General features: G+C 39.6%; 1 long non-coding RNA gene and 1 pseudogene across 1 annotated transcript in view; both read right to left on the reverse strand.

Annotated features, from left to right (window-relative positions):
* Positions 1–13,906: 13,906 nt before the first annotated feature.
* On the reverse strand, positions 13,907–43,180 carry LOC140507530 (interferon-induced very large GTPase 1-like; annotated as a pseudogene).
* Positions 43,181–63,819: 20,639 nt separating this feature from the next.
* The window catches only part of LOC140504783 (uncharacterized), a 22,571-nt gene continuing 14,301 nt past the window's right edge, over positions 63,820–72,089 (reverse strand). Inside the window, exon 2 of the long non-coding RNA XR_011967242.1 lies at positions 63,820–64,519. This is a non-coding gene — a long non-coding RNA (uncharacterized lncRNA). The remainder of the gene's footprint in view (positions 64,520–72,089) is intronic.

A 72,089-nucleotide genomic window follows, 5' to 3' on the forward strand; every position in this document is an offset into this window, starting at 1 on the left:
CAGGCTATACTTGAGCTGGGGAGAAACTGCCTGGGACAGTGTTTTGAGTCTGGGGAGAAATGTGATTTTGAGACAGAAATGTGATTTTTGAACTGAGGTTAAAACATGAGCAACCAAGCACCCCATCAGAGCCAGGTGACATTGAGGGGCACAATGACAGGGCAGTTAAGAGGATTAACCTGAGATGGGCTGGTGCCTCCAGAATGCACAAGGACCTGGGTGCTGTGGGAAAGTTCAGGGGGGTTACTTTTTGGGGTCTAAACCACAATGACAGCTTATTTTCCTTTTAGGGGACCAGATCCCATCCCCATCAATCACAACATGCTTGGGCTGTTTCATGCTGGTTGGTTTCCCTCCCTTAAATCTCTTCACATTCCAAGCCATCCTCCACTCAGCTGCCAAATTAATTTTCTTAAAGTACAACTCTTACTATATCACCTCAACCTCTGCTCTCATTCAATCAACTTCAATGGCTCCCTGTTGCCTGTGGGAGCAAATGTAAAATCTATTTTACTCAAAATTCTTCACAACCTAGCCCACTCCTATCTCTGCAGTTTTCCTTCATCTTCTCACCAAACACTGCTATCCAGTAACTCTGACTTCATTGTTTTCCTTCTGATTATTCCTCGAGCAAAAGTTTCCATCCTCACAAGCCAGGCATATTCACGGGCTATCCCACATGCATGGAACTCTCTCCCTCCTCATTTCAGTCTCCTGTCTACTCTGGTTTCTAACTAAAAGCTAAAATGCCACCTTCAAGGAGAAGCCCTTCCTGATCCCCTTTAAAGCTAGTGGTGTCTTTGTCTCTCTTCCCCCCTTCCTCTTCCCGATTTCTCTCTCTCTCTCTCTCTCTCTCTCTCTCTCTCTCTCTCTCTCTCTCTCTCTCTCTCTCTCTCTCTCTCTCTCTCTCTCTCTCTCTCTCTCTCTCTCTCTCTCTCTCTCTCTCTCTCTCTCTCTCTCTCTCTCTCTCTCTCTCTCTCTCTCTCTCTCTCCCTTTTTCTCTCTTTTTCTCTCTCCTCTCTCCTCCCACTTTCCCATCATCCTTTTCCCTTCTCCTTCCCTCCTGTGAATTCTTTCTTGCTGCATGCTGAGGAGAAAAATCACAATTCATTCCCAGCATGAGTACCCCATTGGGTACCATGGATTGAACCAGGGAGGGGAAGTGACATTCTTGCTTTTCTCTCCCTCTCTTTTACTTCTGGTCACTGAAGGATATTTGTTTCTCTTTGGTCTCAGTTGTCAGCAGTTTGGGGTGCCATGGGTGATCCAAAAACATCTTTCAGCTTTTGGGAGCTGAAGTCGTGGCAATAAAATTGCAGGTAAGGTAGTGCAGCCAACCAGGTTGCCAGGAAAGCCCAGAGAAACAAGGACAAGTAGAATTGGAGCTTGTTTATGCACTAGCTGACTACACTTGTTTTTTTTTAAGGGTATATGGGATTCAACATGATAGTAAAACACAAAATCTGATGTCCTTCTGTGAATTTCATTTGCTATGATGCCATGTCTCCCTGCACACTGACAGTAGTCTGTATTTGTTGACTGAACAGTATCTGCTGCTAGACTAGCAATTCCAGGAAAGAGAAGACGAAGAAAAGAAACAGAAAGTTGGCTTCCTTTGCGGATGATAGAGGGAGGCAAGGCAAGTGAGTGGGTGTGTTTACCTGATTTAGTTTGTTTCTCCCTCTGTGAATGTGCCTGTATATTAAAACCTCTGTGACTCATAACAGACTATATCTCCATGTCCATCAGATAGGGCTGTTCCCACAAGCCTCCACATCAACTTATATACACAAAGGAGAGTGGACAGGAAAGGCAGAAGAGAGGGCATCTTGCAGTCCTCAACCCATGAGCTGAAACCCAGTCATCCTAATCTTTTTCCTTCAATTTACCCAAAGGAGTCAGAGGGGTAGAGCCTAAAATGAAATGGCTTTTTGTTCCATACCTTAAACCATTCACTACCTCAGCTTGACCTGGGTGGGATGAGACCCTGGGGAAGGTATTTGATTCCATAGGAAACACATCTGGGGCCTGTAGTCCTAGAGCCTGAATGAGCAGAGGCAGAAAACCTAGAGGCCAGGGCATAAAATTAGAAGTAGAAAGAGATGGATGAATGGAGGAGAGAAACAGAAAAGAAAGAAAACAGAAAAAAGAGTGAAAGAGAAGAGAAAGAAACAGAGAAAGAATAAAGGAGAAAAGAAGGGCTTTACCATTAATGCAAAAGGACTACAAGTGTTAAGGCTCACAAGTTCCCACTCAGTCAGACATAGTTAGCTTTTCCAAAGTTATTTATTAAGCAAATATAAAGGGAAAAGTTGATATGAACAGTTATAAAACTGCAGAAGGAGCTAGGTGATACACTGGATGAAGTGATATACCTGCATTCAGGAGGATCTCACTTCTAATCCAGTCTCATATACTTACTAGAAGGGTAACTATAGGAAAAACACTTAAATTCTATCTGCCTCAGTTTTTTTTTTTATCAGTAAAATGGGGATAATAATTGCACCTACCTAACACAGGAAACCTAAACAGAGAAGAGTACTGGAATAAGAACTAGGATAACTACAAGGAAAATTTGGAGAAAAATGTCTTGAACCACAAAGGAGATAAACAAAGTCCATAAGAATGATGGGGCTCTGAGGAAAATGTGACTGAATTCTGAGATACCAAGGCACTATTTCTCATTGTCTATCCCAATAGTTTCTCACAGAGAAAAAGAGAAAAATCTAAGAAACTATCAAAGATAATACTCTTATCTTCCTCAGTCTCCCTTTGTTCTTTCAGTCTTAACGTGAATCCCTTCTACTGCCCTCATCCATGAACACATATAATTTTTTTCAATTATCTATCAAGGACTTTACAAAAGTGTACAACAAAATGACTTGAGAAGTCAAACTTTAGGCAGAAGATTGTAATTCAGATGATACCCCACTGGAATGTCCCAGGGATCTGACTTCAGTCCTGTGCTCTTCAATATTTTGTCAGAGACTTGTTAGACACAACTTTGTCAGAAATGAAGATGATCCAAAAGTAGGAAGGAGTTAACACGGTGGATGGCAGACAAATCAAACCCAGATGTTGGAGGCACAATCAATGTGGCAGAGTGAGAGCAACTACTCACCTGAGCTCCAAGACAAACTCCTTCAGATACCTCTAAAAAGAGAATTTGAACAAACTTTTGAGTGGCAAAATTCAAGAGAAGAGAGTGTGGCAGATTCTCATCCCAAGACAGACTGAACGGTCAATGGGAAGGATCTGTTGCACGGGACTGGAGGAGCACACAGTGCACAGGCTGTGCCAGCACAGACCCTGCCATAGGAAAGTCTAGCAGGAAGCCCTGGGCAGTCTAAAGAAGTAGCACTGCAGACTCTCAAACATATCAGCCCAGGACTGGAGTCCAGTGGGACTGAGTGAGAGAGAACAGCAGAAACCCAGGTAATTGCAGCAGATGCTCCTGAGCTATTGGCCCACAAATTCAATGTCTGTAAGTGATCTATTTGAACTTCTGGGAGCTAAGATGATGGAGTGATTGGTAAATGCTCTACCTCTCCCTTTCCCAAATTCCAGAACTATCAAGTGAAAGAGAAAATACTACAGGTAGCCAGAAAGAAACAATTCACATATTGAGGAGCTACAGTGTCACACAGGATCTTACAGCTTCTACATTAAAAGACTGGAGAGATTGGAATATGATATTCCAAAAGGCAAAGGAGCTGGGACTACAATCAGGGATCAATTACCCAGGAAAACTGAGCATAATATTTTAGGCAAGGTGATGGACATTCAATGAAATAAGGGATTTCTAGATCTTCCTGATGAAAAGGGTAGAGCTCAATAGAAAATTCAATCTTCAAACACAAGTCTCAAGAAAGGCATTAAAAGGTAAACAGGGGAAGAAAAAACTTGCTATTCGATATGGGCAAACTGTTTACAGACCTATAAGAGAAGGTGATACTTCTTAACCTTGAAAATTACATATTTATTATGATATATAAAGGGGATATACATTGGTAGAAGGAGTGGCTACCAAGGAAATGATGTGAAAATAAAACTGTGATCTAAAGGTGCAAAAGGATTGTAATAGGAGATGTCAAAAGGAGGAGGCAGAAAAAGGTAAATTACATCACAAAAAGAGGAATACAACTATATTACAGAAGAGGGAAAGAAGGGAGGGAGATGAGCACTGTTTAAGATTTACTCTCATCTTCTTTCGTTCAAAGAGGGAACAGCAAACTCAGGTAAGTATAGAAATCTAACTAGTTTTACAGGCAATAGGAGGGGAAAGGGGAAAGCAAAGGGAGGGGAGAATAAAAAAGAGGGAAGAAGTAATAAGGGAAAAGCTTAGTAAAAAGGAAGGGGCCTAAAAGAAGAGAGAGAAGACTGAGGGAGGCAGTGGTCAAAAATTAAAACTCTTTTGTGGAGACGAAGGGAGACAGGAGAACTAAAACATAAATGGGGGAAAGAGGATGGAGGGAAAGACACAGAGAGTAATCATACCTGTGAATAAGGATGAGATGAACTCTCTCATAAAACAGAGGCAGATAGCAGAATGGGATTAAAAACCATAATCCAACAACATGTTGTTTACAAGAAACACATAGGAAACAGGACACACACAGGCTAAAGGTAAAAAGTTGGAGAAGAATATGTTGTGCTTCAGCTGATGTAAAAAAAAAGCAGGGGTAGAAATCCTAATCTCAGACAAATCAAATGCAGAAATAGACTGAAACAAAAGAAATAAGTATGGAAACTATATCATGCTACAAGGCACCATAGACAACGAAGCAATATCATTACTAAACATAAATGCTCCAAGTGGTATAGCATCTACATATTTAGAGGAGAAGTTATGGAAGTTACAGTAAGAAATATAGAGCAGAACTATACTAGAGGGGGACCTCACATCCCCCTCTCTGAACTTGATAAATCTAGCCTCAAAATAAACAAAAAAGAAGTTAAGGAGGTGAATAGAACTCGGGATAACGTAGCTATGATAGATCTCTGGAGAAAATGGCAAGGGGAAAGAAAGGAAGATATCTTTTTCTCAGCAGGACATGGCACATATGCAAAAAGTGACCATGTACTAGAGCATAAAAACCTCACAATCCTATGAACAAAGGCAGAGATAATCAATACATCCTTCTAACACCATAAGGCAATAAAAATTATTTGTAATAAAAGGCCATGGACAGCAACTTATAATGTGAATAATACATTATGATCAGGTAGGATTTATACCAGGAATGCAGGGCTGGTTCAATATTAGGAAAACCATCAGCATCATTGATCATACCAATCATAAAACTAACAGAAACTACATGATTATCTCAAAAGAAGCCGAAAAAGCCTTCAACAAAATACAACACCCATTCCTATTGAAAACACTGGAGAGCACAGAAATAAATGAAGCCTTCCATAAAATAATAAGCAGTATCTACCTGAAAGTATTACATGTAATGGGGATAAAATGGATGCATTTACAATAAGATCAAGGGTGAAACAAGGATGTCTGCTATCAGCACTGTTATTCAATATGGTTCTAGAAATTGTAGTTTTAGCAATAAGAGAAGAAAAAGATATTGAAAGAATAAAAATTGGCAAAGAAGAAACTAAGTTATCACTCTTTACACATGATATGGTGTTATACTTAGAGAATCCCAGAGAATCAAGTGAAAAACTACTTGAAATAATAAACAACTTTGACAAAGTTTCAGGTTACAAAATAAACCCACACAAATCATCTGTCTTTCTACACGTTACTTACAAAGCCCAAGAGCGAGAGCTAGAAAGAGAAATTCCAATTGAATCCCATTTATATATCATAATAAATATAAAATATCTGGGAGTCTACCTGCCAAAACAAACCCAGGGTCTGTATGAACATAATCACAAAACATTTTTTACACAAATAAAATCAGTTCTAAGTAAGTGGGAAAACATCGGTTGGTCGTGGGTAGGCTGAGTTAATATAACAAAAATGACAATTCTTCCTGAATTAATTTACTTATTCTGTGCCATACCAATCAAACTACCAGATAATTACTTTCTAGAGGTAAAAAAAAATAATATCAAAATTCATCTGGAAGAAGAAAAGGTCCAGAATATCAAGCAAACTAATGAAAAGTAGTGCTAGGGAAGGAGGTGTAGCCCTACTAGATACCAAATTGTATTATAAAGGAGATATCATCAAAACCACTTGGTACTGGCTGAAAAATAGAGGGGCAGACCTGTGGAATAGGTTAGGCACTCAAGACATAGTAGTCAACGAATATAGCAATATACTATTTGATAAACTCAAGGACTCCAACTTCTCTGAAAAGAACTCACTGTTTGCCAAAAATTGCTGGGAAAACTCTATAACTGGGCATAGACCAATGCTTAACTCTGTATACAACAATAAAGTTCAAATGGATACATGATCTAGGTATAAAGAATGACACAATATAAAAATTAGGGGAGCAAGGAATAGTGTATTTGTCAGATTTATGGAATGGAGAAGCTTTTGATTAAACAAGAGATAGACAACATTATGAAGTGCAAAATGGATCATTTTCATTACATTAAATTGAAAAGTTTTTGCACAAGCAAACCCAATGCAAACAAGATTAGGAGGGAAGCAAAGAACTGGGAAATCATTTTTGCTTCTAGAGACTGTGATAAAGGCCTCATTTCTAAAATACATAGAGAGTCAAATTTCCAAGAATACAAGTCATTCAGCAATTGATAAAATGGTCAAAGGATATGAACAGGCAGTTTTCAGAGGGAGAAAATAAAACTATTTATAGTCATATGAAAAAATGCTCTAAATCACTACTGATTAGAGAGATGCAAATCACAACAACTCTCTGGTACCACATCACATCTATCAGACTGGCTAACATGACAAAACAAGAAGATGGTAAATGTTGGAGAAGATGTGGAAAAGTTGGAACACTAATTCGTTGTTGGTAGAGCAATGAGCTGATCCAACCACTCTGGAGAGCAGTTTGAAACTATGCCCAAAGGCCTACAAAAATCTGCATACCTTTGACACAGTAATATCACTTCTAGGACTGTATCCCAAAGGCACCATAAAAATGGGAAAGGGTCCCACAAGTACAAAAATATTTGTAGCAGTTCTCTTTTAGTGGCCAAGAACTAGAAATGGAGGGAATGCCCAACAATTGGGGAATGACTGAACAAGTTGTCACATATGAATGTAATGGAGAACTATTGTGCTATAAAAAATGATGAAGAGGAAGACCTCAGAGAGGCCTGGAAGGAATTATGTGAATTGATACTGAGTGAAAGGAGCAGAACCAGGAGACCTGGTTCAACCACAGTGTGGGAGAAATGTTTCTGGTCGATTAAACCCTTCACAACAATGCAAAGAACTAAAACATTCCCAATGGACTCAAGGCAAAATGCCTTCCACATCCAGAGAAAGAACTGTGCAATTGGATTGCACAATGAAACAGACCATTTTCTCTTGTGTTCTGTTTTGTTTTGTTTTCATGGCTTCTCACATTCATTTTAATTCTTCTATGCAACATGACTAAGGTGAAAATGTATTTAATAGGAATGTATGTGTAAAACCTATGAAAGATAGCATGCTGTCTCAGAGAGGAAAGGGGAAGGGACAGGGGATGGTGGGGAAGGAAGAGGGAAAAATCTAAGATATATGGAAGTGATTGTAGAAAACTGAAAACGAATTAATTAATTAATTAAAAAAATAAAACAGAGGTTAACAGACTAAGGTGACCACTAGGTAGTACTGCTTGGAACTATCATGATATTATTAAATAACAAAGACCAATATCTGGGAGACCCTTTTCCACACTGGAGATTCTGGTGCATCCTGCCAAACAAAAATGTGGGATAGGCGCTATGTTTTCTAAGATTCTCAGATATTGGATCCACTTCTGTCCCTCAGATCCAATTCCCTGTGTGTGACCACACAGATGTGATACCTTAGCAGGTAGAGGGGAATGATATTTACCACAGATTGACCCAATCAGAAACAGTTCCAAGTCCCATGGCACTTGAATACCCCTTGGTCCCTTTCACTGACACTTATTCACATGACCCTGGTCTAATGTAATGGAGCCCAGGCGGAAATTAATAGTGATACTTTGATATACTTTGCTCAGCATTGAATCAATAAAGGCAATTTGAGAAAACCTATAAAGAAACTTGTACTATAGATATCACCTCTCTAAGACCCAGAGGACCCCAGGTCATGCACATACTGTTAGAAACCCAGGAATTTCAGGAAAATAATAATTGGGTTTGCTAAACCTCCTACAGCTACTCCTTCACATAGGCAAAGGAATGTAGACACTAGAGTATAACCTATACATTATGTTGCACTCTTGATTCCTGTGGAATTGGTTTTTAGATGAAGATTCAGCAACTTGAGTCCAGGTTTCAATTTCCCCTCATGGTATGGGGCAAGGATACTGTTTCTAGTGCTCTAAATGTTCAGTATCTTTTTAATGACATAGACCTTCAATTCAAGAGAAGAATCCAGAAAGGTGAGCTGTGTCACAGACCACAATCTTACACCAGCATTGCTCTGTCCATACAACAGACATTAGAAGGTATCCAGATGAGGTTGAAAAACACTAGAAGAACACTGGAAATGCTAAAATAGGAGCACTGATTGAAAGAACTAGAGAAGAGAGTAGGGATTAATGCCTAGAGAAGAAAAAGACAAGGGGATATGGATATGACCATGGTCTTCAAAAGTTTAAAGGGCTAAGATGTGCAAAATGGATTATATTTGTATCCTTGGCCTCTTGGACAGAACTATGAGCAAAGGATAGGAGCAGAAGGGAAATTGATTTAAGATTAGGAAAAGAAACAGAGGTAGTATAAAGAACAGTTCTCTAATAACAAAGTCTTCTCAAAAAGGACCAGAACTATGTGCTGATACGTGTTATAGCTAGACATTGAGGACCTTCTAGGACAGGGTAAACAGGAAATTCTAACTAAGTGTAAGGAAATGTAATGGTGAACTTAAAGCACGATTTCATAGTAAATCTCTAGTCAGGAATGCTTACTATCCTTTGAGGACGGCTATTCCCCTTTCCATCAGTCTGAATTGTCAGCAAGTCTCTATTTACAACAACCCCAATCTAGACTCTTAGCAAGTTCCATGAACTGCCTACCTCCAAGGTCCTGCCCCTTGGACAAAGCAAAATATGCCTTATCCTCCTACCACAGCACAGACATTCTAACACCTGAAAATATTTGGAAGTCCCTACTTTTGCCCCAAGCATATAAATACCGTCATTTCCTTCAAACAGTCTTTCTATGTCATGATCTCAAGATATATCCACATATCAAGATGTGTCCATATATCCACATATCCATATATCAAGATATTTTGCTGTATGCACTCCAATCTGTCAATGTCCATTTCCCACATTTCCCAATTGGCTACTCTCCTTTGGACTTCATTATATTCCCCACAAACTGTATCTTCCTCCAAGATCACATCAGTTCTGGAACTCACACCTCCTTATGCCTTACTGATCCTAGGGCCCCTTCTTTCCTCTGACTGGAGAGGCTGAGGATGCAGAAAGGAAAGCTCCTCTCTGAACCTCCATTAAAGAAGGTGCCCAAGCCATGCGTCAATTCATTTCTCACATTTCCTACCTGTCTGTTCTCTTCCCAATTTCATCATTCCTCCAGCACGAGGCACCCCAACACCACTTTTTTCAGTTTCTTTGTCATTGTTGTCTTCCCCTATTAGTTCCTTAATGCCTTGGCAACAATTGTGTTAAACTTCTCCCAATTTAAACCACTACTAATAAAGTTTACTAGGGAAACAGATTCAGGGATATTGTCCACATGATTATTTTAGATCATTGCTATATATGATTATTAGAGAGAAGATCTGAAATGGGTAAAGAAATTATCTGGTAATCTCTGTAACTTCTAGTTATAATGGGAGAAGTAAGATTGCGAAAACAGATGATTACCTTGCCAAAGTCAAAGGTATTACAGGAGGCTTGGTCTGAGTAATACCAAAGGGATGAGGTGGCAGAGGTGTACTAAAAGCTAACAAGGCAGATTGTGTCTTGGCATAGTGTTCTCCCTAGGAGTTATTGATCTTAAACAAAATGTAGTCTCTGCTTAGAGAGGTGAAAGTTACTGGTCTAGGGCTGGTCCAGTTTATCAAGCTTCTCTTTGGGGCTTCCAAGATATTCTGAGGTACAGTGACAACTCTAAATCTCCAAGTCAAGAATGAGGCAAACCCAGATTTTGGTTCTACGATGGTGCCATTCTCTGTGACATGGAGCGTTTCACATGGATCAGGGTCCCCTTGGTTTATGTTATGACACACCCAATGTCCATGAAGTCCAATAGCTTTAAGGTGCCACAGAGTCTGCCCTACCTCACTATGCAGTTTACTAATAGTATTAAACCTTTTTCAGTTCTCCTGGGAAGAATGAACTGGGGAGGAAATATAGCAGAATGATGGAAAATAAACAAAGTGAAAACATGGAGAAGTAATATGAGCTTTCACATGGTAGCAATATATCCAGGAATGCTTTTTCCACAGTTTTGATTGTAGCCCATGTAGTTAGTAGTACTTGCAAAGGGCCTTCCCAAATACGCTAAGTTCTCTTGGCCCACTGGAAGTTCTTGATATAGAACTTATCTCCAGGATGAAAACTGTGTATTGAAAAGTCCAAAGGCCCAGTCTGTACTTCATCTCCTGCATTACGAAGTTCCCACTCAGGTATTTTCTAGTTCCTACTCCTACAGGAGTTTTATGGGGTGGAGTCTGTCAGGTGTTACCCTGACCCCACCTTCTGGGTCCATCTCTTCCTTTCCCATGACAGCTCCTTTCCTGGAGAAATTATTTCTTTACACTCCCACGGGAGGAACATGGGTTGGTGGAGATAAGGGGGAGCGAATCTTCTCCGAAATGCACACTAGCATTCTCTGATACGTTCATGGACCTTCCTAAGGTTCACACCCTGCTTGTTTATGAGCTCTCAGACAAGGTCATGGACCTGCTTGAAACTACACTTATGCCCTGACAGGATGTGAACTGCATTACCCAGAATGCATCAGGATCCCAAGGCTCCCAAATAGATTTTGACCAAAGGCCACCAGCAGGCACCTAGGGACTGCAGTCCAGCCCTGGAGTCAGGAAAACTCATCGCCATGACTTCAAATATGGCCTCAGGGGTTTACCAGCTGTGTGATCACACTCAAGTCACTCAAGCCTGCTTGCTTCAGTTTCCTCATCTGTAAAAGAAGCTGGAGAAAGAAATGGCAAACACTCCTGTATCTTAAATGAAGAGTTGGAAACAACGGAAAAAACCAAACCACTCCAACAACACTGTTATATCATAGAGAAAGGTTGTATTTGTGGGGAATTTGGGGGAAAGACAGTCTGGTCACAAGAACATATTCTGACCTGATGAATTCTGGGAAATGTTGGGACCATCTCTCAGAAGTATTTTTGAGTTCGTCAGGGAGAGGGGGACACCCAGTGGAGTACTGAAGCAAATAAAGGGATAGTTTTCTTAGGATTTGAACAGGAACTGAAAGAGCCTTTAGTTCAGTTTCCCAATGAGGAAATAAAGGACTAGAGAATCAAGGTGCCTTGGCCAAGGAGCCTGGGAACATATTTACAAATGAAAACAAGGTCTCTCTCTCCCCCTCTTTTTTCCTCCCTCTTCTCTTTCCACATATATGGGTGGATGTGGATGTGTGTGCATATACCTGTACATAGATACACATACATTTGTCTGCATATATGTGTATAGGTAGTATGTGTATACATACATGCATACATTCATATATGGATATACATAAACACACACATATATAAATCTAGATATACTCACACACATAGATATGTGAATATATAAATATATGTATATTTTTAGCTAGCTATATACCAAAAAGCAGTAGAAAAGTTTTGGGGATGTGTATTCAGCATTCAACAGAACACACAATAGTGTTACATATATAAAACAAAAAGGGGAAAATCCTCATGAACTTTAAGATGTCTTAACAAGGTGAAATAACCATCACAGCATTTGCTGACTACTTTTGGAGAAAACTAACTACTGTCCTTCCTACAGTCATCTCGAAGAAGATAGTTCTTAACCTGACCCAAGAATTTTGGACTAGCTGCCCAACTTTCCTTGACAATGGAACCAACCAGCACAGTCTGATATAGTTAAAGAGAATTACAAGCAGTATATTCGAAGTTAAAAAAAAATTTATTTGTTAAGAATTGCACTGAGTTATCAAATTGGGTATCATAACTCCAAAAAAGTGAAATGATAAATGCTGAAGAGGATGTGGGAAATTTGGGACACTGATCTATGGCTGGTAGAGTTGTGAACTGATTGAATCATTCTGGAGAGTATTTTGGAACTATGCCCAAAGGACAATCAAACTCTGCACACTATTTGATCCAGCAATACCATTACTATACCTATATCAAAAAGAGATCATTAAAAAGGCAGGAGAAGGGTGGAATGAGTGGGTGTGGTGAGGACCTACATGAACAAAAAGTATAGCATCTCTTTTTGTGGTGGTAAAAAATCAGAAATTGAGGGGGTGTTTATCAAATTGGAGAATGGCTGAACAAGTTCTGGTTATAAGAATGGAATAGAATGCTATTGTGTGACAGGAAATGATAGGCAGATTTCAGAAAATGTTGAAAAGACTTGTATGAACTAATACAAAGAGAAATGAGGAGAATGAAGAAAACATTGTGCACAGTAGCAGCAACATTGTGGGATGATCAGCTATGAATGGCTTAGCTCTTCTCAGCGATACGATGATCCAGAACAATTACAAAGGACTCATATTGGAAAATGCTATCCACATTCACAGAAAGAACCTATGGACTCTGGTTGCAGGTCAAAGCATACTATTTTCACTTCCTTCATTTTTGTGGGGGTTTTTCCCTTTAGTCTCTTACTTCTTTCACAACTGTGACTAATATGGAAATATGATTTACATGATTTTACATATGTAAACCGTATCAAATTGCTTCCCATTTGAGGAAGAGGGGATGAAAGAGAGAGGGAGAAAAACTTGGAACTCAAAATTTTGTAAAAATGAATGCTAAACACTGTCTTTACAAATAATTGAAAAAATAAATACTATTAAAAATTTTTAATTACACTGAAAAACATGTTAAAGAACATTGCTGAAATAGAGAAAATGAAAAAATATTTGACCAAAATTCAATTTTTTTCAAGAAAGTCATTCTCCATACTATGCATAAGAGGACAACACTGACTATGGACCAAAATAAATCTGTGTCTGTATGGTTGAAAAAATGTATTAATTTGACCCTACCAAAACACAATTTTGTATTTGTATGGCAGGACATACTGTGTAGTCACCTGGGAAGTCATTTGACCCTTCCAAAAAGAAAGTTTGAGAGCAGTAAACACCAGGAAACAACAGCTATGAAATTCCTCTTGGAAGCCGTGAATGGAAAGCTGGATACCTAAATCTAGAAGGAAGATTGCGTAGCATTGCCTTTAACCAACTGGCATCAGGTAGCTCTTATAGGTAGCAGATATTATAAGAATAGAAGTACAAACATTTCTCCAAAACAACTGGAGACATATTCTATACTCTACCACATTCTCACATGAGGAAAGTAGGATCAGTCTATTATCTCTTTCTCTGAAAAGAGGTAGAAAGCTTCGTCATGAATCCTCTGGAATTGTGATTATTCGTTGTGTTGATCAGAGTTCCTAAGTATTTCAAAGTCATCTTTAAAATATTGTTTTTATTGTATAAATTGTCCTCTTGAGTCCACACTTTAATTTTGTATCACTTTATATACGTCTTCTCAGTTTTCTCTAAAACAAATCCCCTCATCATTTCTTATAACACCATAGTAATTTGTCATATTTATAAGACATAAATTAATCAGAAATTGACAAATTGAAGGCTACTGCCTCAGTTTCTAAACTTTACAACCACCAAAAAGAGCTGCTATTCATATTTTTTACATATGTGTCATTTTCTTCTTTTTTGGATTTCATTCACCAAGGCTTTCCACAAATCGTGGATCTGGACTTTCACCTCAGACATCTTCAGGATACTGCCTTTGGATTCTTTTTTGGCAGCCAGGAGAATTCCTCTTTTTAGTTCCTGGATGTTGTGACTATAACTAGGGTTAGGAGGGGCCAGTGGAGGATCCCCTTCCCATAGATGAGCAAAGTAATGGACATGAGTGTTGACATCAAACCGAATGACATCATTAAAGCAGGTAATACCAGGGTACTGTTCCTGTTCTGCAGCTGTAGCTGCCATTTCATCCAGTCTCTGCTGTAGTCACCTTCTTCCTTCCATGTTTTGATCTTTAGCAGTGATTTCTCCTACATTCTGATGGACAAAGAGACAGGGTGGGGAAATGTTCACTTGTTTCATTCTCAGAAAGGCCTGGACAGCAATTTGCAAGATATCTTGCATTTCTGAAGGATTTTCTCCAAATATATTGATCAAGGTCAAGTTTCCAAGTCCAATAACAAAAGTGGCCAACTCATTGTCCCGATTCTGTGATTTACCAGTGAAATCTGGGGCCCTCAGTCCTTTTGTGTCAACCACGAGGACAAAGCCAAAGCCTAGCTCCTCCCACAGTGTCTCCTCCACTTTCAGTAACTGCATGTAAGCTCCTCGTGTACATCGCCCTGCACTGACATTAAATTGCAGGCCAAACATAGCATTCAGCAGAGTAGATTTCCCTGTGCTTTGGAGGCCAAGAACAGAGAGAACAAAGAGCTTTTGGTCTCCAATTTTCTCAATCAATCTGTCAAAAACAGCAGCCACCCACTTCAGAGGTACGTAGGAAGCATCCCCATCCATCAGCTCAAGGGGATATCCACAGATCATCAGGTCAGCAGCAATTTGAGGAAGGGAGAAGAACACAGTGTCCACTTCAGATGAAGTTTCTTCCAAAGCTTCATAGATCTGGCCAATCTCTCTCAGGAGATGTTCATTACCCAAAGAGGAATCCCTGATCTTCTTGGAGACAACTTTTAGTTCCACTTGGTGATGTTTCAAGGAGGTACTATTGGATCCCTTGTGATTTTCTGCCAGCACCAGGGACCACAACTGGCTGTACCTCTTCTGGAGTTTTTCCAGGTGACCTCTGGTCAGGTTGTCCATGAATGTACTCAGCCACTGTAGGAAGTACAGCTCAGTGCTGTTGTCTTTCTCTGAGTGAGACTGGAGGATTTCAAGCACAGATCTCATCAAGTCATTGAGAGGAAATGCTCTCCTTAGCTGTTTTTGTCTAATTATTTGCTTTTCTGCCTCAATCTCACTCTTGTGCTGTTCAAGGCTGCAGTTCCCCTTCTCTCTCAGGTGACAAAGCTCCTTGTCCTTCTTACACCACTGGTGCCAAAACTCCCCTTGAAGGGGGAATAATCTCTCCTTCATTTCAGAAAATTTCATCTCTTCCATGATGGCCAGCAAAGCCTGTGCCTTTCTCTTAGCCTCCTGACACTCCTTCCTGTCCACATCTACAAGAAAGCCATGGTGCCGTGCAATGTCAGCACAGTCTTCCAGACTGAGGAGAGGACCTGAAGACTTCAGCAAGCAATTGAGGACACTCGTGAGTTCATCCATTAATTCAGCCTCATTTCTATTCCTAATCCCAATCCTCACTTTCTGGCCAGAATCATTGAATGCATTCTCATCTTTGTCATCAAACAAATAAATCAAAGGTTTTGTTGATTTCCACAGGTCCCGGACCATTTGGATAGTCCTCTCAGTTTTATCAGAAGCAGACACAAGGACCACTGTAACTGAAGCAATTCTTTGCAGAAATTTGAACTGTTTCTCATAATCTTTGGCATCTCCACGGAGATTGGTGAAGGCCACACACCTTTCAAATCTCTCCTCATCTCTCGCTCCTGGACAGAACCAGGAGATCTCTACCATCCCTCCCATTAAGAGGCAGGATTTGCTGCTGCCTTGGCAGTGACGGTGAAAAAAAGCATCATGTTTGTGCTTAGCAGAGAGTTCAAAATCTGAGATTTGGAAGAAGAAGCAGAACTCACAACTCTTATAAAGGACACAATGGGAATGGGAGCCTGGGAGATGAGTTGATTATTAAAATTAAGGACTGTGTCTTCTCCTGATGATTTCTCCACCTGTCTCCAGCTTCTCTTGATTTGGCTGAGAGACCACAGGGGGAATTCTACTACAGAAGTACAGGGACTGGGCACCACAAGGGGGAGAGCAAATTGACAAATGGAAAGTCTGTTTGAAATGTATTGTCTCATGAAATCATCAGCACAATGAAAAATCATCATCTGGGTGTCCATTAGGTGAATGTGGGGTGGGCCTGTGGACAAGAGAAGAGAGGGTGTGATCCTGTCATCAGATAAATCATCATAAGGATCTGAAACGTTAGCCTCAAGATTTGTCAGAGTTGGTGTCCCACTGCCTGCTGTGTCTCCACCACCTTTACAGACCAAGTATCTCAGTTGGTAATCTAGCATCAACAGCTTCTGTAGGAAATAAAATGGCAATTGTTTTTCTGTGTCTGGCTGATTGTCATGCACAGAGGCCTTGTGAATTAGATGGAAATTGTCACGGCACATCTTTCTTGGATAATAATGCTCCAGACCAAGTCTCTTGGCTAGCTCTAGAAACTGGGAATTTTTTATCACTTCCTCATGAATGATGGTACTTGGTTCTGCTTTAGAGTTCTTTTTCTTTCTCTGAGAAACACTGTCCAGTCCTTTCTTCACCTGGTCCATCTGTTCACTGTAGCTTCATAATCTCCATCTATGAGGAAATTCAGGTTTTTCTCCAGAGTTTCCCAATCATGACTGGCTCTTGGTTTCAAGAGGACACGAAGCACTTCTTTGGACCATGAGAGTCCCATGTGAGATTGCATCAGCTTCAAACGTTGCATCTTTTCTTCTGCAGAAACACCCATGGATCCAGGAGTTACTGTGAGCCCTGTGAACAATAGGAATGCTTGAGCCCTAGAGCCACATTCCTTATTAAGGTACTGGTATTTTTCATGAGCTTCCTTCATTTCACGTAACAGGAAATTTAATTCTTCACATCCTAGGAGATGATGGAAGCTTTGATTTTCCTCCTTGTATCCTACACCAGCTGCAATGGAAAGTAGCAGCAAGTATGTGCCTGACTCCCCTGCCTGTTTCAGGGCCTTTAGAAAGGAGCTGAGACACAAACTGATCTTAGAAGTAGCCTTTCTTTGAGCTTCTTCCATTTTTCCTGAGGACTCTGAGTTGTGATTTATTTCAAGATCATTCTTTGCATTTTTTAAGATCTGAATGTAGTCACCAAACTCTGTGACACATGTCTCCTGTTGTTCCTTTTCTGAGTAGAAAACCCATTGCATAATTGAGTGACTCTGTAGGAAGTCTTTCACTTGATAGACATGAGGATACAGAAGGCTACACAACTGGGATTTAATGAATTTGCTTTCACGAACTGGGAAGTCCTTGCAAAAACTGAAAATGTCCACCAAGAACTGCTGCAGAGCCAAGTCTTTGAGACAGATATTAACCCAGATGTTAGAGTTCCTAGTTTTCTCACTCAGCTTTTGCTTGAAGTCTAGCAGTTTCATCAGTTTCTCCTCAGGCTCAGTGATTTCCCAGGATTTCACTTCTTCTACAAAAGACCAGGCATCTTCTATTGCACTCAGTAACTCCTCTCCCTTCTCCATCTTTGCACTTCGGCCAGTCAGAACTGTGTAAATGTCTGTGAGGCAGTGAGTTACTCGAAGAGGATCCTGAAAATCTTTTCTGTGGTTAGACAGAATTATGTCCCAAACAGGTACTAGCTTATAACCTCGGTCAATGACACTCCAGGTGCCATTACTGGAAACAAGACCAGCTTTCCACTGTTGGACAGAATCCACCTCTGGGGGGCCTCCTGTTTGGTATACAGACATGCGGAATCTTGCTAGCAAATTAGTGGAGTTTGTATTGTGAGAAGTCATTTGGGACTGAGACTTTGATACATTTACTTTGGTTGCAGCTGTCACCCCAAATCCACTGTAGCTGCCTCCAACATACACATCAAGTGCCTCTGAGGCTTGTTGCTTCACATCTTGCAGATCCTTTGCTTTGAAACCCTCAGCTACAGCTTTCCACCAGAACACTCCTCCGAAGTGCAATGGGCCCTGGTTCACATGAGAGCCAAACCTTTGGAAAAATGCCTCACATCTATGCTTCAGTAGTTGCTGGGTATCTGGACCATTGGAGTAATTCAGAAGTTTCTCCAGCTGCTTTAACTCTTGAAGAGCTGACCTGGAAAGATGGAGCTGGTCTTGTGAAAAGTGGCAGGAGGCCAGTGGGATATAGCAGAACTTGGTGGTACAGCTGTAAGTGTGTTCAGAGCGTGACTTATGGACCTCTCTAGAATCAGAAGATCTGGTGTCATTGGTGCTGACCTCCAGGTTAAATCCCCAACCTCCACCCTTAGCCAAGAAGCTCACACTGAAGCCCAGTTTCTCCATGCTTTCAGTAAACATGGACTCTTCATGAGAAGACAGAAACTCTTTTGTTTCCATCCTTGTTCCCTGTGCTGGGCTGAGCAGGAAGAAGTTCTCTGGGAGGCTGAGCAGTTCTTCTCTCATCCCCAAAAGATCCTCAGGATAGTTGGTTCGGTAAATGCCCTGCAGGGCCAGGCCACCTGATACCCTTTTGAGGAACTCCTTGTCAGGAAGATTTTCCCTATGAAAGAGTGTGCCCTCCTTGAGACTAAGGTGTCTGTTCATGTTTTCTATGACCTCCCTTAGGGGCTTCTCAGGGAGTGGCCCAAGTGGGATCTCCATGGCCTTCCTCAGCTCCTCTTCTTTCTCCCTAACAATTTTCTCCTGGTGGCTTTTCCCTGCCACCTGCGTCACCCTCAGCTCCCTCAAAACTGACTGGGCTCTCTCTTGTCTCTCCTTCACTGTCCCCCAACGTTTCTCTTGAATCTTCTCTGAGGCCTGGTCACCTGACAGCTGAAGTAGTTTCTCCAATGCCCTTTTCTCCCAAGGATGATTTGCCTGGGATTTTAGTTTCAGGATTTCCCTCTGTTGTAGGTGTTGTAAAGCTTGGAAAGAAGTCACACCCAGGTATTCCTGCAGTCTAGGTGCCCAATACTGGGCATCCAGGCCCAATTCTCTCAGCTTCTCCTCCAGCTCTCTTCTTCTTGGGTCTCACTGTGGTGGTTCATCACCATTATTCCCTGGTGTAGACATGGCTACAAGAGAGAACAGAACATGAATTAGTCAAAACCTGCTTTTACTTTGGGGAAAATGATGCACAAAAGATATGTGCTGATGGTGTAATCTATAGAAGGAGCTCTACAGGAAATATTCACTCTCCTCTCCTGCCCCAACAGTATGTGGATGATACATATGGAAGCACAAAGGCCTCCTTATTTGGGTTTGTGGCAGTTGGAGTCTAGCAAGACCAAAGCTATGTGGAGGATAGAGGTGAGGACAAGAATGTGAAATGGTTTAAATAAATCAGGTGATTCAATCCCCTCTCCCCATCAAGAATAGCAAACACCCTTCAGTTCAGTAAGGTGAAAATCTCTCCTATTTCTGGTAGCTTTCTGTGTCTTTGCCCTAAAAGAGGTTCATCTTAAGCTAATTTGGAAATTTTCTATTCAGACCTAAGTATAAAAATAAGTATAAAAATCCTTACCCTGGATTTTAAGGCCTTATATTATCCGCACCCAGCCTACCTTTCCTACGTTATTTGACATTGCTACCATTCCATCATTCTACATTCCACCTGAATTGTTTATAGGTTTCTCCATGATATCATGTAATTCAATCTACCTAAATGCAATGATCCACTTCCTTGTCTCTAACTGTTGAAATCCTCACTTCAGAGCTTAGTTTAGTTGCTGTGCTTGGGGAAGCCTTCTTGATTATCCCATTTGAAAGTGATTTTTACTCTTGGAAATTTCTTATGACACTTTTACTAGATTTCTCCTTTCCTCCAACATACCATGCCTCATATTATTTGTTGTATTATCCCCAATTACATATGAGCTCTTTGAGGTGAGAGACTCTGTCAGTTTTGATCATTTTCTCCCCGGTGCTGAGCATAAGTACTTATACACAGCAGCTGCTTAAGTATTTATTTAGCTGAATGTAATTTACTCTAAGGTCCATCTCATTGCTATCCACCTTGATCTACTTATAGGAAAGAATGTCTTCTCATCCAGTGCTCCAAGCTCTCCCAAAATCTAATTTCTATTCAATCAACCATCTCCTTGCACTACTGCCAAAATATCATTCTTACCTCTTTCCTGTTATGCTGGTTCTTTAAAACTGGTCAGACCCATATTCAGATGAGATTACCCCTTACCAGACCAATTTCAATTCATCATCAAAGACATTATACTTCGTCCACTGAAATCCTAACATCATTACTGATAAACTCCTTCACAATCATTATTTTTTAATATACTTCCACATTAGTCATGCTGTAAAAGAACAATGAGAGGAAAAGGGAAAAACCATGAGAAAGAAAAAAAAGCAAGAAAATAGTAACCTTCAATGTGCACTCAAACTCCATAGTTCTTTCTCTGGATATGGATAGCATTTTCCACCATGAGTCTTTGGAAATTGTCTTAGATCATTGCATTGCTGATAACTAAGTCTATCAAAGTTCGTCATCACAGAATGTTGCTGTTACTGTGTACAATGTTCTCCTGGTTCTGTTCACTTCACTTCACTCAACATCAGTTCATATAAGTCCAGGTTTTTCTCAGATTCACCTGATGGAATCCTAATAAAACTGCCTCCAGCTCCAATATTCTAACTTGCTTTTGGGCCCATGAACAGCAGACATGTCCTGATTTCTCCACACAATCTAGCTTTAATAGCAACATAAACCCCTCAACTCAATATAAACACTGCTCCTAGCTAGCCACTGCCCCAGATTCAATTCACATATTTTAACAAGTGTATCCTTGTACTCAACCACAATCACATCATCGATTTGGCACAAGAGAGAACCACAATACCTAACTATTCATCTTGACCTGACAAGACCACAATAGCTAGCCAATCAAAAATTAGCATGACTAGGATGTTCGACTACCAAACCATAGAGGGGACCCCTCCCCCATAGCCGAATCTCTCAAAAAATCCCTCTTGCCTTTTTAATATTCATGATTTTTGTTGTCTAATCAGCATCACTGCAACATAAAATTGTCTGCCTTATCTAATTAAGTTGCTGGTTCTTCTTGGATCTCCCTGTTTCATGAGAGGTGTCAATTTCAATAAATGCCTATCCTTGGATGAGAGGTGGTCTGACTCTGAATTCTTTGAGACAGTTCTGTCACAACACATATGAAACCACTCCATACCTGCTCACCATGGAACAATAGTATTCCTTTGTATTCATATACTTGCTCCTAACTTGTTCAGCCATTCTTCAGTCGAGGAGTTTCCTCATTCCTCATTCCTCAGTTTCCAATTTGTTGCCATGACTAAAAGAGCTGATATAAATATTTTTTGTACATGTGGGTACTTTTCCCTTTTTGTATGATTTCTTTGGGATACAAATCAAGTAGTGGTATTGCTGGATCAGAGGTATAAACAGTTTTACAGCCCTTTAGGCATAGTTCCAAATTGTTCTCCAGAATGGTTGGATCAGTTTACAACTCTACCAACAATACATTAGCGGTTTCCCATACCTTCTCCAACATTCATCATTTTCCTGTTTTGTCATGTTAACCAATCTGATAGGCATGATATGATACCTCAAAATTGGGGGAGGGGGGTGTCGCATTTTCTAATCAGAAGTGCCAATCTCTTTTTTTTTTTAACCAAAACTCTTTTCTCATAAAGATATCATTACTTTTGCATCATTTATAACAGATTGGGTAGAAATACTGTGTCCTCTGGAAGGAACCTAGATTCCGTGTTTGTAAGGAAATAGATGGTATGGGAGAAGAATAACTCCCATATGAGGGGAAATTTGCTAGCAATACAATATGGTTCTTGATTGCACATGGCAAGGGGAGAACCAAGTAAGATAAATACATGAAGAAGCAGGGTGGAGGTTAATGGGAATAAGTGAAGAAGGAGTGATAGCATTACAAAGGATATTTTACTTTGGCAGCTTTGAATTTTGAATATATTTTTGCATAATGAAGAGAAGGTTTGTTTGCTATAGGAGAATAGATTTTCTTATCATTTCCCAAAGCAAAAAGAGGTGTACTCTGGGCCCCAACTAGAAAGTCAATTTTATTTTCTCCCTTGGGTGAGAGAGCTGGAAATTAGGGGATGAAACTCTGAATTTGGACTGATCCAGTTGGTTGGTGGGAAATAAAGAAGTCTGAGTGATTGAATCACTGCTTCTATTCTCTCTTGGGAGGCCAGTGGCCTGGAAGTTAGAGATCTGATATCTTGACTTGAATTAGTTATAAGGTGGTTGGTTTACATATATACCTACATAAGCTTGGACAACTTTGCCTGAATGACTCAGGTAGGATAGTCAATCAACTGCTACTATTAAAGAAGAAAGTATCAATAGGAGATGAAGACATTGGGCATTTTGTTTGTTTTGAGAGAGCTTCCAAAGAAAAGCAGTGCTACCTAGAGGGGAAACTAGAGATAAATACAGCAGATAGGACAGGTGGTCTCAAGAGGTCAATCTAAAGGGGACATATAACTCACATGAGAGTCAATGTTGTAAAGAAGGGAGAAGAAAGTGGAGGTGACAAGTGAGTACTTGCCTTCCCTTCAATATATCAAGTACCCATCAAGAGACAGAAAACACACTACCACTTTAGACAGCTCATTCCATTTTTAAACAGTCACAATGGTTAGGAAACTATTTCTTGCAATTTGCCTCCCTCTAATATCAGAAAGGTGCTCCTAGGTGACCTGGATTCAAGACTCTTCCTGAATTCATGGTTGACCTCAGATACTTACTACCTGTGTGACTCTGGGCAAGTCACTTAACTTTGTTTGCCTTAATTTCCTCATCTGTAAAAGCTATAGAAGAAAATGTCAGCCCACCCCAGTATCTTTGCCAGGAAAAATCCAAATGGGGTCACAAAAATATCAGACATAGCTGAAAAAATGACTGAACAAAATATTAATACATTGATCTTTCTTCTTCTTTAAGAGAAGAATATTTAGGGAAAAAAAACCAGAGAACCAATACTGCATAACATAAGTGGAAAAAGAATATGAAGAAGATGACTGATAATGGCATATGTGATTAAAAGGTTAGGGATTGTGAGGAATACCAAGAGGCCTTTTAATTTATGACTTCTATGATCACTGGTGATTTATATGGTAGGATCAATTTCCACATTATTTAGGAACCTGAAGGATGAGTAGAATGGTAAACAACTAAAGACATCTAGAAAGGAGAGATTGCTGTTTGTGGAGGCTTGGCAGAGAAAGGTAGAAAATTAATAGGCTAACATATTAAACTGTAATAAGGGCCACTGAAAGTTTACCATAGGGAGGTGGTGACAAGATGGAGCAATACAGGGAACTCCAGTTGAACTCTCCCAACATTACCTTCCCAACAAATTTAACATAGTGCATCAAATCAAATTCCAGAGTGTTATAGTTGACAATAGATCAGGATGAGATATTTTTCCAGCTCAGGACAATTTAAGAGTTTAAGAAGAAAGCTCTATACCACGGCGATGAAGATAAGCACAGATCACAGTATGAGGTATTGGACAACTAACCAGGAAGAGAGTATACGAGACTCATGTGCAGGAACTTAGCACAGGACTGGGTGTGCTTGGCAACTCCATTGACTACTATCCAATTCTGTGTCACAGTACCAGGATGGAGAGGATTGCTTGTAGTCATGATGGAAAAGTTCTAGGGTACAAAGAGAACAGGGGCACTAATTCCTGATAGTAGTTCTAGGACTGAGAAAGGAGTGTAAGCCACCTAGGTGGTGAAGGATCAAGGACCTTACCTTTGTAAGGATCAGAACACAGAGCAAGAGAGCTGTGACCACATTTCTCCCTACATCACTCACCTTGGAAGCACCAAAAATTTAAAGATCCCCAGAACCATCGGTGAAAACTGCAGGGCAAAAAAGCCTAAAGCTTGGGATGGTGATCACAATCTCCCACAGAGATGAGCAGAACCCAATTCCATCACAAATTTAAAAGTCAAGAAATAAGGAGCAGGGGGCAGAGCCAAGATGGCAGAGTAGAAAGACTCATATACTGTAGCACTTCTCCCACTGCCCACAAAATACCTGTAAAAAATGACTCTCAACAAATTCTAGAGCAGGAGAAGCCACAAAACAACAGAATGAAAGAGGTGTCCAGACAAAGGTAAACTAGAAGGCCAACTGGAAAGGTCTACTTCATGGGACACTGAGCAGAGTAGAGCCCAATCCTGGCCACATGGCACTGGGAGGAACAGGACCTGAACAGACCTCCAGGGCAGAATTCCCAGCAGGGACGGTCCCAGATCCTTCAATCCACAAGTGACAAAGAAAGCTCCAAAGATCAGTGTGGGAGGGCTTTCCCAGCTGGACCAGAGGGAAAGGCCCCAGGCTGCAGCAGAGGTGGTAGTAGTAGCAGCAGCAGCAGCAGCAACACGTCACAGGCGGCCACTGTGGCCAAAGAGGCACCCTGGGTCCATTGTCCAGGCAGCTGAGCTTAAAGCCTCTGAGGGAATTGAGCAGCTGATATGAATCTCAGCCTTGAGCACAGGGCTGGGGTGAGGAGGAGCACTGGGACCCTCTCTTGACAAATGATTCAGAAGTCAAGTAACTGGCTGGGAAAATACCCAAAAGGGGGAAAAAAATAAGACCATAGAAGGTTACTTTCTTGGGGAACAGGCATCTCCTTCCATCCTTTCAAGTGAGGAAGAACAAGGCATACTGTCAGAGAAAGTCAAGGCTCCTGCCTCTAGTACCTCCAAAATAAATATGAAATGGGTTTAAGCCATAGAGGGACTTGAAAAGTGAGTCAGAAGTTTGCTAAAGGACAACCCAAAAAATGCGGAGGAAAATAAAACCTTTAAAAATCTGCTAAATCAATTGAAAAAAGAGGTCCAAAAAGCCAGTGAGGAGAAGGAGGCTTTAAAAAGCAGATTAACCAAATGGAAAAGAAGGTTCAAAAGCTCACTGACCAAAATAGTTCTTTAAAAGAGAGACTGGAGTTCAGGGAAGGTAATGACAATGAGATAAAGCAAGAAAACAATATCAAAAGATTGAAAAAATAAAAGATAATATGAAACATCTCATTGGAAAAACAACTGACCTGGAAAATAGATCCAGGAGATACAATTTAAAAACTATGGAACTACCTGAAAGCCACGATCAAAAGAAAAGCCTAGATATTATCTTTCTTGAAATTATCAAGGAAAACTGATATTCTAGAACCAAAGAGCAAAATAAATATTGAAAGAGTCCACCAATCACCTCCTGAAAGAGATCCAAAAAGAGAAACTCCTAGGAATGTTGTGGTCAAATTTCAGAGTTTCCAGGTCAAGGAGAAAATATTGCAGGCAGCTAGAAAGAAACAATTCCAGTATTGTGGAAATACAATCAGGATAACACAGGATCTGGCAGCTTCTTCATTAAGAGATCATAGGGCTTGGAAAAGAATATTCCTGAAGTCAAAGGAATTGGGATTAAAACCAAGAATCATCTACCCGGCAAAACTGAGTATAATACCTCAAGGGAATAAATGGTTTTTCAATGATATAGAGGATTTTCAAGCATTCATGATGAATAGAAAATATGACTTTCAAACATAAGAATCAAGAGAATCATGAAAAGGTAAACAGGAAAGAGAAATCATATAGGACTTTCTAAAGCTGAACTGTTTACCCAACATGAAAAGATAATATTTGTAACTCTTGAGAATTTTCTCAGCATTTGAGTAGGTGGAGAGATTACACACACACACACACACACACACACACACACACACACACACGCATACACACACAGAATGCAGGTTGAGTTGAATCAGAAGAGATTATATTCATAAAAAAATAAAATAAAATTAAGGGGTGAGAGAAGAAAATATTGGGAGGAGGAAGGGAGAAATGGAATGGAGCAGGCTATCATTCATAAAGGAGATAAGAAAAATCTTGTTCAATAGAAGAGAAAAGCGAGGAGATGAGAGGTGGAAAGTGAAGCTTACTCTCTTCACATATGGCTTAAGGAGGTAATAACAAGCTGACTAAATTTGGTATGAAAATCTATCTTACACTACAGGAAAGTAGGGGAGAAGGTGACAAGTGGGATAAGGGGGTGAGAGAAGGCAGGGCAAATGGGAGAAGGAAACAATTAGAAGTAAACACTTTTTGGAAGGGACAAAGTCAAATGAGAGGATAGAACAAAAAGGTAGGGGACAAGGTAGGATGGAGGGAAATATAGTTAGTCTTACACAACACAACTATTATGGAAGTCTTTTGCAAAACAACACATATATAGCCTGTATTGAATTGCTTGCCTTCTCAGTGAGGATGGGTAGGGAGGAAGGGAGAGAGAGAAGTTGGAATTCAAAGTATCAGAAGGGAATGTTGAGAATTATTATTGCATATAACTGGGAAATAAGAAATACAATAATGGGGTATAGAAATTTATCTTGCCCTACAAGAAAAGAGAGAAGATGGGGATAAGGGAATGGTGGGGTGTGATAGAAGGGAGGGCACATTGAGGGAAGGGGTAATCAGAAAGCAAGGTGTTATGGGGTGGGGGAGGGGAGAGATGGGGAGACAAATTGGAACTCAAAATTTTGTGAAAATGAATGTTGAAATCTAAAAAGAAAGGAGGGAAGGAAGGAAGGAAGGAAGGATGGAAGGAAGGAAGGAAGGAAGGAAGGAAGGAAGGAAGGAAGGAAGGAAGGAAGGAAGGAAGGAAGGAAGGAAGGAAAAGAAAGGAAGAAAGGAAGAAAGAAAGAAAGAAAGAAAGAAAGAAAGAAAGAAAGAAAGAAAGAAAGAAAGAAAGAAAGAAAGAAAGAAAGAAAGAAAGAAAGGAAGGAAGGAAGGAAGGAAGGAAGGAAGGAAGGAAGGAAGGAAGGAAGGAAGGAAGGAAGGAAGGAAGGAAGGAAGGAAGAAAGAAAGAAAGAAAGAAAGAAAGAAGAAAGAAAGAAAGAGGAAGGAAGGAAGAAGGAAGGAAGGAAAGGAAGGAAGGAAGGAAGGAAGGAAGAAAGAAAGGAAGGAAGAAGAAAGAAGAAAGAAAGAAAGAAAGAAAGAAAGAAAGAAAGAAAGAAAGAAGAAAGAAAGAAAGAAAGAAAGAAAGAAAGAAAGAAAGAAAGAAAGAAAGAATGAAAGAAAGAAAGAAAGAAAGAAAGGATGAAAGGATGAAAGGATGAAAGAAAGAAAGAGAAAGGAAGGAAGGAAGAAAAGAAAGGAAGAAAGAAAGGTGGGAAAATGAGCAAAAAACAGCAACAAAATCCTGACTATTAAGTACTACTATGTTGACAAGAACACATAAGACAAACAAAAAGAAATGACATGGAAATATCTACAAGCAAAGCCACAAAAGAAAAATACAGATTGGACATGAGTCCAATAAGAATTCCTAGAAGAAATAAAGAAAGCAATAAAAAGAGCAAAAAAATATTTTACAGATCAAATCAGTTCAATAGAAGAAAATTTAGGCATGGAAATGGCAGCAACACAAGAAAATTATGAAGAGAGAATTAACATAGTAATAAAAAAAAAGAGGAACAAAAAATACTGAAGAAAAAAACTGAAATGCAGAATTGGCCAGATATAAAAAAGAGAAATAAAAGTTCCCTGAAAAAAAAGTGGTTCCTGGGAGCAGAGCCAAGATGGTAGAAAAAACCAGAGACTTTCTGGAGTTCTCCCCCCAATCCCCTCCAAATACCTGGAAAAAATGACTCCAAAAAAATTCTAGAGCTACAGAACCCACAAAATGAGAAAGTGGAACACATTTTCAAACAACACAACCTGGACAGGGTTGGGATATAGCACTGGGCTGGGAGCAGAGAATAGTCTGGTGCAGTCAGTGCCAGAATAGACAGGGCCAGAGCAGATCTAATGGGACTGAAGCAAGGGCAGCTGTGACAGTTTTCAGACATCTCAACCTACAGCATAGAATGTCAGTGGGAAAACACCAGGGGAAATGGGCTAAAGAGGAGCACTTGCACATTCCACCTGGAGTCATTCCCAGCCCTGGGGCGGGGGGAGTTAGGGGGGGTAGGGTGACTGTGGTGGCAGCAGCAACAGCAGTGTCTACTTCCAGAACTCTGGGCCCACATACGGTGGGGGATTGAGTGGCTGATACAAAACCCCTGAAGCCTGGGACAGTACAACCTCCCCACTCCCACCACCTGAAAGCAAAATGCCACCTTGACAAAGAGCTAAAAAAGTCAAGTATCTGGCTGAGAAGATGAACATACAATATAAAAAACCCAGACTATAGAGTCTTACTTTGGTGACAAAGAAAATCAAAATATGCAACCAGAAGACCACAAAGTCAAAGCTCCTACATCAAACATCTCCAAGAAAAATATGAATTGATTGCAGGCCATGGAAGAGCTCAAAAAGGATTTTAAAAATAAAGAAACACACAGGAAAAAATTGAGAAGAGAAATGAGAGTGATGCAAGAAAATAATGAAAATCTACTCAACAGCTTGCTATGGGAGACCTGAAAAAATACTGAAGAAAATAATCCCTTATAAAATAGACTAACCCAAATTACAAAAGAGGTCCGAAAAACCAATGAATGAGGAGAAAAAAGCCTTAAAAGCTAGAATTGGACAAATGGAAAAGGAGGTCCAAAAGCTCACTGAAAAAAATAATTGCCTAAAAATTAGAAAAGAGCAAATGGAAGGTAATGACTTTATTTTTTTTCTTTTTTTAAATTTTTCTTTTTCATTTTTTAACACAGTTTATAATAGATGAAACAATTCAAACTTTTGGTCAGGTGATACTTCTTTTTAAAGCATTTACAATATGGGCCACAAAAGAATTTTTTTTTTAAACATTAACCAACTGAGACACAAATAACTTTAAGTTGCTAACTTCACAAGCTCTTCATCTAATTGTCTCCACAGTATTGCTAAGAATTAAAGGACCCTAACTTATTGTTCTTGGTCTAAAATCCTATGCCTAATAGCTTAATTTTAGACTTAACCTCGGATGTTCCCCTACCAATAACCTATAATTGAATAGATCTGGTATTAAGCATGCAAATCTTTTGACTATAGGAAATTGCACATTGCACGGATACAATATCTCCCCAACTTCATGTCATTTCCGGGCAAGATTAGATTATTCACTTGCATTTAGTCAGGCTTAAGGACTGGCAGGTGTCAGTGGGGATAGTGAGTCAGGAGAATCCTACCTCAGCCCACCCTTCCTATGAGATCACCTTTTGCAGTTCATACCAGCATCTCACCAGCTTACTGGCATCCTGGATTGAAGGCTCAGATCACCTCTCTTGCTACCTATACCTGGAGTTAGACTCAGAAGAACAGTCACTTAATACTAACATAGTATCTAAAAAATGGCAAGTTCTAATGACCAGGTTTCAAACATGATTATAATTTCACTTTGGCTAAGGAACATCTTTTGAGGCAAGTCTTAAGTGGCTTACATGCCTTTCTATGCATGTTCTAATTCCTGATTAAATAGCAGTCATAAAATCAAATTTATCATTAAAACCTTAACTTTTCCATCAATGCCAAATTTTACCCGAGGCTACCTTCCTCTAGGAAATTTAGACTGAAATTGTTTTCCCAAAACTAAAGATGTCATTGATTTATTCTCAGCAATTAATTCAGTCAATTGTTTTAATACTAATTGCTTTTACCTCACTTAGTAACACGTCCAAATTTTCTCCCCATCACTCCCCTCCCCCTAATACCTTGCATTCTGATTACTCCTTCCCTCAACGTACCCTCCCTTCTATCACATCCCACCCTTCCCTTATCCCCATCTTCTCTCTTTTCTTGTAAGGCAAGATAGATTTCTATACCCCATTCCCTGTATTTCTTATTTCCCAATTATATGCAATAAAAATTCTGAACATCTGTTTCTAATACTTTGAATTCCAACTTCTCTCCCTCCCCCTCTCCCTCCGCAGCCCCACTGAGAAGGGAAGCAAGTCGATAGAGACTAAATATTTGTTCTTTTGCAAAAGACTTCTGTAATAGTCATGTTGTGTAGTACTAATTATATTGCCCTCTGTCCTACTCTATTCCCCCTTATTTTTTTCCCCTACAATTGACCTTGTCCCTTCTAGAAAGTGTTTATTTCTAGTGACTCCCTCTCCCATAAGCCCTCTGTTCTAACCATTCCCTCACCCCACCTGTCACCTCTTCTCCTTCTTTTCTGTTGTGTGATATAAATTTTCATATCAAATTTAGTGAGCATGCTAATCCCTCCTTCAGCCACATGTGGAGAGAGTAGCTTTATTTCCCCCCAATCCTTTTCTCCCTTATCTCTTCCATTGAATAAGATTTTTCTTATCTCTTTTATGAATATGGCCTGCCCCATTCCATTTCTCTCTTTCTCTTCCTGGAATTTTCCTCTTTCACCCCTTAATTTTTTATTTTATTTTATTTTTTATGTGGATATCATCTCTTCTGATATAACACACTCTTTACTCTCTATCTATCTATGTGTATGTGTGTGTGTGTGTGTGTGTGTGTACAATCTCTTCATCTATCTAAATACTGAGAAAAGATTCAAGAGTTAAAAATATTTTCTTTCCCTGTAGTAATGCAAACAGTTCAGCTTTAGAGAGTCTTTTATGATTTTTCTTTCCTGTTTTCCTTTACATGCTTCTTTTGATTCTTGTCTTGGGCAGTCAAATTTTTCTATACAGATCTTGTCTTTTCCTCAACATGAATGATTGAAAGTCGTATATGTCAATGAAGGACCATTTTTTCCCTTGAAGTATTATACTCAGATTTGCTGGGTAAGTGTTTCTTGGTTTCAATCCCAGTTCCTTTGGCCTCTGAGATATCCTATTCCAAGCCCTATGATCCCTTAATGATGAAGCTGCCAGATCCTGTGTTATCCTGATTGTATTTCCACAGTACTCAAATTGTTTCTCTCTAGCTGCTTGCAGTATTTTCTCCTTGATCTGGGAACTCTGAAATTTGGCCACAATATTCCTAGGAGTTTCTCTGCTTGGGTCTTTTCAGGAGGTGATCAGTGAATTCTTTCAACATTTATTTTGCCCTCTGATTCTAGAACATCAGGGCAGTTTTCCTTGATAATTTCATGGAAGATAATGTCTAGGCTCGTTTTTTGATCATGGCTTTCAGGTAGTCCCATAATTTTTAAATTATTTCTCCTGGATCTATTTTTCGGGTCAGTTGTTTTTCCAATGAGTTGTTTCACGTTATCTTCCATTTTTTCAAATTTTGGTTTTGTTGACTAACTGCTTGGTTTAACTCAAAGTCATTTGTTTCCCTGAACTCAATTCTCTCTTTCAGAGAATTATTTTCTTCAGTGAGCTTTTGAACCTTCTCCTCCATTTGGCTAATTCTGCTTTTTAAAACCTCCTTCTCCTCATTGGCTTTTTGGACCTCTTTTTCCAGTTGAGTTAGCCTCTTTTTAAAGCTGTTATTTTCCTCAGCATTTTTTTGGCTCTCCTTTAGTAAGCTGCTAACTTGTTTTTTAAGGTCTTCTAGTACCTGAGCCTAGTTTAAGTTCCCTTTAGAGGCAGAGGCCTTGACTTCCTCTGACAATATGCTTTGTTCTTCCTCATCTGAAAGGATAAGGGGAGGCACTTGTTCCCCAAGGAAGTAACCTTCTATGGTCTTATATTTTTCCCGTTTTGGGGCATTTTCCTAGCCAGTTATTTGACTTCTGAGCTTCCTCTCCACAACTACCTCGCCTCCAGTTCTGCCAAGCCAGCACCTGGGGGCTAAGATTCCAATGAGCTGCTCCAAAGCCTAAGGGGTTTTAGGCAGGGGCAGGACTGCTATTCAGTATGAGACTAAGACCAGCTGCTCAGGTGGGGGCAGTTCTGCCATCCAGGGCTCAATTCCCTCAGGGGGTTTACTATGAGACCTTCAACAATGGATGCAGGTTACCGCCTGCTTTGGGAGCCCCATCTGCTGCTGCCTCTACTGCTGCCACCTGAGGAGCCCTGAGTTATGGGGATACCCTGCTCCCCTCTTGGTCAGCTGAAAAGACCCTCTCACTGACCTTTGGTGACTGTGGGTTGAGGGATCTGCAGTGCTGCTGGAGATTCCATCCCTGAAGCCTGCTTGGATTTGCTCCTTTCAGTGCCACATGGCCAAGGCAGGGTTGGGCTCTGCTCTGCGTCTGGTGCAGAACAGACCTTTCCCATTGGTCTTTCAGGTCTCTCAGGGACAGAAATCTCCACTCTGTTGTTCTGTGGCTTCTGCTGCTCTAGAATTTGTTGAGAGCTCTTCCTTATAAGTATTTTATGGGCTGTGGGGTAAGAGCTAAGCATATGTGCATCTTTCTACTCCTCCATCTTGGCTCCTCCCCTGAAGAGTTTCAAAGCTAATGACTTTAAATGAAATCAAGAAATCATAAAACAGAACCAAAAGAATGAAAAAGTAGAAGACAATGTGAAGAATGTTAGTGGAAAACAACTGACCTGGAAAACAGATCTAGGAGATATAATTTAAAAATTAGTGTTCTACCTGAAAGCCATACTCCTAAAAAGAGCTCAGACATTACCTTTCAAGAAATTATTAAGGAAAACGACCCTAATATTCTGTAACCAGAGGGTGAAATAAAAATTGAAAGAGTCTACCAATAACCTCTTGAAAGAGATCACAAAAGAAAACTCCTAGGAATATCATAGCCAAAGGCCAAAGTTCCCAGGTGAAGGAGAAAATATTACAAAGCAGGCAGAAAGAAACAATTCAAGTATTGTGGAAATACAATCAGAATAACACAAGATCTGGCAGCCTCTACATTAAGGGACACATTAAGGGCTTGGAATATGATATTCCAGAGGTCAAAGAGCTAAGATTAAAACCAAGAATCACTTACCCAGAAAAACTTAGTATAATACTGAAGGGGGAAAAAAGGATCATTCAATGAAATAGCAGACTTTCAAGCACTCTTGCTGAAAAGACCAGAGCTGAATAGAAAATTTGACTTTCAGATATAAGAATCAAGAGAAGCTTGAAAAGGTAAACAGGAAAGAGATATCATAAGAATCTTATTAAAATTGAACTGTCTACATTCCTGCATGAAAATATAATATTTGTAACTCATGGAACTTTCTCAGTATGAGGATAATTGTAGGAAATAGAAAGATGAGAGAGAGAGAGAGAGAGAGAGAGAGAGAGAGAGAGAGAGAGAGAGAGAGAGATTGGTTGATTGCTGTCCTTCATTTTCAAAGAGGACCAAAATGACATCAACACGATACAGTGAAATTTCAATGTGTCAGACTGTGGTTGATCAGACCAATCCAAGCTCAGAAGGCTCTACCACAGGTTGAGCACAGATAGTCCACGTGAATATTTGGAGTGGATACCCCAAATCTGTACATCCTACATTTCTTTTGTGCTATCTCAATTCTGTTTTTCTCAAAGACTACAACACCCTTTCTAATGAGGTCATGCCATCCTGAGCAGTCCTGTGCCAGTGTCTCCCATGTTGCACAGCCAAATCCAAAGGTGTTGAGAGAGACCTTGAGAGCATTCTTCTATCTCTTCTTCTGATCACCATGTGATTGCATGCCCCATGTGAGTTCTCCATAAAATAGTCTTTCTGGCAAGCATCCATTTTGCATTAGAACAACGTGGCCAGCCCATTGGAGTTGTGCTCTCTGAAGCATAGTTTGTATGCTTGGCAGACCAGCTCAAACAAGGACTTCAGTGTCTGGTACCTTATCCTGCCAAGTAATTCTCAGAAGCTTCCTAAGACAGTTCAGATTGAAGCGATTCAGTTTCCTGGAATGGCATTGGTAGACTGTCCATGTTTCACAAGCATATAACAACGAGGTCAGCACAACGGCTCTGTAGACATTCGATTTGGTAGTCAGTCTAATACCTCTCCTCTCCCAAACTTTTCTTCAGAGCCTCCCAAACACTGAGTTAATCCTGGCAATGTGTGCATCAACCTCATTGTCAAATGTGTGCATCCCTGGAAAGTACACTACCAAGGTAAGTGAACTTATCCACAGCATTCAAAACTTCAACATTTGTTGTAACCAATAGTTCCCCGTAAGGATGGTGTGGTGGTGGCTGATGGAGCACCTATGTTTTCTTGGTGCTAATTATTAGGCCAAAAGTAGCACAGGCAGCAGAGAATTAATCCATACTTTGTTGCACCTCAGCTTCAGAAGCTGCACTGAGTGCACAATCATCTGCTAACAGAAAAGCATGCACCAACACTCCCTCTGCTTTGGTCTTGGCTTGTAGACTTTTCAATTTGGAGAATTTACCATCAGTGCTGTAACTTACCTTGATGCCATGTTCATCCTCATTAAAAGCATTTTGACAACATGGCTGGAAAAATCATGCTAAAAAGCATGGGAGCAAGCACACAGCCCTGTTTCACTCCATTGGTGACTGGGAAGGCATGAGAGCATTGTCCGTTATCCAGAACCTGAGCAAACATGCCATCATGAAATTAACATATAATATTGATGAACTTCTCCAGGCAGTTAGATTTTGACACAATTTTCCATAAGCCCTCAAGTCTAACAGTGTCAAAGATTTAGATAGAGGGCACAGGGTGAATTGAGAATAAAGGAATGATATCTGTAAAATAAAATTAAGAGGTGAAAGAGGAATATATTTGGAGAAGGAGAAAGCAAGAGAGAGAATGAAGTAAATTCTTTCATATAAGAGAGGCAAGAGAAAGTTTTCATAATGCAGGAGAAGGCAGGGAGGTGAAAGGGAATGAGTGAAGATTACTCTCATCAGATTTGGCTTAAGAAGAGAATAACGTACGCAATTAATTGGATATCTTAGCCTACAGGAAATATGAGGGAAGAGGAAGGTGGGGGGGGGGGTGATAATAGAAAAGAGCATAGATTGGGAGAGGGGGTATTCAGAAAGAAACACTTTTGGAAAGAGACAGGGGCAAAGAAGAAAACAGAACAACAGGGACTGTAATAGGATAGAGAGAAATATAGTCTTTCACAACATGACTATTACGAAAGAGCTTTGCAAAGCTACACATGTATAGCCTATGTTGAATTGCTTACCTTCTCAATGAGAGTGAGTGGGGAGAAAAGAAGGGGGACAATTTGGAACTCAAAGTTTGAAAAACAAATGCTAATAATTGTTTTTACATGGAACTAAGAAATAAGACATACAGGCAATGGGGTATAGAAATATATCTTTCCCTACGAGAAAGTAAGGGGGATGGGCATAGGGGAGGGGGTAATAGAAGGGAGGGAAGACCAGGGGGAGGGAAGAGCAGATTTCAAACTATATTTCCAAGTGGTAATTATCAAAACCATCTTATATTGGCTAGTAAATAGAGTGGTTACTCAGATTAAAAATAGATTAGGTATATAATATATGGAGGTAAATGACTACCCTAATCTATTTTTGATACGCTAAAAGATTCAAATTTTCCTGGCAAGAATACACTATTTGTTAAAAACTGCTGGAAAAAAATAGAAAACAGCCTGGGGGAAACTAAATATAGACCAATATTTCACACCAAATACGAAACAAGGGTATGTCAGTATGTAATTTAGAAATGAACAATTACCGATTAAGCAAATTAGTGGAGCATTGGGGGAAAAATTCCCTGTCAGATCTATGAATAAGGGAAGTAAGTATTATAATAAATAATAAGAGATAGTGAAAATCATGGGAGGGAAAGTGGATAATTTTGATTGCATAAAATTAGAAAGTTTTTGCAGAAACAAAACAAATGGTAAAAAATTGGAAACTAGAAACTAGGGGGAAATTTACAGCAAATTTCTCTGATAAAAACCAAGTTTCTAAAAATAAGAATGATTCTCCAGTTAATAAATGATCGAAGGATATGAACAGACAATTTTCAGAAAAATAAGTCAAAGCTATTAATAGTTATATTAAAATGCTTGAAAAAACTGAGACAACTCTGAGGTACCAGCTCACACTTATCAGATTAACTAACATGACAGAAAAGGAAAATGACAGAGGCAGGAGCTGATGTGAAAAAAAAAACCGACATACTTTTGCATTGTCAGGGGAGTTGTGAACTGGTCCAAGGATAAGGGAGAACAATTTGGAACAATGCCAGAAAGGTTATAAAACTGTATACCTTTTGACCTACCAATACTACTTATTAGGTCTGTATCCCAAAGAGATCAAAAAAAGAGGACATATATGTACTTTATGTACAAAAATACTTACAGCAGTTCCTTTTGGTGGTGGCAAAGAAGTGGAAATTGAGAGGATACTCCTCAGCTGGGGTATAGGCAAACAAGTTGTGGTAAACAATTGCGATGGATTACTATTGGTGCTATAAAAATGACAACCAAGACAATTTCAGAAAAACTTGGGAAAACCTATATGAATTGATGCAGAGTAAAGTGAGCAAAACCAGTAGAACATTGCTCACAGTAATAGCAATATCATGATGGTGATCAAGTATGAAAGACTTAGCTACTTTTATCCATGACAATTCTTAAAAACCCTGTAATAAAAAAAATGCTGTCCACCTCCAGAGACAGAAGTGATGAACTCTAAATGTAGACTGAAGCATACTGGGTTGTTTTTTTTTCTTACTTTTTCTTTTTTGCAGTATGGCTGATATGGATGTGTGTTTTGCATGACTTACAATACTGCTTACTTTCTCAATGCTTAAAGGAGGAGACATAGGAAGGGAGAGAATTTGGAATGCAAAAAAAAAGATGAATTTTTTTTTAAAAGAACTAAGGAAAATTTACTATGTAGTAGAGGAGATATGAGCATGATTGTAATCATAGAAGAAGAAACCAAAGGAGAGGGAGAGATTGAAGATGAACGACAAAAATTGGACTGCTGCAGAAAGGTTCCAGAGGGAAAAAGAGGTATTGATATCAAAGTAACAGATGAAGTGCTTAGCTTTGAACCGACTCCAAGTGTAGAGGAAAGTAGCAGAGGACTAGTTAGTCAACCACTTCTGTTAGCTGTTCTTTTATACATAAGACTTCTCTCTATCTTGACTGAAAGGATCTTGTGAAAGTCTTTGCAAAACGCTTTGATGACATGTAGATATTATCACAGATGCTAATAGATTAAATTTGATAAGAATAAGTATAATTACTCTACTTGGCTTCAAAAAACCTCATCTAATAAAAGTACAGGAAGGGTTGTTCTACACTATCTATGAAAAAGCCATGGATGTTTTAGTGTATGCTAAGCTGAGTACCAGTAAACATTGAGATGTGGCAATAAGAAATGCTGGTGTGGTTGTTACAATGCCTTAACAGGAGTAATGCCAAGAAAAGAGGAGCATCAAGGAACTGGTTACAGTTCCAGAGCCAAGCACTCACACTTGTAGCTACAAAGAAGCAAGGACCCTTCCTGGGTAAAGAACACAGTACAGATAAGAAAAGGAGTGAACACACCTCTCCCTAGACCACAACACCTTGGAAGCACCAAAAACTTGAAACCCCCCCAGAACTAGTTCTGAAAAAAGCAGCATAAAAAAGCCTGAAGCTTGGGACAGTGCCTCCCCCAGCCCAGGTCAGCAGAGTCCACCTTTAACACAAAGTTCAAAGTCAAGACATAGGTTGGAAAAATAATCAAATAACAACATAAAAGAATTTAACCATAAAACCCTAGTATGGTGGTAGGGAAAAACAAGACACACCCTCAGATGAAGACAACAGTGTGAAAACAACTTTAAGCAAAGCCTGACACAAATATGCTAATTGAACACAACCCTGACAAGAATTCCTCAGAGAGTTAAAGAAAGAAATGAGTGGTAGAGGAAAAATGCGAAAAGAAATTACAATGGTGTAAGACAATTAGGAAAAGAAAATTAACAGCTTGGTAAGAGAAGCACAAAAAAATACTAAAGAAAATAACATACTAAAAAATAGAATTGTACAAATGGTAAAAGAGAAACAAAAATTCACCAAAGCAAAGACAATCTTAAAAAATACAATTGACCAAAGGAAAAAAGAGATACAAAAGCTCACTGAAGAAAATAATTTCTTAAAAATTAGAATTGGCTCAAGGGAAGATAATAACTCTGTGGTACATCAAGAAATGATTTTTAAAAGTTTTTTAAAAAGGAAATATAGAATAAAATGTGAAATATCTCATTGGAAAGGCAACTGGATTAGAAAATTGACTGAGGAGAGATAATTTAAGAATTATCAGACTATCTGAAAGACATGATAAGAAAGAAACCTAGACATCATATTTCAAAGCATTGTAGAGAAAAATTGCCATCATATATTAGATTCAGAAGGGAAAAGAGAAATTGAAAGAATACATTGATAAGAAAGTGAACCCAAAAGGAAAACTTCCAGGGAGGTTATAAATAAATTGCAGAGCTTCCAGACCAAGAAGAAAATATTGCAAGCAGACAAAAAAAAAAAAAAACAACATCCAAATAATGTGGAGTCACAGGCAGGATAATGAAAAATTTAGGAACTACCACTTTGAAGGACCAGAGGGCTTAGAATATGATATCCCAGAAGACAAAGGAGCTAGGATTACAACCAAAAAATAATCTACCCAGAAAAACTGAGTATAATCTTTCAGGAGAAAAGAAAAAAAGGACACATTGAAATAGAGGACATTCAAACATTTCTGAGGAAAAGACCAGAGGTGAATAAGAAAATTGGCAAATGCAAGATTCAAAAGAAGCATAGAAAGGAAAACATGACAGGGTAATTGTAAGAGACTCAATAAAGTGAAACTGTTTGCATTCCTAAATGGGAAAAAAATACTTGTGACTCCAAAGTACTTACCATTATTTAGACATTTTGAAGGATTATATCTAAATAGAGGGCATGAATGTGATTCAGTATATTAGGATGATCTCACAAAAACTGGAAAGAAAAGTTGAGGGGGAAGAAAAAGGGATGCATTGGGAGAAGGGGAAAGGTAGAAGTAGAATAGGGATATTTTATTCACATTAAAGGGGTGTGGAAGGAAGAACTTTTATAGTGGAAGGGAAAATGAGGGTAATAGTAGGCAATGTTTGAATTTCGCCCTTATTGGAAATGGTTCAATTGGATAAGAAATCTATCCAATCCAATAGGGAAACAGGAGTGAAAGGGAATAAGAGTTGGGGGGAGGGGGGCAGGTGTTGATAAAAAACAGGGCAACATGCAATTTATAGAAGCAAATAAATAAATTTAAATAAATATAGCAACCTCATATTTGACAAGTATAAAGACAAGATTTTGGAATAAGAATTTGTTATTTGCTAAAAAAAAAGAAAAAAACTGTTGGGAATACAGGAAAGCAGTATGGTAGAAATTAGGCTTAGACCATTTACCAAGATAATGTAAAAATAAACACATGACCTAGATATAAAGAGAGACATCACAAGAAAACTTAAAGAACATGAAACATACTGCTTAACAGACTTACAGATAGGTGAACATTTGATAAATAAACAAGGGATAAATAGCAGATCGAGTTGTAAAATGGATAATTTCAATTACATTAAATTATAAAGGGGTTATACACATAAAACAAACATAGCCAAGATTAGAAGGAAGGAAGAAAATTTAAGAAAAAAATTTTACAGCCCTTCATAAGTTGAAGTGAGCAGATCCAGGAGAACAATATACAACAACAGCAATATTATAAGAATAACCAACTATGAAAGGTTTAGCTACTTTGGTCAATCCAGTGGTCTACCACCACTCCAAAGGACTCATGGTATAAAATGCTGTCCACTTGCTGATAGAGAACTCAGAGTGCAGACTGATGCATATCTTTTCCTTTATTTTTTTTCAAAACATAGCTAAGGGGGAGATCTGCTTTGCATAAGTATATGTGTATATTGAGTATATTTTAAGTATTTATTATCTTCTCAAGGTGTAAGGGAGGAGACAAAGAGAGAGAATGTGGAACTGAAAATAAAGAAAAAAAATTTAAAAGAATGTGGGAGAAAGATGGTGGAAATTACCTGACTTTCCCAATTACCCCCAGAAATAATGTAAAATAATGCCTCAAAGTGAACTTCAGAGTGGTAGAAATAATTAAAGGTTGAAGTAAACAGTTATCCAACCTAAGACAATTCTGGAGGACTAGGAAAGACCTGACCTCCAGGGGTTGTGTTCTGGCCTAATTGAAGCAGAGATGCCTCTAGACAGATATCAACAAACCAACAAATAACAAGCCCTGAGGGCATCTGTGTAGGAGGCAGCCTCAACTTCAAGAACTTTCACCCCACTGATAGTGTCAGGGTCAGCCCTGGAGGCATCTGTGTAGGAGGCAGCCTCAGCTTCAAGAACTTTCACCCCACTGATAGAGTCAGGGTCAGCCCTGGGGGCATTTGTGTAGGAGGCAGCCTCAACTTCAAGAACTTTCACCCCACTGATAGTGTCAGGGTCAGCCCTGGAGGCATCTGTGTAGGAGGCAGCCTCAGCTTCAAGAACTTTCACCTCACTGATAGTGTCAGGGTCAAGTCTGGAGCACAGAAAGATTGCCAGGCTCTCCACTGCCTGAGGCTGCACCTGGGGCCCATATGCACTGACCAGATGCAGGGCCAGGCAGTGGTTGTGAGCAGGAAGGAACAAGTATACATTAATGAGTGTAGTTACAGAGAGTGGGCCTTGATGGCTGTGGTCACTCACAGGGCAGTGGAATCCCTGGTTCTAGTTCCAGGACAAAGGGTGAGATAAAGCTTGCAGCTGCTGAAGGGAACCACAGGGAGAAAGAGTACTTGTGATGACAGCATTGCTTAAAAAAATGCACATGGTCTATACTTACAGACAATGGTATGAGCTGGAGAAGCACTGAGAATATCTGGTCTTGGATTATAAAATGTGGGAAGAACTAAGAAGTCAAAGGCCTCCAGACAGAGCTCAGAAAACAACAGCCCAAAAAACCTGAAGCCTGAGACATTAACCCCCACACCTCAGGACTAGCGCCTGACGCTGACACAAAATTAACAGCCAAAAAATAGGCCACTAGAAAATGGTTCAGCAAAGGACAAAGAATCAGGTCATAGAAGCTCATGTGGTGATAGGAGAGATAAAGGATCAAACTCAAAAGGCAGGGAGGTCAAAATATCTACTTCTAAAGCTACAAAGAAAAATGTGAAGTGGTCACAAGCCATCAGAGAGGGACAGGATATTAGAAGAAAAAACGAGAAAATCAAGATAATTGTGGAAAGAAAGTCAACTAAGTGAAAAGGAGATCAAAAATATTAAAGAAAACAATTTTTAAATGTGAATTGGGCAAGGTGAAGCTATTGACTTCATAAGCTAATGACACCAAGAAGTGATAAAACAAAATGAAAAGAATGAATAGAAGAAAATGTGAAATATCTCCTCACAAAAACAACTCATGTGAAAAAGAGATTGAGGAGAGACAAGTTAAGAATTGTTGACCTCTCTGAAGGTTTGATGACAAAGAGTTTAGACACTATACTTCAAGCAATTATGAAGGAAAATTGCCATGAAGTTTCAAAATTAGAAGGTAAAATAGAAGTTGAAAAAAAATCCACTGATCATCATCTGAAAGTGATCCCAAAATTAAAGTTCATGGGAACATTATAGTTTAGTTGTGAAGTCCCAGGTCAAGGAGAAAATACCGCCAGGAAAAAAAAAACTTAAATACTGTGGAGCTCCAATCAGGATAAGACAAGATAGAGCAGTTTCTATATTAAAAGACCAAAGGGCATGAAACATGATATTCCAAAGAGCAAAGGAGGTGGGTTTACAACCAAGAATTACTTAATGAACAAAGCTGAGTGTAATCCTGCAAAGGAAAAATGAATTTTTAATGAATTAAAGTATGTTCAGGTAGTCTTGAAGAAAAGACCAGAGCTTAACAGAAAATTTGACCGAGAAGACTCAGAAGAAACATAAAAAGGTAAACATAAAAGACCAATTGTAAGAAATTTAATAGGGTCAAACGGTTTACTTCTTACATGAGGAAGTCATCTGTAACTCTTAAAAATTATCATTACTAGCGTAGTTTGAAAGAGTATACATAGATAGAAGGCTTGAGGTTGAGTTGATTATGATGAGATGGTCCTAAAAAATAAAACTGGATAAGAAGAGGTAACATGGAATAATAATCTCAAACAAACAAGGTACGAATGGAAAAACTGTTACAGTGGAGGGAAGTAGGGGGTGGAGCACTAGTAGTGCTAAAATCTGAATTCTCATCAGAACTGGGTTAAAGAAGGAATAATATTCATTTAAAAGGGTATAAAGTCTTCTTAAGTTACAGGGAAATGAATGGGAAAGGGAACAAAATAAGAAGCAATTAGAAGCAATATAGATGGGGGAATCAATGACCAGAAGTAACTTTAGACATTTGAGGTATGCATAGTATGGTTATACATATACGTGTGTGTGTGTGTGTGTGTGTGTGTGTGAGAGAGAAATGGTGATTTTCTTTAATGTAGAAAGAGGAGGGAGGGAGAAAGACAATTCAGAATTTAAAATGTAACCAAAAAATTCAATTTAATTTAAAAAAAAAGAAGGTATAATCCTTGAGAACAGGGATTGGCTTATATTTCACTTTGTATCTCAAATTCTATGTGCTTTGCCCACAGCAAGAGATTATTACATTCATTATTCATTCACTTATTTGATGGTGTTTACACCTTCCATACATGTGCATGTACAAGTGCATCCATGAACATGCACACACACTGCCCAAAAAAAGTCGTATTAAGAATTAATAGTTTGCACATGTGTATGTGTATATACATATACAAATATATTTGTATATATTTATTTGTGTGCATGTACATATAGTCAGCAATTATGTAGCACTTTGAGGTTTATAAAGTGTTATCCAGATGTTAAGTCATGTGATCCTTACAACAACCCTATGAGGTAGGTTCTTTTCAACATGAGGGAGAAAAAAAGAAATTAAATATGACTTGACCAAGGTCACAGACATAGGGAGGGTCTGAAGCAGGGTTTGAATTCATGTCTTCCTGACTCCACACTCATCACTCTCTCCACTTGGCCACCTTTGTGCCTCCCTCTCTGTATCTCTTCCTAGCTCTGTGTCTCTAGTCTATATCTTTCCTGCTTTCTGTCTCTGTTCCTCTCTCATGCTCACTGACTCGGTGACACTGTAGTTCCCTCTGTACGTTAGTGGGGTTCCATCTTGCTCTTTGTCTCTTGCCATCACTGTCTTTCTATAAGTCCTGGCTCCACCAACATCTCATTTTGTGAGTTTAACAAGTCAGTTTCCTCTCAGGGACCCTATACCATCAAGATCCATTGTCTGCACCCTCCATGCCTCTTAACATGCCAGAAACCTATTGCCAGGCTCTTTCTCAAACCAGACAAAAGACAGGTCTGCAGTATTTAAAGCTCTCCATTGCTGTTGGCTTTGGTATTCTTGCTACTCTCTCAATAAATGACTCAGTCTAACAGATATGCAGACAAGCCTTCGAAGTAATGGTAAGCAGCTGTATTACTATTTGTCAAAGATATGTCAATGATGTTTTCATCAGTAACATACAAGTTCATTTGGCAGTATCCCTGCATTCATTGCAGCTTTTTGCCGTTGTGTGTGTGGGATGGCAAGACCCTTATTGAAACTGACTACTCAGAGGCATCTCAAAGTATAAACAGAAAGTCCTTTATTTGGTTCTTGCAAGAACCAGGCGGTCCCTTCACTAGTTTCCTGGAACAGGGAGGAGTCTTACAAGAGCAAATGCAGGATTATAAAGCTAAAAACCACAAAACTCCCCCACCCAACTTAATCTTTAACTCTACTGGTTAATATTTTGAGCAAGTGCCATATTCTCAGAAATTCCCCTGATGCAAAGGATTGAAAAACAAACTGAAAAAATATTTCCTTTGTTCTACAAGGGCTCTTGATTGTACAATATGATAAGGATGTGGGTTAAGCAAACAAGGGGAGAGGGATTGCAAATGGTTTTACACCATTAAGTTTAGAAACTCAGGCCTAGGGTCTAATCTACACTGGATGAGAAGACTTCACTTTATCCCACTCATGTCTTTTCTTCATCACTAGATATTCAAAGGACATACTATTGTGGGTCTTTTGAATCTCAGCTTTGGAATTCTCTGCCTGTATAAAACCTGAGCCAGCTGGCATGCCCTCAGTGGGCCTCACTATGCCCTTCTAAAAACTAAGGAAGTTGGACTAAGGGTATGGTTTCAGATCCTCTCTCTGTCTGTGTTACATTTGTGATCTCAGGAGGGTCAGTAAGCCTCTCCAGGTCTCATTTTCCCCATCTTTAAATTCAGAGGATGAGTCATCTATGACCTGAGGTCTCTTTCTTGGTGCTAAGGCCACTATCCTATGATTAGATGATCTCCAGTGAGCTTTCTAGCTCCTTGAACCATCATTCTGTGCCTGAGTCAGGGAAGAGGAAGGACTCTTCCCTTCCTGTCTCAGAACCACACTCCGATGTGTGAAAGACTCCAGTCTTTCTTTTTTCTTTTGTTATTAAGAATTTAACAAACACAACCATTTTAAAAGACAGTGAAGAATGTACATGAAATTGTAAACTTGCAGTTTAAAAACTTAGGTTTTTAAATGTTATATGTCACATTTTTTTAATGTTTCATTCATTCCAAGCCTATCTCTCCAGACTACTTTCATGTTATTTCCCCTCATACACTGTACATTCTGGCCAACTTGACCTACTTCCCATTACCTATGCCTAGCATTCTGCCTCCCACCTTTACGCAGGCTTTGCACAGACTGCTTGTCCTTGTGCCTGGGATGTTTATCCTCCTCACCTCCATCTTTCAGAAGCTCAGCTCAAGGGCTCAAGCTTGAAGCTTTTTTTGATTCAACTTTCCCTGCCCCCAGTTGTTAGTGCTTCCTCTTAAAAGATAACTTTGCGTTTGCTTTGTATATACTTACCTTACTCCTCTCCCCTCCCTTGTGCTCCCCTATCCTTCCATCCTCTCCTCTGTCCTCTCTCAAAATCTTAAACCTACCACCCTCTGAAAGTTGGACTCCAAGGGGAACCTGCCAAGGGCTCCTGTAAGCCCCTAACTTTAGAGTGATTATCAAGTAACTGTTGCTGTTTTCCACCCAGCCTGATGTCTTTGTTTTTCTTGACCTCATTAAAGGGGCCATGCCCTGGCTACTTCTTCAACAGGCCTATTCAATGAATGGGTGTTGCCTCACCTTAAGTGAGTACCTGCAAAGACCTTGGCCTAAAGGGTGCAAGGTCTCTCAGTGCATCCTGGGCCATCTCCAGTCATCCTAAGGAATATCAGGTCACTGGATTCAGATGGTTCTAGAGGAAAAGGGAGGCTAGTGACCTGCATAGCCCTCCCTCACTCAAAACAAAGTCAAGTGTAAGTCATGTCATCATTTCCCTGATGGTATGGTCTTCTTTGGCAACAAAGGATGAACACGACGATCCTGTTGTGGGGCTTGATGATGTCTTTCAAAACGAATTGAAAAGGTGAGAAAACCACCAAAATAGAAGGAAAGGAGGAGGAAAGAGGAACATCTATGGTAATCTGCCCTCCTTCCCCTCCTATAATATGCTCCACTCCCACAACAGCAAATACAAGTCCTGATTTGGAGATAGAGCTGCATGACTATGTACAAGCAAATGCCAAACACAGAGATTTAGTTCCTTTTTCCAGACTCCCTCTCTTTCCCAGAAGGGGCAGAAGAGAACATGGCATCAGAGAAAATAAATGAACCTGCTTTGACAAGCCCAGCTGAGCAAGAAAGGACCAAAGACAACTTTCTTGGATCAAGGGGAGCCCAGCAAAGCACCACAGAACCACCCATAAGTGAATCTCCCACAGAAAAACTTTAAAGGTGTGGGCCCTGGCGTAGTGGAGAAAGGAAAATGGAAGAGAGAATGCATTGATACTCTAATTGGGGGGCAGCTAGGTGCCCCAGTACCCACTGAAGCATATGCTTGCCTGAAAGTCTTGAAGCCTGTGACCCAGGATCCCTGAACCAGTCGATCCCCTAAACCTTCTGATCTCCCTCATTCCTTGATTAATCTGACTCCAACAAAACTCCACTCTGTATTTTTTTTGTTTCTCTCTGCTTTTTGGTACCTATTCTTCTCCCTCTTTGTCTTCTTTCTGTATTTCTTTCCCTTTCTGCTAATGCTTTTTCTCTCTCTCTCTGCCTCTCATTCTCTCTCCTCACCTCATCCCACATCACCTCACACACCACCTTCTCCCAACTCCATTTTTGTCTCATATCTCTTCTCTTTCTGTTTGTATAGCTGTCATACCAGGCTCCCAACCTATGTGTCTCTCCACTTTGTTCTGTCTTCTTGTCTCTTCTTCTCACTTTCTCCCTCAAGTACAGACTCTTTCACTATTGCCTGTGTCTCCCTAACACACAGCACTGTGCCTAGCACAGAGCAGGTGCCTAAAAAATGCTTAATGATTAGCTGTGCCTCCTTTGTTCTCTTTCTGCTCCTTTGTCTCTCTTACATTGAATCCTGGCTCCACTATTAATGCAACCTAAGTCCCTTTTCTTCTCTGTGACTTGGTTTCCCCATTGTCACAATGAACAGATTGGCCCAGACTGGCCCTAAATTCCCTCTTAGGAGTCCCTTTCACTCCTCCCTTGGCTCACTTAGTCTCAACTCCATCTTCTTTCTGTTTCTCCCCTTCCTCAGGATACTTGCAACCCTTCACTCCCCACCAACCTTGCTCTCCAGGTCTCTCAGATGAGGGGGCTTATCCAAGCGCCTCTGTCTTCAGAGATTCTGCTGCAGCTAACCTTCTGCAGAACCAAAATTTCTTCTTCCTGGAGACTGAAGTTCACAACACTGGGGAGACTTTATAAAGATGAGGCAGGCTACATGAAAAACAGGAAGTGAAAGCATTTTCACAAAAACAGAAGGGAATATTAATAGACATTTACAGAAAACAAAAGGAGGAAAGTGGACTTGCCCTTCCACCACTCAAATTATATCCTAAAGTGCTAATTAGCCAGACTTTGGAATACCATAAAATTTTTTTAAAAGATCAAAGAAAGGTAGTCTAGATTTAGAGCCAAGGGCATGCAGCTCTAATAATAATTTTTTTTTATTTTTAACAGACCAGTGAATCAATTACTATAGAGCACTCCCTCCACCAATAAAGAACTGCCTCTAATCTGCAACTTTTGTTCATGCAGAGTTGCCCTGGGAAACTGAGAGATTAAAGGAATGTGTAAGGTAATACAGACAGTTTGTATCTGAGACAGAACTTGAAGTATGATCTAGGATCTTCAGCGGGCTCTCCTTCTACTGCACTTCAATAGTTCCCATATGTATAATGATTGTGTCCAAGGTGACAACTACCAAATCTATATTTCAAGCCTTAGTCTTGCTTCTGACCTCCCACCCCCACATCATGAACTGCCTACTACTCATTTAGAATTTGATGTCTCATACACATATAGTTCAAACAGCATTTTTAAAACTGCTCTCATTATCCTACTCCCAAACTCTCCCTTCTTCTTGATGGGGTGCTTGGATGTCTGTGCTTAGATCCCAATTCTAAAATCACATTTCTCTCTAAAGATCACATTTCTCCCCAGCCTCAGATCACTATCTCATGTTAAGGAAAATACAATATTACTCATATTTTTATCATGAGAAATCTTCACAATGTCCTCATTTCACTCGGCCCCTAGCTAATGGCAGACTTATGCTGACCTACAGCAGGTGATAAGGGAACTGGATATGAAGGATGCTATCTATAATTTGAATACCAGAGACCCTGATGAGGAGATTTTTACAGCAGGTATGAAACACCTACTGCTTCAGACAACACCTTCTCAACATTTTGGGCCCTTAGTAGCTATATTAGCCCTGTATGGGGGATGACCCATTAATGTGGTGACCCACACTATTGTGGATCTAGGAGAGGCTAAAAACACAGAGCAAAATGGGAGTACAAACTGCAGTTACCAAGGAAAATAAAGGGCAAAAAGCCCAGATGGGACCTGTCAGAGTTACCCACAATCAGATGAGGGCTGACCTGATAGAGGCTGGGACAGACAGGAGAAATTTAGTTGGGTGGACAAATAAAGTGTTGTTGGAACTGTGGCAACAGCTGAAACCTGAAGAGAGGTTCAAGCCATTGTATAAAAAGCACCCTGAGGTGCTAGTCCATAAGGGTTCAGGATCAAGAGTGAGGGCAGTGTCATTGCAGGATTTCATGAAGAACTAGGTTCCTGCCCAAGACAACTCTCACCAAGAGGAAGACTGGCTTCTTCATTTCAACTGAGGGGAAGGTTGAGGGATCTATATTTCAGGACCAGGTGGCACCAGGGATCTTGTGTTGAACTTCAATTTCTTGGTCCCTAAAAAATGCACAAAGGGTGTTAGCACTGGTTGATGCTGGGGCAGAATGTTCTTTGGTGTACAGTAATCCTGACCAGTTTCCTGGGAAGACCACTGCCATACATGGATATGGGGGACATGCAGTTTGGGTTAAGAAAGCAGTTATTGGGGCGGAGCCAAGATGGCGGAGTAGAAAGACGCACATACACATAGCTCCGAACCCACAATCCATAGAACATCTACAAATAAGTAACTCACAGCGAATTCTGCACCCAGAGGCCACAGAAAATTGGAGCGAGGGAGATTTCTGTTCCAGAGAGACCTGCAAACCTCTCGCAAAAGGTCCTTCGCACCGCGGACTGGGCGCTGGGACTGGGAGCTGGGACTGGGAGCTGAGTGCAGCCTTGCTGCGGCCAGCACCGAGAAGGAAAGATCCGAGCAGGCTTCAGGGACGGGATCTCCAGCGGCCACGTGGGTCCCTCCACCCATAGGTGACGGGGGTCGGTGAGAAGGTCTCTTTGGTGGGTCGAGAGCGGAGTGGGGTGCCCCCATACTCAGGCCCCCTCGGAAGGCAACAGTGGAGGCGGGAGCAGACCAAGGCTCCCCGAGCAGGCAGGAGCCAGGATCCATTGTTGAAGGTCTCTGCATAAACCCCCTGAGGGAACTGAGCCCGTGAGGCGGCCCTGCCCCGACCCGGCAGCTGAACTAGATCTCCCACTGAATAGCAGCCCTGCCCCTGCCGAAGCCCTGAGGCTGGGAGCAGTATTTGATTCTCAGACCCCAAGCGCTGGCTGGGAGGATCCGCAGGCGAGGTGGGTGTGAGGAGAATATTCAGAGCTCAAGTCACTGGCTGGGAAAATGCCCAGAAAAGGGAAAAAAAACCAAGACTATTGAGGGTTACTTTCTTGGTGAGCAGGTTTCTCCTCCCCTCCCTTCTGGTGAGGAAGAGCGGTGCTCACCATCAGGGGAAGATACGGAAGTCAGTGCTTCTACATCCCAGCCCATTCAATGGGATCGGTTCTGGGAAAAGGTCTTAAAGAGCCCCAACAATTTTCTAAATCATGATAGAGAAGTGGAGGAAAAACTGGGAAGAGCAATAAAAGACTTGCAAGCAAAGTGTGAACAGCAGATCAGCTCCCTGCTAAAGGAGACCCAAAAAAATGTGGAAGAAATTAACACCCTGAAAAATAGGCTAACTCAATTGGCAAAGGAGGTTCAAGAAGCCAATGAGGAGAAGAATGCTTTCAAAAGCAGAATTAGCCAAATGGAAAAGGAGATTCAAAAGCTCACTGAAGAAAATAATTCTTTCAAAATTAGAATGGAACAGATGGAGGCTAACGACTTTATGAGAAACCAAGAAATCACAAAACAAAACCAAAAGAATGAAAAAATGGAAGATAATGTGAAATATCTCATTGGAAAAACAACTGACCTGGAGAATAGATCCAGGAGAGACAATTTAAAAATTATGGGACTACCTGAAAGCCATGATCAAAAAAAGAGCCTAGACATCATCTTTCATGAAATTATCAAGGAAAACTGCCCTGAGATTCTAGAACCAGAGGGCAAAATAAGTATTCAAGGAATCCACAGATCACCGCCTGAAAGAGATCCAAAAAGAGAAACTCCTAGGAACATTGTGGCCAAATTCCAGAGTTCCCAGATCAAGGAGAAAATATTGCAAGCAGCTAGAAAGAAACAATTCAAGTATTGTGGAAATACAATCAGGATAACACAAGATCTAGCAGCTTCCACATTAAGGGATCGAAGGGCATGGAATAGGATATTCCAGAAGTCAAAGGAACTAGGACTAAAACCAAGAATCACCTACCCAGCAAAACTGAATATAATACTTCAGGGGAAAAATTGGTCTTTCAATGATATAGAGGACTTTCAAGCATTCTTGTTGAAAAGACCAGAGCTGAAAAGAAAATTTGACTTTCAAACACAAGAATGAAGAGAAGCATGAAAAAGTAAATAGCAAAGAGAAGTCATAAGGGACTTTGCAAAAGTTGAACTGTTTACATTCCTACATGGAAAGACAATATTTGTAACTCTTGAAACTACTCAGCATCTGGGTACAGGGTGGGATAACACACACACACATGCATACGCACACGCACACACACATAGAGACAGAGTGCACAGAGTGAACTGAAGAGGAGAGGATCATATCTTAAAAAAAAAAAATGAAATCAAGCAGTGAAAGAGAAATATATTGGGAGGAGAAAGGGAGAAATGGAATGGGGCAGATTATCTCTCATAAAAGAGACAAGCAAAAGACTTTTTAGTGAAGGGAAAAAGAGGGGAGGTGAGAGAAAAACATGAAGTTTACTCTCATCACATTCCACTAAAGGAAGGAATAAAATGCACAGTCATTTTGGAATGAAAACCTATCTTACAATACAGGAAAGTGGGGGATAAGGGGATAAGCAGGGTGGGGGGAATGATGGAAGGGAGGGCACGGGGAGGAGGGAGCAATTTGAGGTCAACACTCATGGGGAGCGACAGGATCAAAAGAGAGAACAGAAGTAATGGGGGACAGGATAGGATGGAGGGAAATATAATTAGTTCTTACACAACACTACTATTATGGAAGTCATTTGCAAAACTACACAGATCTGGCCTATATTGAATTGCTTGCCTTCCAAAGGGAAGGGGTGGGGAGAGAGGGAGGGCAGATTGGCAGACAGGGGCAATTAGAACGCTCGGTGTTCTGGGGTGGGGGAGGGGACAAAAGGGGAGAAAATGTGGAACCCAAAATTTTGTGAAAATGAATGTTAAAAGTTAAATAAATTAATAACACAAAGAAAAAAAAAAAGAAAGCAGCTATCCTGCTGGGAATAGGAAGGTTGCACCTAAAGAATATGAGACATATATTTCCCCTATTCCTGAATACATCCTAGGTATTGATAGTATTTAATGTCATTGTTGGACTTTTAATAAGGGCCAAAGTCTGAAATAATCAATCAGACTGCTTTGCTTTGCTCTAAAAATGCCCTTTTCTGTGTCAGCAATTTCAAAAACTTGTTTATAACAGGATACCTGCACAGTAGATACCCAAAGTGCATGTTCCTTTAAGAACTAAGCACTCCTTAACCACTCCCTAATCCCACCCCAAAACACCTAGTTAGCTTATTTGGCACATGCTTTATTGTGGAATATCCTATCTAAACTTTACTTATACCCCTCTACAGTTGCAAGTTCCCTAAGAACTCTTGCCTGCTGAAAAGTGTAGCAGATCTTTACCTTGACCTCAACAATGCTTGAGTCTGCGAATTCCTTCCAGGGGACCTGCCCCTCCTACCCTGGTCTTAGTGGGTGTCTCACCCCACCCCACCACCAGCCCTCATTACTGTGATTAGTGAAACTTGCTGTTTGAGGTAAAACCTCAAAGAGCTGTAACTGATTTTGAGTTGTCAGATCATAATAATTCAATTCATCCATAATCAATAGTCAATAATGCACCATCTGAGAGAAATGCCACAAGCTACTCAGAAAGAATGTGATTCAGGTAGAGGTCTGCCTATGGGAAAATCTGAGAGGACAATTTTAGCCTTAGGCTAAGATGAGATCTTCCTGGCTCAGTTTCACCACTGTGTTCCTTTAAAAAGAAATGTTACCCACTTGGCTATTCCTGAGTCTGGCTATGAGGAAAAATTGATACTGCATGGAGGAAAAACTTTGAATTATCTGAATTCTAAGAATGTTTTATCCTGTCATATTTGTACTCTAAATCTTGTCCATGCTTTATTCTTGTATAACAAATTTCTATAATCAGAGCAAATAGTTTGCAAAAATAAAAGCACAATGCAAGTGTGTGACATCTTATTGTTTTGACCTGAATGTATAGTCATTCTAAATCCCAAAACAACTGAAATTTAATTAGAAACATCTTCACTTTGGCTTGAAGAAGAGAATTACAGTGCAATCAGTTTTCTTAGAGGCAGGTAGTTAGCCCTCATCCTTACTTAAGTATCCTCCCAAGTCTTGGAGTAAATTGGAGTAAAAGTCAGTGTCTGACCAAAGGTGGAAAACTTCTACCTGGAAAAATGTTCTTACTTGCCAGTAGGATCTGATCCTCCTAAAGGAATTTAGTATCAGAGTGGAAACTTTGGAGAAAGTAACAACATCAGATAATCCTTCAGGTCAAATGTAAATGATTTTAATGAGACTCACACTTTGATTCCTTCCTTTATTTATTTGGGCCCTACAGACGTGTTTGTCAGATGTGTCTTCCTGACTACAGACCATTCACTTACAGTTGGCAGAAAACAGTGGGCACCAGCCTGCGTTCATCTATTGTCCCCTGGATGTAGCCTATGTTCTGTTTCAGTCAAACTCCTTCCAGTCAAACTCCTTCTGAGCAGGGACAGCTCTACACTCTTTGCCAGCAGGAAGCAGTTTCAGAAGTCTACACCTTTGTCCCTTACTCCAAAAGAATTTTGGTCCCATTTGTTTAAAGGGGGGATGATGAGAATGGGATCTGAACCCCTAGAAGGAAAAGACCAAGTCTTTGGGATCTGGATCACAAAAAATAAAAGACTAGAATATGACATTAGGTTTACAAGCTCATTGTCATTCTTAACTCCTCACTGACACCTCATATATCACACAATTGCCACATTAAGTGACTTTTCTATTTTTATGCTGTATTGTAAGTTTTATATAGAAAACTGTTTGGTCCCAGTGTTGCAGTTTCACTAGTTGGGGTCAGAGTCTGAGACTCTATCCACCCAAGGACACCAAAATTGTTGTGATTTCATGGTGTGTTATGGTGGGACCCTATCAAAGAATTCAGAGTCCAACCTCCTCTAATCCAAGTGTAGGCATTTATTGGGAATGATGCCTCAAATGGGCTGAGTTTTGCAAATAGAATCACAGTGAAAGATAAGACAGGTAATTTTATAGTGTAATGATGCTGATTACACAACAGAAATTATGAATATTTAAAAGGCAGGGGGGATTTATTAAGGGATTAGGTAATAATGAAATGGTCCCAACCTTGGTGAATTTGTGCTTGCAATTTCTAATAATGCATACAGAAAAACTCATTGGGAGGGGGGGAGCTGTTGTATGTATAATAATGATATTGTAATAAGCCTCTGTATGTCATAAGTTCACTTAAAGGACAGATTTTGCTATTCCTGTGCAGGTGCCTATATAAGAAAAGTTCTTTCTATTGTTTTAGAGTCCACATCCTGCTCAGGTATCCTCATGGTTCTGTTTTCTGACTGGCTGGCTATTGTGGTCCTGTCTGAGAGTACATGGATGTGGTTATGGTTGAATGCATGGACACACCTGCTGTTTCTGTGAGACACATGAGAAATAGGTCTAGAGGCAGTGGTTAGCTGGAGACAGGGACTGGGATTCCATCACATGGACATACTTGTTCGTCTGGTGAGGCAGTAAGGCTTATGAGGAAGTTAGGATTGTGAAAGATGAGATTCAGAGCTCTTCCCACAGCCCATTCCTCCAATGTTCAGTTCCTTCTTCAGAAGGACATTACTTATAAAGAGATGGCATTTACCTTCCTTTTTCTGGTCAAATCCAAGCTCAGAAGTAGCTTAATCTAAAGGTAGGGAGGCCTCAGGCTAAGAGGGGAGATAAGAGTCTTACCAAAGTTTTACTCCTTTTCTACTTCCTTAGCCAGAAACCAATTGGTGCAGGAAATCTTTCTTAAATATTTACCCAGGACAAGATATAATCATACAGTAAAAGAGATGCTGAGTTGCTTTTCAGGTACACTCCTGTCCATTGTATTTGCTCAGACAGGTCTGAAGAAAATGTTGATTCTCCTAAATGTGGGATATGGAAATTGATGACTCTTTGACAAAGACTTAAGACACCTTCCACAACACTCTCATTTTAATATAACCCACCTCCCAATGTGTTAACCAATCAGAGTTAATTGATACCCCTTGGAAATACATACTCTTCCAGAGGGTGTACAAATTGTGTACCTCAGCCCTAAAAGGAGCTCTCAGTTCCAAACTGTTAGCTCCCATCCAATGTAGGCAAAACACTGATGAGGGCTGGAAAGAGGTGGGGGTGAAGCCCCAACAAAGACAGGAGTACAGGGGCAGATAGCCTGGAATGAAATCATGGACTCAAACACTGTTGAGGTCAAGGTAAAGATTTATTATGCTTTTCAGCAGGCAGCAGTTCTAAGGAAACCTGAAAGCTTAGAGGGATACAGGTAAAATATATACAGGATATTCTATAGTAAAACTTGTGCTACATATGCTAACTAGGTCTTTTGGGGAGGGATTATAGAGTGGTTAAGGAGTGATTAGTTCTTAAAAGTTCTTAAAAGAACATGCACTTTTGGTATCTACTGCCCAAGTATTTTATCCAAAGTTCATCAGCAAGTAGCCCAAGGGGGAGCTACCTGGAGGTGTAGTTTTAGGCCTGAAATGTCACTAAGTCATCTAATGCTCAGGGCTGACTGAGGAATAACAGGCTTCTCTCATCAATGTCTTGTTAGACAAGATAAATGTAAGGGAATATACTACATACATCCAAGAATAAGATACACATGATTGGTCAGTGAGTAGTAAATGTCATTATGTCCCAGTCCAGCCAGTACACAGCTGGTTCAAACTAATGAATTCTATAGGTGCAGCAAGCTACTGTATCAGGAAGCGAGGTAATGGTTGTTGCTGAGGCAGGCTGTCCTTGGGCTGGGGAGAAACTGTCTGGGATAGTGTTATGAGGCTAGGGAGAAATATGACTTTCAGAGAGAACTGTGATTTTAGAATTGGGGTCCAAGAACCCCATCACCACCACTGAGAGAAATGAAATGGTGGACACAACCTAATCATGTTTGTCTTCTTAGACCATCTCTAAGGTTGACAGGACATTGAGTGGGAGAAGGGAGGACACAGTAGCTAGGTAGGGGGATTGGCTGTATTGAGTCTGGGAGCCTGTGGTGTGATTAAGGCTAGAATGTATGGTTAAATCTGGATGTGCCTGTTGTTCAGGAAGGCCCATAAGGAAGTTAGAATATTGCTGCTGGGGTCAGCTTCATTACAACTCCATCACCAACACACAAAATGGCACTTTGAACCATAAAAAAAATTAAAATCAAGAATACATTTTAAAAAATATTTCTTTCCTCCCAACCCTACTTTACCCAAGCTAAAGTAAAGAGTGCAAGATAGGAGAGAGAGTTCTTTTTTTATTAATTAATTTAACTTAAATACAAAATAAGAAAAAAAACACATTCTAAGAAAAGAAAAAAATGCATTGCCATGTGAACAGCAGAACTTAAAAAAGGATTCAAAATATACAGCAAAGTTTTCATATCAAGAAAGCCAATATAATCAATACTACACATTGTGTTCAGAGATGTCCCTCTGTTCTTTGCTTCTTTGTAAATTTTCATTTGTTCTCTGCTGTGCACATTTTACTTTGTTCTTTTTCCCCTTACTTCTTCTTCCCTTTTCCCCCAGGAAGGTCACAATTAAGTGCAGATATAAATACACACACATACATATATATATATACATCATACACATGTACATACATATATACACACATACACATACACGCATTTAGATATCTATAATCATAGTCATATAATGACATATACATTCATATATATCTATGCCACCCCATACAATTCTTGTTTCTCTGTTTCTCTGAGGATAGATAATATTTTCCTTCAATAGGGACAAGTCTTTTCATATTTTTCTAAGTCCACCAATTCACTGTTTCCTATACCACAACAGTATTCTAACCTTATACTGTCTAGCTGTTTTAAATAGTCTAAAACAATACTGATTAACATGACTGACATAATGGTCTCCCTGTTTTTCTCTTTTAATTATCTTTTTTGAAACTGACAAATTTAAATTGGTCAATCTTTCCACCCAGAAATGCTTTCATTGTTCTAATTCTTGTAAATCGTTTAAGCATTTCATTTAGTTAAGCCTTTGGAATGATTTTTCTTCCAAAATTCAATTTACTGATGAGATTGAATTGAGTCTCCTTATCCTGGTCAAGCCCTAACCTAATCCTGAACTGACTTAATCAAAGGTTCAGAGGAGCTCCATGGTGTTCTGCTCAAGCTTGGGTGGTGACAGATTCTTCTGTCTAGATAGCCCAAAGCTAGGAGTGGTCTGGTATGGTCAGGAGTGATCTCATAGAAGAGGTATTTCTTCTGTGTGGAGGTAAAATAATAATGGGGTGATATCAGCCCCTGTTGAAAAGGTACATAAACTGGACACCCCAAGCTCGAAATCAAGCTACATCTGTCCTGGTTTCCTTAGGGGAGTGCAGTTCTGGACTAAAATTCCAATGTAATGTATATATGTCAGCAACTTGGGAGAAAATTAAAATGTGGACACAACATAATTTCTTTTGTCTTTCTTAGAACAAACTCTGTGGAGGTGGACATTTAATAGTGTCATGACGTGGATCAGGACTGGGATCAGAGACTGGACTTTCTTCCCCTGATAGGGCAGGCATTCAGGACTCTTTTCCCCTGAACTCCCAATCCTAAAGGGTGGGTGAGAATTACCTCCAAATTTCTCTTCCTATCTCTTGGACTCCCTGTATTTGGTTGCAATCCACCTTTCTCTCTAAGCAGCTCTGGGGTCAGAGATCTCAAAACAGGTCTCCTCTGAAACGATATCCTTCATAATTTGGCTATGGGTCAGAGTAAATTGGCATGTGATAAATTGTATTGTAATCAGATTTGATTACTTTTTAATTAACCAATTTATTTTTAGTTTTCAACATTCACTTCCACAAGATTTCAAGTTTCAAATTTTCATGCCATCTCTCCCCTCCCCCCACAAAAAGACAGCGTGCATTCCAATTAACCCTTTTCCCAATCTGCCCTCCCTTCTATCACCACCCTCCCCTTCTCTTATATCCTTCTAAACCCCATTGCCTATACATGTTTTTTCCCAGTTGCTTGTAAAAACAATTTTTAACATTCATTTTCAAAACTTTGAGCTCCAAATTCTCTTCCTTCCTCCCTCCACACCCACTCTCATTGAGAAGGCAGCAATTTGATGTAGATTATGCATGGGTAGTCATGCAAAACACTCCCACAAGAGTGGTGTTGTGAAAAACTTACTATATTTCCCTAAATCCTATCCTGCCCCCCATTTATTCTATTCTTTCTTTTGATCCTGTCCCTCCTCAAAAGTGTTTACTTCTGACTGTCCCCTCTTCTGATATCCCCTCCCTTATATCATTCCCCCCCCATCTCCTTCCCCTCTACTTTCCTCCAGGGTAGCATAGATTCTCATACCCAAATGAATGTGCATATTATTTCCTCCTTAAGCCAAATCCAATGAGTGTAAGGTTCACTCATTCCCTGTCATCTCCCCACTGTTCTCCTTCAGTGTAAAAGCTTTTTCTTCCCTCCTTCATATGAGATAGTTTACCCCATTCTATTTCTCCCTTTCTCCTTCTCCCAACATATTTCTCTCTTACCCCATAATCTTATTCAACTCACCCTGGGTCCTTTGTCAATACATATATGTGTGTGTGTGTGTGTGTGTGTCTGTATGTCTATGCATATGTATGTATATATGTATGTATATGTGCATGTATGCATGTATATATGTATGTATGTATATTCCCTCTTACTACCCTAATACTGAAAAAAGTCTCAAGTGTTACAAATATTATCTTTCCTTGTAAGAAGCAGTTCAGCTTTAATAAGTCCCTGATGATTTCTCTTGCCTACTTACCTTTTAACATTTATCTTGATTCTTGTATTTGACAGTCAAATTTTCTATTCAGCTCTGGTCTTTTCATCAAGAATGCTTGAAAGTCCTCTATTCATTAAATGTTCATTTTTTCCCTGAAGTATTATGTTCAGTTTTGCAGGGTTTTAATCCTAGGTCCTCTGACCTCTGCAATATCATATTCCAAGCCCTCTTATCCCTTAGGTAGAAGTTGCTAAATCTTGTGTAACCCTGATTGTGTTTCCACAATAGTTGAATTGTTTCTGATGACTTGCAATATTTTCTGCTTGACCTGGGAATTTGGGAATTTGGCTCCAATATTCCTAGAAGTTATCCTTTGGGATCTCTATTAAGGAGGCAATTGGTGGATTCTTTCAATATTTACTTTCCCCTGTGGTTCTAGAATATCAGGGCAGTTTTCCTTGATAATTTCTTGAAAGATGATGTCTAGGTTCTCTTTTTGATCATGGCTTTCAGGCAGTCCAATGATTTTGAAATTCTCTCTCCTGGATCCATTTTCCAAGTCAGTTGTTTTTCCAAGGAGATATTTCACATTGTCTTCTGTTTTGTAAGAAGCCCCACGTTCCTGCGCATTTTGTAGTCTTCTTGTAACCTTACTGGAGAGGCTACCCATCCATTCAGGGGCAATGGAAGTAAAGATTAATAAAGGCCTTCCTGATTTAACAACAGGTATTATTCTTTATTTAAGGTGAGCATTTAAGTTTCTCCCTGTTGAGGGCTTATTAGACTGGCTCACTTTTAACAATTCTTAGGGGCTCATCCCAGGATCTTTAGCATCACACCAGTTAGGATGAAATCTTGCTTGTGGGGGATGGGAGTGCACCCATTGATTTTTCCATGGGCCAAATACCCAAAGACATGTTTCCCTTCTTCTGACTGCTAACCTCTAATTCTCCTCTGGGAATTGTGGTAAACTCAGGAATGCAGCTAAAACAATGGATTGAAGGGCCAGCAGCAATGTAAATCAGGGACCTCAGCAACCACAGGAAAATCAGAGGCTAAATGCTCAGGATTTTAGGCATGACCAGCCCTTGGGGGCTTTCAGAGTATTAAGTCCTAAAATGGGAGTGAGCCCTCAGGACCAGGGAGTGGATGAATATATGAGTATATGAGAATCCTCTGAGTATCCCTTCCAATCAATTCTGAAGGACTTCTTAAGATCTAATCTGAACTGGAAATGCTCAAAGGAGAGATGTTAACTCTTTCTATTGTTGAGGGAGAGGAGTGGCCCCATCTCCACCCAGGGGCGGCTAAGATTTGGAGAGTTTAAAGTGACCACCCTAGTGGTGTGTCCCTTCACTTTGTTAATGTTGTAATCTCTTGCAGAAAGTGTAAACTGCTTTAATATGAAACCTGCCATCTAATGTAAAGGCCTCAGGGGACAATTGTGTCCTAAAACTGGGATGGGATCCTTCTGACTCAGTTTCCTCATTGTGTTCCCTTGAAAAGGACTGTGTAAGTCTGACTATAAAGTGGAGACGATATCTAATTAGGTGCTTGCTTTTCATCTTCATGGCATGTTTCTAAAATGTAAGCACAAAGCAAGAAGCAGAATCTTGCTGTTTTCAATTAATTGGTAAATGGGTACTTTGGTACGGTCTTGTCAAAGATAATATCCCTGAGAATATTCTTTCTGAATTTTATGGGAATAATTAAATAAAGGAAAGGAAACTAAAGTATAAATGTGATGTTGTATCATTGTTCCATAGAACAAGATTGGGATTCAAAGTTAACTGTAATTGTATCTAATCCACAGAGGGACCCAGGAAGGAGTCCAGGGTGGCCCCAGGCAGTCTAGGGTTCCAGGCATGGTCTCAATGGGAGTGGCCAGTAACCTGGAGAAATGGATTGATAGGGCATACTGATATGCCTCTATGGGCCTCTAGAGAACCAGTTTATGTGGGACAAGGTAAGGTTTTCCAGGGCCCTTTTAGACAAATGGAACTAAAACTCCTTTGGGGTAATGGACAAAGGTTCCATTATAAAATGATGTAAAAGCATTTGGGTAAATATAACTGACTGAATTAATAACTGACACGAAATCAGAGACATCTTTAGTTTGAGGAAAAGAATTTCAGTCTCAGTTTCTTAAAGGCAGGTAACCTCTGGTAATATTTGGCATTGATGGAAAAGTTAAATGTTTCTGTTTTGATTTGAATTCGTTTCATGAACGTAAGTTGAATTTAGCATTTGAACATATCATACGTGTAGCTCATTTTTTTAGGTTGAGCATAATTAGAAAGGCCTATAGTAGTTCAGGAAACAAGTAAATATATTAGAGCAATAACTTAGGGTTTTAATGGAAAATTTGATTTTATGATTGTTGTTTACTCAGAAATCAGAAAATGTATAGAAAGGCATGCAAGCTACTTAACACTTGCTTCAAAAGATGTTCCTTGGCCAATGTGAAATTATAGTCATATTTGAAACTGATAACTGCAGCTTGCTATTTTAAGATTTTATGGGACCATTAATTGACTGTTCTTCTGAGTCTGACTCCAGGTATGGATAGCAAGAAAGGTGGTCTGAGCCACTGATCCATGATGCCAGGAAGCCTGTGAGATACTGGTATGAACTGAAAAGGGGTGATCTCATGGGAAGATTGGGAGAGTGTCTGTTCAGCCTAGGCTGAAGTATGATTCTCCTGACTCAGTTTCCCCACTGACACCTGGCAGACTTTAAGCCTGGCTGGATACCAGTTGAAAATCTGCTCCTCCCTATAACTGACATTAAGTTGGGGAGATATTGTTTCCCTGCAATATCCCTACTCTTACTGGCAATTTCCTTTAATCCTAAAATGTGTAAGCTTAATATCAGATCTATTAAAAGATTGTTGGTAGGGGAACATCTGAGATTAAGACTAAAATTAAGTTATTAGGCTTAGTACTTTAGACCAACAACAATAAGTTAAGGTCCTTTAATTCTCCATAATACTCTGGGGACAATCAGGTCAGGGCTTGTGAAGTTAGCATACATAGTTAATACTTTCTCTCAGTTGGTTAATGTTAAAAGAAAAATGGTTTGTGGTCTGTATTGTAAATGCTTTAAAAGAAGCATGACATGACCAAAAGTTGGAATTGTTTTATGACGTGACATGTACTATGTTAAAAATGATTATTTATTGTATTTATGTAAGTACTGGAGCCTGTTAGTGACTCCTTAGTGTAATCTTCTCTTCCTGATGGGGTAAATGCATAGTGAATTGATATAAAATGTAAAAATTGAGTTCTAGTGTGAATTTCTTAAACATGACAATTGGCCAAAGTTCTGATTTTGATTTTGTAAGAATGATAAGTGTATAAAGTTTACAAATTGTCATCTAAAATTGTATTAAGGTCAGTTTTGTAGGAGAGTGGACATCTGGATTTCTACAAGAAGAAAAAGGGAAGAAGACGCTGAGATGCTGTGCTGAAGACGAATTGAACAAACATCCAGACCAGAAAACTGCATCAGATGATGTTCCTCCCCAGACTGCTGCATGACATGGAACCTCTGAATGGACAATTCATTGATCTACCTTTTCCTTTTGAATCTCTGTATCTGTACTTATAACAAGGGGACTGCCCACTTGTAATTTGTCAATGCATCAGTCAACTTTGCTCCCTTTCCATATTCATATAAAAGGGGATAGATGAAGGGAAGAAATCATAAGGCAAAAATGTGAGGATGTATTTATTGATTGGATTTAGGTGTGGAAGCAGAAATTTTAATAAAGAAAAAGAGGAGAGATTTTGTGGGAAGTAAGGAGGTTCTGTTGTCCACATTCCTAGGTGAAAAGTGTTGTGGCCAGCATACACAGGTTAGAGGTCAGAAACTAATGTGAAGGCCCAAGGAGTTAGGTGAGGAAGGGCCTATCAGAGAGGAGAACATGGAGTCACATGGCCAGGGGATGGTGCTGCAGGAGATCCAAAGTTCAGAAAACGGTATAAGAAGCCCCATGTTTCTGCACATGTTGTAGTCTTCTTGTAACCTTACTGGAGAGGCTACCCATCCATTCAGGGGCAATGGAAGTAAAGATTAATAAAAGGCCCACCTGATTTCACAACAGGTATTATTCTTTATTTAAGGTGAACATTTAAGTTTCTACCTGTTGGGGGCTTGTTAGACTGGCTCACTTCTAACATAAGGATGGGTCGGTTCAGGGTATTTTTGAGACTTACAAGACAAAGGAAGTTCAGAGGTTCCAGAAGGCTCTGGAGACACTGGAATCAGGCATTTTAGAGGACTGGAAAATTCAGAGGCTATAGATTTAACAAGCAGTTTAGAAGACTCAGGAGATTCAGCAAGTTTAGGATATAAATTCCTTCCTTTGTTTCCCACATAGAGCCCTCAGGTTATTAAAAGAGAAGACTAATCCAAAGATTCTTGTTCAGGTATACATTGGATGAGGTCATCTCCATGGTTCCTTAGAAACTTGAGACTGTTGGGATTCAAGGGACTCAAAAGGCCAGAGATCTAAGGATGATGGAAGCACTAAGAGATCCACTGGGTCTCAGAGGCATTTCTCTAACTATTGGTGATTAGCACGTCATTCCTCTCCAATCTGTCCATACTCCTGACTTTCTCTGCCATGCCTCAACTCTTCATTTGGAAGTCTCACTTCAGCCCCGGTATGAAGTACCCTGCAAAAAATGTCTCTCTCTCTCTTTCGCTCTAGGTACCCAGGACAGCAGGGCATTGTCTTTCTTTGTATTTTTCATTACCTGACACTTAATAAATGTTTGTTCATTGACTGACAGCCTATTTTGGAAGGTTTTTTTTTGTTTTTTTTTTATTTGACAGTCTGAATTTCTTCCTTTCGTTCATATCCTTTGACTACTGTAATAGCCTTCAAAATTGGTCCTTATGCCTTTCCATTCCTATCTATCCTCTCACAGTAGCCAAAACGGTTTTCTGAATATCTAGGTCAAGTCATGTCCTACCCTGCTCAATAAATTCTAGTGTATTTCTGTTATCCTCAGAATCAAATAGTGTCTTTTCTAATATTTAGAGCTCTTTACAGCATAACTATTTCCTACTAGTTTTAGAAAAAATATTTTAAAATAATATTTTTCTCTGCAATGCTGCAAATTCCTAGGGAAAAAAAATGGGTGAGGTGAAAGACCAAAAAAAAAAAAAAAAAAAAAAAAAAACAACCTTTTCTAAAAGAACTAATTAAACGACAATCTCCTTACTTTATTCCCCGAAGTAATCAGACTACAATCCACCCCAGTGGTGTCCTCTTCCACTCTGCTGGAGGCATTGTCTCCTATTGAATTTCAATTCTAGATATAGATCTTTTGAAGTAACTCCATTAGGTCCTTAACAACGATTCTAGAGGAATGGGATACAGATATGTTTGCACAGCTATTCAGAATCCAGAACTATATCACTATACACGTTGACAATTTTTATCAGATTCCTATACACCCAAAATTGTCTTACAACAAAATCATCTTGGAAGTCATATACTAACTATATCCTCTTCTCCCCACCCATTTAGCAACCACTGTTTTCCAGCAAGAACAATAAAATAAAGTTTTCAAAACTTACATCCAACTAGCAGGTATTTCTTTAATAATCTCCTACCCTTCTTTTTCTCATTCAAGAAAAGGAAGAAAAAAATCCTTGTAATAAATATTCATTATCAAGTAAAATAAACTCTCACATGAGCCAAAGTTATATCTGTTTACAGCACAGTTGTTATATGATAACTTTTTCTCCCAGTTCTATTTACTTCTCTGAATCAGTTCATGCAAGTCTTCATAGGTTTCTCTGAAATCTTTGTTAGACACAAGCTTGACACACAAAAATGATATCAAGAAAAGTTTATTAAAAATGGAATTCAGAGGAAGGAAGGCCTTCTATGTTGCTCACCTGGAACGAATGGGTAGCTTCCAACATGGCCACCAGAAGGACTATGACCAAGTCAGGATGAGGCAGGACCCTTATAGAATTCTGAACTTTGGATTTTCCACAACACCATCCCCTGGTCATGTGACTTCATGTTCTCCTCTGATAGGCTTTCCCTCAAACAATGTATTGACCATGTGCAGCACTTTTCTGACCTCCATCTCACTAGGTCACACATCAAAGTTTGGAAATAAAACTTACTTCCTGTTTTCCCACAAACTCCCTTCTTTTCTCTGTATTGAAATGTTTCTTTCCACACCTAAATTCAAACAATACCACCTCACTTTCTTTCCCCTATGAACTCTTCCCTTCATCTCTCTCCCTTTTATGTGAATATGGGAAGGGAGCAAAGGTGACCAACACATTGACAAATTACAAGGGGGCAGTCCCCTTGTTATAAGTACAGAAACAGATATTCAAAGGAAAAGGTAAATTAATGAGCTGTCCATTTAGAAGTTCCATCTCATACAGTAGGACTGGGGAGGAACATCATCTGATGCAGTTTTCTGGTCTGGATGTTCCTTCAAGCAGTCTTCAACACTCAGCATCTTCTTCCCTTTATCTTCTTGTAGAAATCCAGATGTCAACTCTCCTATAAAACTGACCATAATACAATTCTAGATTACCATTCTGAAGCTTTATATACTTATCTTTCTTACAAAATCAAAATTGGATTTTCAGAGGAAGAAATTAAAGCTATCTATAATCATATGGAAAAATGTTCTAAATCACTACTGATTAGAGAGATGTAAGTCAAAACAACTCTGAGGTACCATATCACACCTATCAGATTGGCTAACATGACAAAACAGGAATATGATAAATGTTGGAGAAGATGTGGGAGAGTTGGAACACTAATTCATTGTTGGTGGAGCTGTGAGTTCATCCAACTATTCTGGAGAGCAATTTGAAACTACACCCAAAGGACTGCAAAGCATGCATACCCTTTGACCCAGCAATGTCACTCCTGGGACTCTATCTCAAAGAGATCATAAAAATGGGAAAGGGTCCCACATGTACAAAAATATTTACAGCAGCTTTGTGGTGGCCAAAAACTGGAAATCAATGGGGATGCCCATCAATTGGGGAATGGCTGAACAAGTTGTGGCATATGAATGTAATGGAATACTATTGTGCTATAAGAAACGATGAACAGGAAGACCTCATAAAAGCTTGGAAAGACTTATATGAACTGATGCTGAGTGAAAGGAGCTGAACCAAGAAAACATTGTACATAGCAAAAACCACAGTGTATGAGGAATTTCTCTAGTAGACTTAGTACTTCATTGAAATGCATGGACTTAAAAAATTTCCAATGGACTCTTGAAGCAAAACACGTTTCACATCCAGAGAAAGAGCTATGGAATTGGACTGCAGACAGAAACAGACCATTTTCTTTTGCATTATGCTATGTTTGGTTTTGTTTTGTTTGATTCCCTTCTTCATTTTAATTCTTCTATGCAACATGCATTTAATAGAAATGTACGTGTCAAACCTATATAAGATTGTACCCCAGCTCAGAGAGGGAGCGTGGAGGGGGAGGGAATGGAAAAAAATTTAAGATATATGGAAGTGATTGTTGAACACTGAAAATAAATAAAATAATTCAATTTAAAAATTTAAAAAAAGAAATAAAAGGGAAGCAACATGCTAAAACATGCCTAAACACAATAGAGAAAAACACAACAAAAGTGCCAACTTCTACAGGGATTCAGCTGTAGACAGAATGATTCATATGACTTTCAAGTCATATGTGTGTAGAAAATAAAGATAATTCGAGGTGTGTATGAAATACAATAATCTCACTGATTCGCTAGAAGGCCAGAGGAAGCCTCAATAAACTTGGATTGCTTTATGTTCTTGTGTTGACCCCCGTATTTCAGCCCAATATGCTGAAGTACTAATACTTGAAAACTTTCTTGAGTTTTTTTGACAGGGATATAGGGCTATTGACAACTAGGTAAAATCAGGAAAGATTTTGATATAGGTCACATTTGAGCTGATCCTTTAAGGAATTTACTGATTTCCTGAAAAATTAATTAAAATATTCATGAATCTAATTTAAAAAATCAAAATTGGAACTTTGGCCAATTGTCATGTTTCAGAAATTCACATTAGAACTGGGCTTTTACATTTTACATTAATTCACTACTCATTTCCTCCATCAGGAGGGTGAGATTTCACTAAGGAGTCAATAACAGTCTCCAGTATTTACATAAATATAATAAATAATCATTTTTAACACAGTACATATCACATCATAAAATGATTCCAACTTCTGGTCATGTGATGCTTCTTTTAAAGCATTTACAATATAGACCACAAACCATTTTTCTTTTAGCATTAGCCAACAGAGAAGAAATAATAACTGTATGCTAATCTCACAGATCTTCAATCTAATGCTTTCCTTGCCATGGGACAGGTATTAGACTCACTACCAAACTAAAGATCTATAGAGTCCTTGTGCTGACCTCATTATTGTATGCCTATGAAACATGGACAGTGTACCAGAGCCATGAAAGGAAATGAAATCACTTCTGTTTGAATTGTTTTAGGAAAACTCTGAGGATCACCTGGCAGGATAAGTTACCAGACCCTGAGGTCATTTCTCATACTAAACTGCCAAGCATTCAAACCGTGCTTCAGAGAGCACAACTCTGATGGACTGGCCATGTTGTTCAAATTCAAAACATATTGCCAAAAAGACTGTTTTATGGAGAACTTACACAGGGCAAGTAATTACTTGGTTGTCAGAAGAAGCAATACAAGGACATTCTCAAGGACTCTCTCAGGAACTTTGAAATTGATGGATTTTCAAGTGAATTCTATCAAACATTTAAAGAACAGTTAATTCCAATATTATATAGACTATTTGGGAAAATTGGGGAAGAAGGAGTACTTCCAAATTCTTCTCATGATACAAATATGATATTGATACCTAAACCAAGAAGAGTCAAAACAGAGAAAGAAAATTATAGACCAATTGCTCTAATGAATATAGATGCAAAATTTTAAGTAAGATTTAAGCAAAAAGAATACAGCATCTTATCACAAGAATAATACATTATGATCAAGTAGGATTTATACCAGGAATGCAGGGCTGGTTCAATATTAGGAAAACTATTAGCGTTATTAATCATATCACCAACAAAACTAACAGAAACTATATGATTATCTCAATGGATGCAGAAAAACGTTTTTGACAAAATACAACACCCATTCCTACTAAAAACACTGGAGAGCATAGTAATAAAGGGAACTTTCCATAAAATAATAAGAAGTATCTACCTGAAACATTCAGCAAGCATTATATGCAATGGAGATAAGACAGATGCATTTCCAGTAAGATCAGGGGTGAAACAAGGATGTCCATTATCACCACTATTATTTAATATGGTACTAGAAATGTTAGCTATAGCAATTAGAGAAGATAAAGAAATTGAAGGAATTAGAATAGGCAAAGAAGAAACTAAGTTATCACTCTTTGCAGATGATATGATGATATACTTAGAGAATCCCAGAGGTTCCAGTAAAAAACTACTTGAAATAATAAACAACTTTGGCAAAGTTGCAGGTTACAAAATAAATCCGCACAAATCTTCTGCATTTCTATATATTGGTAACAAAGCCCAATAGCAAGAGATAGAAAGATAAATCCCATTTAAAGCTAGGGAGACACTGTAAAATATTTGGGAGTTTACCTGCCAAAATGAACCCAGGGCCTATATAAACACAGCTACAAGACATTTTTCACACAAATAAAGTCAGATTTAAGTAAGTGGAAAATCATCAGTTGCTCATGGGTAGGCCGAGCTGATATAATAAAAATGACAATTCCATCTAAATTAATTTATTTATTTAGTGCCATAACAATCAAACTATCAGATAATTATTTTCTAGAGCCAGAAAAAATAATATCAAAATTCATCTGGAAGAATAAAAGGTGCAGAATGTCAAGGGAAATAATGAAAAGAAATGTGAGGGAAGATGGCCTAGTGCTACCAGATCTCAAATTGTATTATAAAGCAGCAATTATCAAAGCCACTTGGTACTGGCTAAGAAACAGAAGAGTAGACAAGTGAAATATGCTAGGTACTCAAGACACAGTAGGCAATGAATATAGCAGTCTACTGTTTGAGAAACTCAAGGACCCCAGCTTCTGGGAGAAGAACTCACTGACAAAAATTGCTGGGAAAACTGGATAACAGTGTGGAAGAAGCTAGCCATAGACCAATGCCTGACACTGTACACAAGAATAAAATCCAAAGGGGTACAAAATCTAGGTATAAAGATTGATACTATGGACAAATTGGTGGAGCAAGGAAGAGTGTATTTATCGGATTTGTGGAGAAGTGAAGAATTTTTAACTAAAGAAGAGATAGAAAGCATTATGAAGTGCACGATGGATAATTTTGATTACATTAAACTGAAAAGTTTTTGCACAACCAAACCCAATGCAACCAAGATTAGGAGGGAAGCAGAAAACTGGGAAAGATTTTTGGCAGCTAGTGTCTGTCATAAAGGCCTCATTTCTAGAATACATAGATAACTGAGTCAAATGTACAAAAATACAAGCCATTCCTCAATAGATAAATGGTCAAAGGGTATGAACAGGCAGTATTCAGAGGAAGAAATTAAAGACATCTATAGTCATATGAAAAAATGCTCTAAATCACTATTGATTACAGAGATGCAAATCAAAACAACTCTAAGGTACCACATCTCACCTATCAGGCAAACATGACAGGACAGGAAGATGATAAATGTTAGAGAGGATGTGGGAGAGTTGGAACACTAATTCATTGTTGATGGAGTCATGAGCTGATCCAACCATTCTGGAGAGCAATTTGGAACTGTGCCCAAAGGGCTACAAATATGTGCATACCCTTTGATCCAGCAATATCCCTTCTAGGACTGTATCCTCAAAAGATTATAAAAATGGGAAAGGGTCCCACACGTACAAAAATATTTACTGCAGCACTCTTTCTGATGGCCAAAAACTGGAAATCAAGAGGATGTCCATCAGTTGGGGAATGGCTGAATAAATTATGTTATATGAATGTCATGGAATACTATTGTGCTATAAGAAATGATATGCAGGAAGACTTGAGAGAGGCCTGGAAAGACTTATATGATCTGATGCTGAGTGAAAGGAGTAGAACCAGGAGAACTTTGTGCACAGCAAGGACCACCTTGTGAAAGAGTTTTTTCTGGTCGACTTGGTACTTGGTTGCCATGCAAGGACTTAAAAACATTTCCAATGATCTTTTAAGGAAAAATGCCTTCCACATCCAGAGAAAGCACTATAAAACTCAATCGCAGAATGTAGCAAATCATCTTATTTTATATTACATTTTGGTTTGTTATATAATATCTCTCATTTGTTTTAATTCTTGTCCGCAGCATGACTATAGTGAAAATGTATTTAGTAGGAATGCATGTATAGAACCCATATAAAATTGTATGCCATGTCAGAGAGGGAGGGAGGAGGGAGGGGAAAAAAAGAAAAATCCAAATTATGTGGTAGTGATTGTGGAAAACTGAAATTAAATAAAAGTAATAATAAAAAAAGAACTTTGAAATTGATTGTGTGACATGGGAGACATGGTCACAGAACTGCTCAACCTGGCCTGCCCACTCATAGAAGGTGCTGTGCTTTAAAGAGGAAAACAGAATTGAAAACAGCTCGAAGGAATCATAGAATGCACACATTTAGAGTATACACTCCCCAAATATTCACATGGACTATTTGTGCCCAATCTGTGGTAAAGCATTCCAAGTTTGTATTGGTCTGACCAGCCACAGTCGGGCATGTAGAAACTTGGCTTTTTAATAAGGATGTCATTTTGATCCTCTTGGAGAAAGTAGGACAAGAATCACCATCTACCACCATTGGGATGACCTGGTGCCTCAGGTGAATGCCAGGGAGACTGAGTCATGTGGGAAAATCCAGGGGCCTTTCTTTTGTGGGCACCAAATCCTAAAGATATGGTCTTTCCTTTTAAGGGTTCAGAACTCATTCCCATCATTCCCCCCTCAAACAAATGGGCCCCAAATTCTTTTGGGGCAAGGGACAAAGGTCTTGGCTTCTGAAACTGTTTCCTGTTGGTAAGAGGTAGAGAGCTATCCCTGCCTCCAGTAGATCCCAGAGAGGAGATTGACTGGAACAGAGCACAGGGTACATCCAGGGAACAATGAGTGGACATAGGCTGGTACCTACTATTTGCTACCAACTAGATGTAAACGGCTTGTAGTCTGGAAGACACAACAATTCTAACAAGCAAGTCTACAAGGCCCAAATATAGGGAGGAGTAAAAGTGCAAGAGTCCTATTGAATGCATTTCTGAAGTACTTTACACAGAGAATCAAGATCTCATGATTAACATGATAAAACTACAACTTTAAGATGGAGCAGGATTACTCCAGTTTGGAAGCTGGCTGGCTTTTGACCTCTTACTGCCTTGATGAGTGCCAGTGAAGCTCATACTGTAGCTGCTGCCCCTCTCCCTTCCTTCCTTTTGATAGGTAGAGGAGGGTGAAACTCTCTTCTCCTAGTCTGATCTGGGATAAAAGGGGTTAACAGAAAAATTCAGGGCTCTTTGCAATCCATACACTGAAATACCCTCTTGACCCAAGGGAAGGGAGTGACCTGGATTGTATGGAGGTGAGGCAAAACTCCTTAATGATCCATCATAAAAGCTCCAGAATCTAACATGTTTTTAGCTGTTCTAACTTTTCACACAGTACCCTTAGCCTGGTCAGAGCCAAGACTATAAGAAGAATCTTAAAAAAACTTTTTTGAACTTTTACAATTTATCTTCTAGAGGGAAAGGAGTAAGAAAGCTTTAGAAAACCAAAACATGCCTGCAGTTTCCCCAATTCCCTAGCATACAAGAAAAATGAAAAAAATTTGGCATGTACTTCCAGATAGGGTCTCCATACTCTGTGCTGCAGAAGGTGTGTCCAGGTCCATGGCCTTGCACCAAACTGCTGGACCCAGAGCCTGAGAACATCAGGCTGGGTTTGAGGAAGCCTCATAACTGTCTGACATGAATGGAACCTGAGAGTGTCAGATCCAAAAAGAATCTCCAGATTTTTCTAGGTGCTTAGAGAGTGACTGCAACTGCAAGGTGTAAAAGGGATAGAGAGAGAGAGGGGAGGCTTACACACCTTCAGGTCCTGGCTGGAGAAGCACTTGAGATTAGGCAGTTTCCTGGTGAGGGAACCATATATTGGGGTCTAGGTGTGCTGGGAGCCATGAAATTAAGTGGCAAAAGGCATGGGTCTGCTTTGACAGAATTGGTCTCAAGCCTTCTTTCAGTCAGAGACAAGCTTTATTAAAACACCATTTGAGGTGGGCAAAAGTCATGTTAAGTCTGCAATACTGTCCAGATTTTAAGAATCTTAACATTTGTGGTGCTTGTATTGACTAGTGGGCCAGATGATTAAGGAATCTGCACAATTGGTAGACAAGACTCATCCCTTTTTATAGTGAAAGGGATTGTGAGAAGATTTAGATGTGATCTAGGAGTGGCCAATAGGCTGAGGGAATAGAGAATAGGTCTAAATGGGATTAAAGAATGGCAAATAGCTTGGAGTGGGGCCTGGTACTGATGAGGGCCACAATGAAAGGGCAGTTAAAAGGATTATATTGGGCAGGGCGGGTGTCTCCAGTGTACACCATGGACTCGGTCATGTGGGGAAGCTCAGGGGTTTTCTTTTTGGGAGTTCACCCCAAAGACTGGATGTTTTCCTTTTAGGGGTTCAGATCCCATTTTCATCAATCACATCATGCTTGGGCTATTCCATGTTGGTTGGTTTCCCTTCTTTAAATCTCTTCCCATTCCAAGCCATTCTCCACTCTGCTGTCAAATTAATGTTCTTAAAGTGCAAATCTTACCATGTCACTTCAACTTCTACTTTCATTCTATCTACCCCAGTGTTTCCCAATTGTCTGTAGGAGTAAATGAAAAATCCACTCTTATTCAAAATCCTTCAAAACCTAGTCCTCTCCTACCTCTGCAGTTTTCTCTCACCTTATTCCTCACCAAGCTCTGCCATCCAGTGACACTGACCTCCTTATTTGCCTCCTTGTTCCTTGAAGAAAAGGAACCTCACACTCCAGGCACTTTTCCTGGCTGTCCCCCAAGCCTGGAACTCTCTCCCTCAT

The sequence above is a fragment of the Notamacropus eugenii genome, chromosome 5 (assembly GCF_028372415.1).
Source record: "Notamacropus eugenii isolate mMacEug1 chromosome 5, mMacEug1.pri_v2, whole genome shotgun sequence".
Lineage (NCBI taxonomy): Eukaryota > Metazoa > Chordata > Mammalia > Diprotodontia > Macropodidae > Notamacropus > Notamacropus eugenii.